The sequence below is a fragment of the Malaya genurostris genome, chromosome 1 (assembly GCF_030247185.1).
Source record: "Malaya genurostris strain Urasoe2022 chromosome 1, Malgen_1.1, whole genome shotgun sequence".
In the NCBI taxonomy this organism is placed as follows: Eukaryota; Metazoa; Arthropoda; class Insecta; order Diptera; family Culicidae; genus Malaya; species Malaya genurostris.
Window position 1 is genome coordinate 150,794,160 of NC_080570.1, and position 72,089 is coordinate 150,866,248.

Consider the following 72,089-nt stretch of genomic DNA (forward strand, 5'->3'; position numbering starts at 1 on the left):
GCTGCGTGAAAGGGCTATATTTAAATATTCGTGTCAGTACATATTTACATAAAAAAAGGCGTAGTAAACGACACTAACAGAAAAAGGAGTTCCTAATTCTTGATATAGATTTGACAACACTTTTAGAAAGAGAATGGGAGTCAATTCTTTGAGAACATTTCATTAGTCCCGAATAGATGCATGCTCGATGACCAGCATGCGGGCCACCCGCCGGGCCTTCGTAGCCTTGGGGTGTTTCCCGCGGACCCCCACGAACCGAAGAAAGCGACCATAGATATTTAACAATGCCATCTGGAAAACTCATGCAATATTCAATTCACCGACCACCGCCGATCGCCAACTGAAAGCTAGATTTTCGAAAATCCGTGACGACATAATCTAATGATACTATTCTAGTTTTAAGTTAGTCGTTAATTAAGGTTAGAAAATACCCTTGGCATCTTAGAGCTTAAGCAGTGTGCCTCAAAATATATATTATATTATTGAATAAAAAAAAAACTTCGTGGACGCACAATATCGAGTGCATTTTTCTCTAATGATAATTGTTATAATTTAGCAAGCAGCCCTAATCGATTAGAATAAATTAGTGCACGATTCGATTTTGAATAAATTAGTGCACTGGTCAACTGACAAAAAGTGCCATCAATGTTTACATGTTATGTTCGAATTTTAATCCACGAACATTGGTTTAGTTGGTTATAATAGGTAAAAGGTAAAAGGTAGTTTGGTTCAGCCATCTCTGAGAAAACTGAGCGTATATATTGAATCTTCGAGAGGGGCAACACATACGTTTTCCGATCTCGTCGAGCTGATTCGAATGGTATATAACGCTATGGGTCTCCGAGGTTTCCTTCAAAAGTCGGGCTTTCCAGTAATTATATTTCCTTTTTATAGAGAAAGGTAAAAACTGTTTTAATCCACCTTTTGGTGTAGTGATGCATTTCTCTTATTACTCACATTGTCATAAATATTGCTAAAAATATTTGTATATAAATTAGAAAGTTTGTTGGAGAATACACTAATATATTTGTTGTTTTCGAATTACCTCTGCGAAAATATCATGTCCGACTTTAAGCAACCATATCTGAGGAACAACTTTATATTTTTGTATAAAATTTACACTGTAGCAGTTTCTAGTACAGAATAATAATTACATAAAATTTGAAGTTTAAGCAACTCATTATTATGTTCAATCCACGTTCGAAGTAAAGAAACGAATACCCCCATCTACAGGAGAAGTTATCCTTAAGTACGATAGAAAAGGTAACCCATTGATCAATTCTCATTGGATTGAATCTTGAGTAAATTGTTAATGTCTTGTCAAGATTCTTGACACTTATTAAACTTATTGGGCTTGTTGGAATAACGAGGTAATTAGCTGCTAAATTCCGCGCTCGTCTTCCTACTCAAGAACGATTCCCGAGAGCTTTACAAGAAATAAACAAACAAAATAAAACAAGCCACGAAGAAAGTCACGTGTACCCGATCAAAACAAAGAGAACTGAGACGGAGACTGAGCGAACAAGAGAGAGAGAAAGGGCTGTGCACCCGATCGTGAAACCATCGGCGGCGGCGGCGACAGTCGGCATCGGCACACACATGCCCCGAAGAAAGTGCCTTCGTGCGCGATTTACGAATCGAATCGAAAGAATCGAAGCAAGCCTTTTGTTTACAATCAGCCATCGGCTATTGTGCTTCGTAGTGCGCCAGCGTCGACATCGGTGCGGTGCGGTTTTTTTTCGGGGCTGTCTCTCGGCGTCTTCCGAGCAGTGGATGGTTTTGTGTTGCGTGTTTACCGCTTTGCTTTTTTCCGGCGGCTGTTTCGGAAGAATTAAATGATACCACCGGTGATTAGTGCTTTCTTCCTCGGTGCTCCTCGGTCTATCGCGGGATCACACGCGATTACGATTGCGATCTGTGTGTTTAAAACTTTCCTCGCTCTCGTCTATTGTTGTTACAGTTGTGCGTCGAAACTGTGTTTGGTGGTGCGTTTTGCCAGCCCTCCCGGGCTTCCGGTGATCGTGTGTGTGTTCATTCAAGTGATGAGTGAATTTTCCGCCTTTTGATCGAATGACAATGTGAAGGTTGTAAAATGGTGAATTCAATGAGGGCACTTAGTTTCGTTGTGAAGTCGGATGTTACAACCGAAAAAATCAGCCGTGTTTGACCGAATGAATGGAAATAAAAGTATTTGAAATTACGGTGTTACTGTGAATTAGTGTTGAAAGCTGTTTGATCAAGTGAAAAGTGACGAATACTTTGCAAAGCAAAATTTATTTGTGGCACGAGATGGCGAGTTTCAAATTGGATTAAACGTTGCATCTGTAATTGGATTCCAAATACTGATTTTGACAGTCATCAAATCTGTGTTCCGTCCTTGTTAATGTTTGGCCTGAAATTCTGTCTTCCACATGGGTGTGATATCTCTGGGAATGGCCATAGTGAATTAAGACTAGGTATGTCAATTTCAAATGATAAATTCAATTTACCGTCGATTTTTTATAAGATCGTATTAGCAAGTGTTTACTTTCTCTTCAATAAATTGCACAATCGTTTCCTTGCGCGTGTTTTAATTTTTTAATACACAATTACACCCGGAAGGGGGAAAGGAAGGAATCTCCCCGGGCCCGTACTTTATCAGGGAGGCCGGAAATTTCAAGATTCAAAATTGTTTTTTCATTTTTCATTCCAAATCAAAAGATTTAAAATCGAAAAATAATTTGGCGGGCGAGTTATTTAGTTGACACAATGTATTTGAAAATCTCTTGATTCGATGATATTATCATGCTCACAATGTTTTTTCATTCTCATGTTTAGGGGCCCGTAATACTGCAGTGCCCTCGGGTCCGAATTTTCTCTCGGCGGCCCTGTTCACAGATAACAATCTTTATAATATAGGGTTGTTTGTTAAAAAAAGATCTTTGCGAATTTTTGAAGCTGTCTCTGAAAACAAAAGCTGAACAGGATATATTTAAGGGGGGAGTGAGGGATATTTTGAATCAAAAAACACTTTTTTTGTAATTTTTTACGGAGAAACAAATTAGGCAAATTTATTCAAACTTTTTTACATTATAAAGCATCATTTAAAGAATATTTAGGCCGATTGCTGTATATTATTATTGAAAAATAAAGCGGTAACAGAGTAATGTTCTTAAATTCACTTGAAGTACCTGTAATTTCTCCCCCCTCCGTCGTTATCAAATTATTTTTGCCTTTCTAATAAAGAAAAGCTATGCAATCACTGTGAAAACCGACTTTACAACCGAGGCTCGGAAGGCCGTGTGTCATATACCATTCGACTCAGTTCGTTGAGATCACAAAATATCTGTATGTGTGCTTGTGACTAATAATGTCACTCTATTTTCTCAGAGATGGCTGAACCGATTTTCCCAAACATAGATTCAAATTAACGGTCTTGAGGTCCCATACAAAGCTCCTGAGTATCATATGGATCCGACTTCCGGTTCCGGAATTACAGGGTGATATGTATCAAAATAAGGAAAAAAATAGTTACACGTTTCTCAGAGTTTCGGTCACGCCATCTTCACAAACTTAGATTCAAATGGAAGGTCTTATGACCTTTTACAATTTTCCTGAGTTCAATTTTGGATCCGACTTCCGGTTCCAGATTTACAAGGAAATATGTGAAAATTTATGAAAAAATATGCAATCAATTTTCTCGGAAATTTCTCTACCGATTTTCACAAACTAAGAAGCAAATAAAAGGTCTTAAAATTCTTTAAAAAGTCCTCGAAAAGTTGGACCAGATCCGACTTCCGTTTCCGGTATTACAGTGCGATTAGTGAAAATTTTCAATTTCATGAGTATTTTTTCACAAGTGATGGGGAAACGAGGTGCACATTTTTATAAAACTTACTGCTAAATTGATCTAGTTGACAGATCTTGTTAGTTAGTGAATATATAAAACTACTTCAGGACTACTAGTCCCCAATTTCCGCCTCCGAAAGCACCGATAATAGTGAAGAAAATCTCCAATAACGGAACTCCCGTCGATTTATCAGAAACGGTTAAGCCGTTTTTCACGATTCATAATTCAAATTTTCAAATTAAAGCTCTCATTGTTTTCAAATATACTGTGCAATTTCATCTTAATCCGACTTCCGGTTCCGAAGTTATAGGGCGATGAGTGTCAAAACAATCAAATTGAAAATGACGATGCAAAACTGGTACGCGAGAATACGTGCGGCTATGCTCCAACCACAGCGTGCTTTGTTCAATTTCGTATAACGTGCATGGTTGCCACATCAAAATTTATAATTTTCAGGTGAAATATATGTAAATTTCTAATCCTTTTATTCTATTTGTACCTACTTGTTAATGTTATTACAAGAATATGATAACGATACTTTTCAATAAAAGTGCACTTATTGCCTTTCTCATATAGAAAGTTTATACAATCACTTGAAAAATTACCCTGTGGAAATTGAACCGAAAGGCTAAGTGTTCTATATAATTTGACACAGTTCATCGAGCTGAGCAATGTGTGTGTCTGTGTGTGAGTATGTGTCAAATAATGTCACTCATAAAATAAAAAAATTCGTAGTCCTATAGGTTGCTATTGAATTTCACACCGTAAAAAAAATTATTCTAGATTTGGCTTAAAACTGATTCAATTTGTAGGCTATATTAGTTACTTACTAAACGATCCGACTTCGGCTATACTGGTTTCAAGTTCCCGGGGTTCCAGAAGTGCCGGAAATAGTGGCCAAAAAGTTTAAAACGGAACTTACTCAATTTTCTCAGAAATGATTTGATCGATTTCCAAACAAAAGTCCCTGTAGTCTCATAGGCTGCTGTTTAATTTCATCCGAATCCGACTTCCGGTTCCAGAACTATAGAGTAAAGTGTGTTTAATCATTTATTGTTACAATGCAAAATAAAGAAAAATTCTTATTAACTTGAGATAACTGTATACAAATTGAAAAGGTTATGTTAGTTCACACCCAAAGAAAGTTTCTTATTTTATTCATGATGGAAAAAAATTCTTCACTGATTCTTCTAGTGATATTTTTGGAAATATAAGTAATATGAGAAAGACATCATTACACCACTAAGTGGATTAAAACAGGTTGTTTTAGAAAGTTGAATTGGTTACCCACAACTTCTTCTTAGACTTATTTTCGGTAGAAGCTATAGACTTCTAGTTATAATTGTTTCCAGTGGAAAATACAAAATTACAACGGCGGATGGGTAATGTCAGAGACGTAATCAGATATAGTAAATACAAGGTTGTTACGGTCGCACGGATTTCACAGTTTTCGCGGAAATTTTTGAAGCTTGTGAGTTTTATGAAACCCTAAAAAATTAAAGATGGGCGAACGTTTCAGCAATTGGTCGAGATGGTCATCTTGATAAAACTAACATTTATTACAAGGCGGTTTTAGCCAATGTTTTCTTCAGGGGACTTTCGATTTTATGCTTTTCGATCTCGAGCGATACAAGTTGCTATTTCAACATTTTGCACTCAAGCATATTGATGTCAGATGGAAGATATCGTCTCAGTGATAATACCTCGAATAATGCAAAGAATGTAATAAATGGAATGCGATTCTTTAATAATATGGTAACAAATTTTGTGTATGATAAAAATCGCATTCTTAAAGCAAAATTTACACGACATGCTTACGGAGCGAAGTCTGACATTAAAAGAAACGAAGAATTTCTGGGATTCCATCCGTGGTGATAAGAAAGTGTTCCAATAGTGTGTTGGTTCCACTATCCAACATTTTCAATTTTTCTTGGAATATGGAAGAAATCCTATGTGAACAAGGGTATAGTATCAGATACTTACAATTTTTAGTTTTTAAAAAAATTGTAACATTTGTTTTTTCAGTGCATAAATTTTCTTCAAAAATTCCTATTGATTACCTACAACTTCTTCCTGGACAAAATTGTAGATTTTGAGTTATAATTGTTCGGAAATAGTGAGGCTCAAAACACATACGCCCTTTTCAAAACCAAATCTTGAGTGAAGTTTTCTTCTCTAAACCAATGAAAAATACTTCGTTTGCCATACCGATTACACACGAAAAGTTTCATGCAAATCGAAGGAAGTTCAACAGTTATTGCAGGCACCCTCGGAGAATTCTAGTTCTAGTGTTATATTTTCCGGTCCAAAGAATTCCGCAAAAGAGGCTATTGATCTGAGCTTCAAAGCTGGGATCACTCGCGGTTCTCACGCTACACTAACTACTCAGAAGGAGGGGGGGAAATTCAACGACCTCGATTGAAACGAAGTGAACCCTTGAACGAGCAACATCCCATCTGGGGGCCGAACATGTCTTCGATTCGAATCTCGATGGCCTGTAGAAGTTTTCCCTGTGTAAACAATCGCTCTTCCGGAGAACCCAAACAATCCAAACAGTTGATGATCGATCGATCATCACGTTCCGCGTCGTAGTTGTTTTGTTCTGGCAGCTGTGCTGTGCTGTGCTGGTTTTATTTTTCCAGAATGGTGCAATTGTGTTTTCATTTGCATGCATGGTTGTTGTTCTTTTCAGCATCTCCGGAGATTCGGAGTTTCTCAACCGTGTAGCATTTGATTGGGCGCAAAATTATGATAGAATCAACATTTACAATTTGTGTGATGGTTTCAGGCGATGTGAGGTGATTAATCATAAGTTCCGTTCGTTTTTCGTTTGTTGAAAAAAGAAAGAAAAAAAAAACTACAAGTGGTAAGCCCAAATGCAAATACAAAAGTCGTTCCACGTATGGCACCACCACCACCACCACCACCGACAGTCAGTCATAAATCATGTTACTACCGGTAGTTACTTACGATCCGTTAAAATGGTAAAAAATAAGCCGGGCTACAGCCGAGTGGCTCAATATTTACCCAGCATAACTGTCGTGACTTGTCAGCAAAATTAAACGTAGCATAAACGATGAAAAATTGCACGAGTCTGCCTCTGGCATTGTGACTTCACCTACTTTTTCTTACGGCTGGGGCAGGGGCTGAGGCAGCCGCGATGTCATTCCCATTTCATCCAATCCAATCGCGAGGAGGTGCCAAACAAAATTTCACCTAACCGCAAAACCATTCTCACTTTTACTGGCCTTGCTTTACCGGATCTGTTGCTGCTGCTGCTGTTGACTGACTGATAAACGTTTTGGGGTGGTGGTAATGATTTGATTTCGTGCAAAAACCAAAAAAAAAATACAAAACGCTTCTCGGCCGAAACCCTGGCCCTGGCGAGGATTAGCGTCAGCGTCTGTCAGGCCCAGGGTTACCAGATATACGGATTTTCAGTATTCTGCTGATTTTCATGTACATTGGTAAAATTTACTGAATTTTGTACGGATTTTGCAAAAAATGCTGATTTCGGACAGATTTTTAAGGAAGTCTGTTTTTCCATAATATAATGATATAAGAGCGTGATCAATCGGTTTAACAATTGGGCCGATTCCGACCGACAAATTTCACTGGGTTAAATCATTGAAAACATGCGCTAGAACTAATTAACTCTTGAATTTCCAGAATGCACCCAAAATGTGTAGTACATGATATAATTTTTTACGATAATAACTCAGTCATTTATTTTGAGATTGACACAATTTAACAACCTATCGATACGGAAACATTTAACTTAAACATTAATGGCAACGTCGTTTCAGTATTTCAGTAGCGTACTATTGAAAAATTGGTTTGAATTGACCTATGTTTTCACGAGCCCATCACAGCATGCCATAATGATGTCATCCTTTAGTCACTTTTGTCACTGGCTGCCTGCGAATAAAACATGTAACTTATCTAGTTACATCCATTCGCTCGCTGGATAGTCACTTTTACGCGGTGTATGGATGTCATTTTCCGTCTGCTGCAGAGCGTGTTCGCTTGAGTATATTGAACACCGATCAGCTATTGATTTTCCAGTAACTAGCAGGCCAATTTAGAGCTATCGGCAATAGATTTTTCGTGATTTGTTGATGGATTTTCCACATTAAACTTGATTCGAAATCATTACTTGACTATTGTAACCTAAAAATGCGTATACGGGAAACTACGGGTTATAAAGATAATCATAGATACTTCTTTTTCATAAAAATGTACAATTGACGATGATATATTGGTAACTGAAGGCTCTAAATTCCTAAAATTAGTTTTAGTTCAATATAATTTAGTAGAAACACCATATCTTCTATTGAAATATATATTTACGAAACCAATCAGTACAAAATGTAAAATTATTAGAGGCCTAGGCGTAATTTTAGACTTAGCATTATAGTACATTTGTCAATAGAGCAAATAGTATGTTAGGCTTCATTAAACGTTTCGGCCATAAATTTCAGGACTCTTGCACAATAAAATTATTATATACAACTTATGCCATATTTGGCATAGACTACAGTATACTATAGTATGGAACCAATGTACTTCGTTACACGAAGAACGTTTAGAATCTATCCGAAAAAAATTTCTACTCTATACGCCAGAGATGACATTTTACCAGAGTTATATACGCTAGAGTCAGATTTTTGCCACACCGAGGATGAAAAAAACGAAGCACCGCACAAAGAGGAAAGCGCACTTCTTCTCAGTGTCGAATAGACAGCATTTGAGTGTGTGCTTGTGGTTAAAACAGCTGGCGCGAGTGAAACACATTCTCTTCGCATGAATCGCTCACACGCGCTCTCGTCTAAATACACCCAAGTGACCACTGGCGCGTGATGGTGAGCGAACACTTCTGTGAACTTCAATTAATAGAGAGTAGATCTGGCCTTGCTATGAAAAATTTGCAAGGAAAACCGAAAATTTTACGATAAATTGTTTTATTTTGCTGATTTTGCGTGTCCACGCTTCATCTACGAAAACCATACAGCAGAGTGCTCACCGGCGTGTACACCTCTGTGAAAGTATCTGCATCCACCTCAGAGAATTTATTAGCTAATGCTCTAGCACTTTGGTGCGATTCAGTGGAAGAGGCAAAAGGAAATAAACAAACGCACCCATGATGCGTGCACACTTCACACAACAGTGGGGTATGAATGTGAAAGAGAAGAGCTCTCGTTGAAGTTGTCAGTGCGAGGGGAGAAATTTTGCTTGCTCTTCGTCACACAGAGGAGATAGACATCTCTGCGTATACGCTCCGTAAACTAAACTGGACTACATTTCCTCTTCCATCATATGAAGCTCGTTGTATGCTCATAAATTTACAAACACTCGAAGAACGTCGCAAAGCTGCAAAGCTTTATTTTATCAAGGATCTTGTTTCTTAACAAGTACTGAATTATTGCTTTCACATACTTTTCTAACATTCCATGCTCCTAGCCGCCTCTTAGAAGTCGTCAAATATTCTCGGAAAAAATATAAGACAATAATAATAATCCTGCTAATATTATGATGCGCATTAACAACGAAAACTGCCCAAAAATTGATATAATTATATCCAGAAAACCAATGAAAGAAAAATTGAGACCAAATCGTAGAAATAATGAATAGTAGATATTAAAAATCTTTGTTACTTTTTTTGTAAATTTGGAAAAATGCCTTCACAATTGCTTATTTTTCAAATTTAAATCTGTTAATGGGAGAGTTGGAAAATTGCTTTTTAATGTCACCATGATCGGTCGTGTATCGTACGCAACTCTGTAATTTTTTCGTTTAAAAAAAAATTCTTCAAAAACCAAAAAAAAACGCCCTTACATAAATTAATCAACAATTGATATAAAAAAGATATAATAGATGTAAAATAAGTTATACGGATTTATACAGATTTTTTCTCCTCTGCCACCACTTCGACACAAGATGGAATACGGAAATTCAGTGCGCAGGATCTGGCATCGCTGGTCAGGCCGCCGATTGGCCAATTGGTTCCCTCCCTTGTCCTCGTTCCATGGGCGCGTTGCTGCTGCTACTTCTGGCTTCACTGGTTGCAGCTGCTTCCACCGCGGTCTTCTTTTACAGCCGATCATTGGAATTAATTGGAGTATGAATTCTGGAGTAAGTGGATTAAGGCATAAATAGTACCGAAGCATAAACGGAGAAAAGTAATGCGGTGATCGGAAATTGAATGATTGATGTTTTCACTGCTCTTGTTATTGTTGTTGTTGTTGTTGCTGCTGGTGGCCGCCTAAGACTGCCGGTTTTTTTTTCTGGGACTGGATCATATCCGAAACCGTATTTCAGTGAGAGCGAACTGGGAAACTTTTTTTTTTTTTGGCAATTGGTTGATCGTTCTGTTCGGAATCCAGTCAGCAAAATTAGCGCTTTCATCCGACTGTGACGGGCTTGATTTATGGATGAAAAACAACGGCTATTTTGTTGTGTTGTTTTGTAAAGCCGGTAAGTAACTACTACGGTAACTACACTGGTGAACAGCTGTAAAAGTTTTACTTCCTACCGGGCGAGTTTTTTGCTTACACCAGTGTTGCGGTGTTTTCAGGTTGGAATTGAAGAAAAAAAAACTGCCTCTTCCAATCACTGTGTTTCAAAACAATATTGTACAATTCCTTTCGATCGTAGGTTATGGTTTTATAATTAATAGTAGGTTTATTACAGTTTTTTTATCTGTCTTCTATCATCAAAGTGTGGTCAGATGAAATTCACTTGAAGGGGACAGATGCAATCCACTCTGCGCACAATTGTGCTAGATCCAGTCAGAAAAGAATAACCACCAACGCTTTGTTTTGCTCGAAACCAAACAAACAAAAAAATATTGCTTTAGATGCCAGCACAAAAAAGGTAGCGGTTACCCAAGCGCACTTGCCACAGATCGTTACACATCGTCAGTAGCGAACCTGCGGGCTTTGGCGGTGGCACCCAAGAGACTTAAATCGAACCTCTTCGATCGACGTTACCCGCGCGAACATGTTAATGGGGCTGATAAACGTGGTTGTTATGAATGCTCGTTGGTAAAATCATGAACAATTTCAACTTTACGCAAGTGGGGCAGGTGGTTCAACGGTGGTGCACGATAGTGGCCCAATCACTGGTTTATGATTGTTGTGATGGTGATTTAAAACACTACTATTTAGTATATTTTCTTCAGTTGAAGTTATTTTACAGTAAGAATCTGTTCAATTCAATCAATCCGATTATGTCTCTGACATTACCCATCCACCGTTTCACTTTTCTCATAATTTTGCTTTTAATTTCACTATAAATTCCGCTATCCACAAAAATTGTTCCGGACCGCATTTAAAGGGCGGGTAGGGTCTAACACTTTTGAAAAATCAATTATTTTGCTCCTTATATTTTCTCATAGTAAAACATTTCAAGAATATTCTGTGAAATTTTCAAGCCTATCGGAACAAAACTTTATTTTTGCTTATCTCATACTGCGAAGAAGTAAGAGCTCGGCACATAGGCCCAAGCCTTCTGTTTCGATTGACTTAAAAACTTGACAAAACATTCTTGAAAAGTTTCATTATAACAAATTATAAACGAAAAAATATGATTTTTTGAAAATATTAGACCCTACGGGCTCCTTCGAGTAATAAATTTTTATCTAAAAGGTATTTTTATTCAGGCCTATTTGCGTGCAAGCTTTACGTGGCTGAATTAGCCGATTTTTTTAATAATGCATTATTTGAAGTGGATCTCGTTGTCACTCTTTTTCTAGGAGGAGAGGAGCTTCCATTTCCCTCCTGCGAGGGTTGAGGGGCACTTTGTTCGTGACTCGTCTCGTCATCCATTGCCGCATCGGTGGATTTGTTGTTGATTTCCGTCTTCTTTTCATTATTTTTACGTTTCGTCTTTGACTCATCAGTGCAGAGCAGTTCAAATTGAACTGCTTAGTGCTAAACTCGGCAGTTCAATTTGAACCGCTAAGCAGACGTAAAGTTTCTGCTATTTACAGAACACTTTTTGTTTTGCAACGAAGTGCAATGTCTTTTCTGACGTGCCGAACGAAAACGTGTTTTCGACTATTTCTGGCCGATGCAGGTATGGTCATTTAGGGGTTAGCCAAATTTTGTGCTAGGGCACATAACCTTTTTCTTCTTTTCGTTTTCCTTGATGTTCGCAGTCTTGAGCTCGTTGCTAGTTGCTGTAGATGCGCCTTGTTGTACATTGGTTGCAGTTGCTGGTTGGTTTGATGGTGAAACAGGGATACTGCGCTTACTAGTTTCCATTGTTGAACGGTTGACCTTGTCTTTGGTTGAAGATGTCCTTTTCGCAGTTTCGGTGCAAGGTTTACCGTAGTGTGCAGGTTGTTCACAAAACTGGCATGTAACCAGTTGATTTTCATACGTAATCAGCGTTTTACACGGATGTATCCCGTCTTGATCACAAATGATGGATGGAATTGCCTTACGTAGTTGCATACGTACCACTCGCACGCCATTCCGGATGCCGGGAAAAAATTCTGCCATACGGGCTTATCGCTGGCCTGCGGAGGAAGGTCATGCACGCGTACTTCTATGGCATTGTCCACCATGTGCACAGGGATTTTGTATTTAATGGTATTACACTCAACGCTGTGCACCTCATTGTTAACCGAAGCGAATGCAATTGCATCTCTTTCACGTTCGAACATAATGTACACACAGTTAGACGCCTTGTTGAATTGAATCTCACTTACATCATTAACGTTTAGATGCATTCGTTCTTTAAGTAAGATTTCAATTTCATTTGCTGCTGGTCTAACTTTGCAACGCTTGAAATCTATACAAATTGAATTTGGTCTTGTAGGCCAAGATTCCGGCTTTGTTAAATCGTATTTGACCATTCCGTACACTCTATTGTTCACTGTACTGTATTGTCTTTGTTTCTGTTGTTTCGATCGTAAATGAGTTTCGACTGTGTCCTGTGAGATGCGAGCACGAACTGAGTAATAAATTGTTTCCATTGTTTTTATAGACAAACAACTTTAAACGCTTTCTGCTCGAAAGCAGATTTTGAAAGTCCGTATCTATCGTCATTCAAAAACTACTGTACCAATTTTGTTCCAATTTTGCACACACTCTCTACATATAAAAAACCAGACCCCAACATTTTCCTTTTCGTTGTTTGTTACTTTGGGGACTTTTTTCCGCTTCAAAATGCCGGATTTTTTCGTGAAAAATTGTAGTTTTCAATTTGAACAACCACCAAAAAATTAAACAGAAACGTTGGGGTCTAGAAAAACTTCTACTCTAACTATGCTACTTTGATTTGTTCACTTCTGATTAGGCTGCCCTGAGATACAGTGGACACCGCGAATCATGATTTTTAAGAAGCGTCTTCAAAAATACCTCTTCACCGACTTATTTCTCAATATTTTTCCACGAAAAAATTACAAAATGTTGTTCGAATGATGCTTTTTGTCATGCAAGACATTTGAGTTTCTGCTCAGATTTTGATGCGATAGAGCGAATTTCAAGAAACAACATTTCACATTTGTGAATCATTTGCTGGACAAAATCATTCATCACATAACATGAGCATGAACTTGAGCGATTTGTTTTGAAGCATATTTGGGAGGGGGGGTTCGCTAACTTCATATGAACTTAGCGAAGTACTCAAAAAAATTGAGCAACAAGTTCAAAATTACCGTAACTAATTAGCATCAAATTAGCAACAAATGATTCACCTATTTGCGTTATCATCGGTGAGGGGTGCCTAGCTAAGTTCATGCTCATTCACATAACGATCTCCAAGTTAAGTAGACTGGAATTTAACTGATCATTTTTGAATTTTCTTCGATCATATCTAACCAGTCATGAAATGATAGTGAAAATATAAGACTATACAACCTAATCATTTGCTGTTACCTCTGGAGTTCCTCAAGGAAGTCACCGTGGACCGTTTATAATATTATTGTATGTCAACGATCTAAATTTTTCGATCAAGTGTATGAAACTATCGTTCGTTCTTGATTTTAAATTATCACATCTGCAGCTGACACAGAGTTTCTACAAGAACAGTTGGTTAATTTAACTAATTGGTGTAACATCAACAAAATGGTTATAAATGCCACTAAATGCTCCGTCATCTCTTTTAGTCGCAAAAAAATCTGTATTCAAGTTCGACTCTAATATTTCACAAACTGTTCTCGAACGCACATCGTCTGTTAAGGACCTGGGTGTTCTTCTGGATTCCAAGTTAAATTTTAAGAAGCGCATAGAGTTTACTATCATTAAAGCCTCTAAGCTCTTCGGGTTTTTTTCCGCGTTACTCAAATATTCTCTGATATACATTGCTTGAAAGCTCCGTATTTCACTTTAGTTCGCTCAACTCTTAAATTTGCTGCTGCTATCTGGTCACCTTATTACCAAAAGGATATCCAACGCATTGAATCGACTCAAAATCGTTCCTCATGTTACTATCTCATTAGATTTAGTTACTATAGAAGCACTAGATTAAAGGAAATGTATCATTTGGATGATTGTAACCTGTTGATGCAAAAGATGAGGACGTTTCATGCCTGCTGGAGAGCAAAGCGATAAATAATTGAAACTGAAATTAAAAATAGTAAATCAGATCATCCTGATGTGGTTTACTTTAAAATTCTTCTTACCGAGAAGAAAAAAAAAACTTGCCGAGCAAGAAGATGTTGAAGCAAAAAAATAGTCTTCGCTGAAATCTGTTTAACTTCTTTCAAAATCACAATTGTAAGCAGTTTTATTTTTACTGTAACTAACTTTTTGCGTACATCTGAAAGTATAAATTAACTAAGGACATCGAAAAAGGTGGAGAATAAAAATGAAATCATATTCATGGGGTTTCTCGTAGTGACATGTTATATGCGGACTTATCAGGTGTACAACTTTGCTTCCGCCGCTTTCCGATAGGTAGCTGTACCGGTTGAGGCTGGTCGAAATACATAGATGATAATGCCATTAAAGTGAGTGTGTACAGTGCCTAACGAATTGTCATCGCCGTTTCAGTGACAGTTGTTCTTGTTTTCGTATTATTCACGCTCGAAAATGTCTGTTTATGTGCCCAATTCTCGCCATTTGCGGGAAGTTTTATTTTTCTGTTACAGTTCGAAAAAAAAAATGCAACTGAAGCGCATCGACTGCTTTCAGAAACTTACGATGATGCTGCTCTGAGTAGAAGAACGTGTCGGGAGTGGTTTCAACGTTTTAAAAATGGTGATTTCGATGTCGAAGACAAACATGATGGTGGAAGAGGAAAAACCTTCAAAGATGAATAACAATTTACTACGAGCTCTTAAAACCGGGTGAAACCATCACAGGAGATCGCTACCGAACGCAACTGATGCGCTTTAGTCGTGCGCTAAAAGAAAGGTGGCCACAATATCAAGAGCGACATGACAAAGTCATCGTCCAACACGACAATGCTCGGCCTCACGTCGCAAAAGTGGTCAAAATGTATCTGGAAACGCTGAAATGCGAAGTCTTGCCCCACCCGCCGTATTCCCCAGATGTCGCCCCTTCTGACTTCCACCTATTCCGTTCGATGGCACTCGGCCTGGCAGATCAACATTTTCAATCCTTCGAAGAGTTGGAAAAATTGATTGCTTCATGGATAGCGTCAAAAAAGGACTCCTTTTTTCGAGCCGGGATCCGAAAATTGCCGGAAAGATGGGAGAAAGTTGTCGCTAGCCAACGGACAATACTTTGAATAATATATCTGTAAGCACTTTTTCGCAATAAAGCTTTTAATTTTGAAAAAAATGGCCATAGGCAGCAAAAGAGACAAAAACAAAATCTCAAATCAGTGTCTGACGGCTAAGCGAAGAGTGAGAGCAGACTTGGCAACTGGCGAAGTTGCCATAGATATATGACTATGTAATTGAATGGTGTGGCGACCGAAAAAAGTGTAGCATGCTCGGTTCCTCTAGTCATGTGTTGTGCTGAGTTTTTCATGTGTTTTCACACGCAGGGTAGTTTAATTGGCAAAACAATTTCCCCGGATAGAAGCTAGGCTAGCGGGTTCGAGTCCCGTCTCTGCGGTAGGGTTTCCCAATCTGTTTTCCTCGTTAGATACTGATCAAATTTAAAACAAATCAATGATTTTTGTCAACAAAACGGGCTAATAATGCATAATGCAAGCTTCAGAAAAATACAAGAAACTATCATAATTTAGAATTGCTTTGTGTCTAGATTTATCTATTCTTGATATGCAGCTTGTAGATATTTTTAAAATTAAACAAATTAAGTTTTTTCCAATACACCAACAATTTCAGCAGACCGGCCGAAAGCGTTAAACTGAAGAAAAAAATTACCAGTAGCAACATTTTCTACTTCACCCGTTTCAGACCACCACCATCGACGGAGTCAAATGCCAAAGCTCACGAAAAACAAATAACCTTTTCCCGCACTTTTGGCATTACCTCAGACTTCCGGTTGCGTGCTTGGGACGTGAGACGGCACGACGACGACGCGGCACGCAACTGACGTGTGTGAGATAACTCGTCGGTGTAGTTTCGTGATTTAACTTTCATGATTTTCTGCGAAGGCAACTTTGTACTGAGTCTGGCAATCTAGCAAACAAAACAGTTTAGCTAAGCACCTTGATTATGGCAATCTGCTAATCTGTTTAAGGTAAAAAAGATAGTAAAATAAAAAGGCTCAGGTGCCTAGTGGCTTTAAATGGTTTCTTTCCGACTTTTTATGTATCTTTTTATTGTTCAGATCGTTGTTTGCACAAGCAGAATAATAAAAAAAATGAAATGTAATTGGTTTGCCAGGGAGCCGGCCACGCCGGGTACCGACCTGGAGTGTGGGATCCAGCGCGGATTGTTTACTCTCATCTCACACAGCAGCCAGCAGCAGCCGGTGGTGTGAGAGGTATGCCTTTCGTCGGTGATAGACGCCGTTTCAAATAAAGGTTAAGCACCCAACTTCATGTTTTGTGTTGGTGCTTGCTTTCTTTGTAAGCCGGTCGTTTTTTTTGGCACAATCCGATCCATTCTGCACACATATTTGCAGATAACTGCGCCAATTAAGGGAACACTTTGTTTTCCGATCCCGTTTTCGTTACACTTCGAAATTTCCAACTGGGCGTAGTAGTTTTTCTTTTATTGAACACCGGTCGATGCGACGACCTTCATGTTATATAGTAACAGACAACCAGCTTCCCGTAGAGCCGTAGTGCATTCGTAACGGATGCAATCACTATTAAATCACCTTACGTAAAATGGCCCAGCTAAGTAAGTTTTCTTTGGCGGCTTCGATCTCCATGCCAGCGGCCCGCGAAATTAATCGCGCAGCCGGCGAAACAATAATTTTGTTAAATTTTGGAAACAAAAATTGGTGTGGTATAGTAAATTCATCGCAGCTTTTTTGTTTTTTGTTTGTTGGCTGCAGTTGTAGTTGAAAGCTGCCCCAGTATAAGAAAGCTAATTAGTTCACTCTGTCACTGGTCAAGACCCGCTGTCCGCTGTCGGTAGTTATGATCGCTCTCTTCGTCAGTAGCACGACGCACGTGCATATCGATGCAGTGACGAAACTATGCATTTACAATCAAAACCGGTACCAGGTAAGTTGGGTACACACCAGGCAACGAAGGGACCTACTTTCATGCAAAATAAATTACGCACTCATGAAACCGGAGGTGCTTATTAATCTGCATTAAATGCAGTGATCAGGGTTTGGCGCATTAGTTAGAAATGGTCGGTGGTTGGGTTTAGTGATCTCAATTTGAAATAATTTGCTGTTGGATAACCGCCGACAAGATATTTCTATCACAAAAGTGAATGTGAAACCTTAGAAACAACAATTCTAGATACACTTTATTTCAAGGGATGCATTTATTCAATAGCACATAAGAAAACTATAAGCTTTTTAAGAAATTGATTCGGAACATGGAATTTTATCCTGTTCAGCATCGGATCTTTATTGTTACACGACAGGAGAGCAAACGACAACTGAATCCTCGAAAGAGATTTTTCGTTGGAATTTCGGTGAAACTTTTCTTTGAGATGGATTCTCTGTGTTGGAATTCACTTCGGTCATTCGGTACGGCTCTCAACGAGAGGGAGCCGCATCTTTTCGCCGAACTAGAAAGAATTTACTTTCGTGCGATGTTGAATCACAACAACACAGCAGGCTCCATCTATAGTCAATAACAGTTTTATCAATCAGTCTAGCTGTATAGCGAAAAGAAGTGTTATTATCAACATTACTTCAAGAGAGGTAGCGACACTCAATTTTAGTATTTGGATTCCTCAATTTCAATGTCACGAACTCGGATTGGGATGGAATTCAACAGGCAACTTATGGGATCGTTATAATCTTATGTTTTGAATGTGGGTATACGAAAACCCATTCTGTTATCTCTGAAAAAAAAAACGAAGTGAGCTTCATTTAAAAAAATTTGACCATTATTTTTGGAGCTTCCGGAACCAGAAACCGAACACCGATTTTGTATAAATAAATTGTTTTGGTCATCAACTTACAACGAACTTCAAGTGTGAAAAACTTAAGCGTCTAGATTCTCCACTTCACATCGCCACTTATAAAACACGTTCTTGAAATATGGACATTTCAACTCATCTCCATGTAATTCCCGAACCGGAATTCGAATCTGAATAAAAATTAGTATTATGAAATGTGTTCAATCTGGGTTAATTCGGGCTACGAAGAGAAGCTCAGTGGTTAACTAAACGGTCAGATTTCAACTAAAAGTTTATGTAATTCACGAATTATTCACCATCTTAAATGTATATCCGGCAATTGGTTAAATTTTTAATGAGCCGTACTTTATGAATAATTATCATTAATTCTCTAGTTGTCTTCAAACCGATGCCAATATGCTCAATTTTAGCTATTATTGAAGTTGTCTAACAATTGGAGATAAAAAATTATAAACTAGATAGCAAGATACAGGAACATGGTTTAAAAAATGAAAACTAACATAAGGAAACCAGAAATGTTAGAAGCTACTAGAAACAAGAGACTGGAAACTAGGCAATAAAACTACTACATGGAATGAAACATCCCGGGTCTCTCACAGAAAAGACGTGAGTAGTTTCTAGATGGCCAAATTTCATGACAATCTATCCGCTAGTGTTTGAATAACAGCTGATCGTGTCAGACGAGTTCTAGTTTTCACAAGCTATGAAAAAAGATTCATACATAGAAGCAGCGATGAAATTGAATGATTTGCAGTACGGATTGATTCACCATCCCCCTTATTCTCCAGACCCGGCGCCCCAGCGACTATTATCTATTTACAAACCTAAAAAGGTTTCTCCAGGGAACAAATTTTCATCGAATGCTGAGGTCATTGCAGAAACGGAAGCCTATTTTGAAGACCTTGCAAATCTTTTTTTTTTAATGGTACAAAATTGACTTTTTCTTTGTTAGGTCCGGGTCTTTTCATTCCATGTTGTACAAGCGGCAGAAGTCCTACGAGATTTTTTGAACTATTGTACAAATCACAGCTTAAATTTGTTTCGAATATTTAGGCAGTAGTTTTTCGTGTGTTTCATTTAGCCTCATTTGTACATAGGGGAAATATTTTTTCGAAAATAATTTTTTGAGAATTTTGGATGCCCTGAAGTTTTGTTCGTTGGTGTTTATTATGAAAGGTGTTGATCACAATCATCCAGCACTTCATGATCGATATCATCTTGCGTTTTCCTCGACTAGGAAGAAACAGCAGAATTTCGCTGCAATTGAAGCGTTGGAGCCGTGCATTACGAGAACTACGGCTGTAATACAAGCAGAGACATGATAATCGTTATTCTCTTGCATGACAACGCTCGGCCTCATGTCGTGAAAATTGTGAAAAATATTTGGAAAGGCTCAAGTGGAACATTTTGTCGCACCCGCCATATTCTCCGGATATTGCTCTTTCTGAATGCTGGTTGTTCCGACGAATGCAACATTATCTGGCAGTTTATTGGTTTACTTCTTTCGCACAATATCGAAAACTGGCTTCAAACTTGGAACACCTCAAAAGACTCAATTGCCAGAGAGGTGGGAAATAGTAGTAACTAGCGATTTAAAACTGAAATTTCATTGTCGTGTGCCATTCTTTAGCGTTCCTTATGAATTCTCTGCTCGTACATTCCTGAATGTTTCAAGGAAACAGGTTTCCTGTTTGAAATTAAGGAAAAAGCTTAGAATTGCATGAAACGTCGAGATTTAGTGTTATCTCAAAAAATTTTTTTTTGAAAAAATCGATTTTCTGGGACATAGAAATAGAAAGTCCCAGAAAGCTGATCTGAATTTTTTTTTCGAGATGACACTAAATCTCGACGTTTCATGCAATTCTAAGACTTTTGACATCAACAGTTTTTATTCGATTTCGGAAATTTCATGAACCCCCTCCCCCCTGTCCCGGGTTGGCGGTTCAATGCATAGGACGCTGATCTTACAAGCCAGTTGTCGTATGTTCGTGCCCCGACCTGGAAGGATTCTTAGTGTCAGTAGAATCCATAGTACTAGCCATGCAATGATTCTGTACACTAAGAATCGGCTGCGAAGTCTGTTGAAACAGAAAGGCCAAATTCCACAAAAGGAATGCAATGCCAAGCCCTCCCCTATGGTGATTTTTCAAGATATATGAAAATTCCACTAAGTGGACTAAAAAAGGGTTTTTTTTAGATTAGCATCACTCTTCGGATCAGAGTCATTTCGCCGAAAGCCGTTTCGCCGAATTACATTTCGCCGAATGGGCCACTTCGGATTCCTGCAATTGTCTTAATATTATAATTGGAATTGATATAAAATAAACACAAATGAATGATAATACGTTAACGCCCGTTTTTTTTGTCCTACAATTGTACTTCTTGAATAAAGATCGATTCATGAACACCAGGAGGGAGTTCCCAAGAAAACTTGTTGACTATTAGTCACTAAGCATCAAAGCAATTGCATAGGTGTATCTACCAAGCTAATGTATGTGGTATGTGGTTTATTAGGTGAAATAATATCTAATGCGGCTTCGCCACATCGATTTGATTCGTGTGCTGTCCGACATCGCTCCCGCTCGTTCGGACCTAACTAAAGCAAAGAAACCTAGCTTTAAATAGACCGTGCAAACGAGGCGGTTACAGGTTTGTATGCAAGAGGCCGCCGCTTCCGACACTTTCGACGAAATGACCCTTTCGGCGAAATGACCCGCTCCCCACTCTTCTCATACAAATAGGCAACGCAAATGAAGAATGCTTTTGTGAACTACTCAATTCAATCTGAATCAATTAATGTTAAAAATGAGCCCAAATTATTGTCCGAAATTATTTAATAAAATAATAAAACATATTTTCATGAGACTATTATGAAGGAAGAGGAAGGCATTTTCACACCACTAGGTGGATTAAGAAGAGTTTTTTTCAGATAATTATGTCACATTCATTTTTCTTGTTTCTTTGTTGAACTGAAACTAAAGGCTCTCTGGGCCTTGTTTCAAAAGTTGGGTTTCAAATCCGATTGTAGTATACATTCAAGTTTCTTTTTATGTGTTTTTCATACGTTTTTTATGTGAGATTTTGCCTAAGAATATTCAAAGTTATGCGGTTTTTTGATTACGAATTTTCAATATTTCTAAGCTTTTTTATACTATTTTTAAAAATATATTTTTTCAAGATAACACCAAATCTTGAAACATTTGGCATCGAAAAAATAACCTTCGATTTCGGAAATCACGTAATTTTTTGAAGTTCCAAAGTCGAAAAACAATTTTTTTTTTGAGAAAACACCTGATCTCGATGTTTCATGAATTTTTCAGAAAAAAAAAACTTGAGTGTACTTAGCTATACCTGACAATGCAACCTTCTCGAATCTGCGGAACAGCTTTGTCGTAAACCTACCCTGGGAATATGAGCAAACTTTCATCTGAAAATGAGCTCTGACAGTACGTAGCGTCGCGTACATGTACACTGTTTTGTAAGCCGAGCATTTCATCTTTCGATTTTTGAGATTATGTCAAAGTTTTTTGATATAGAACACATCTTTATTTTCTATATAGGGGTGCAAATTAGAAACTCAAGAAAAATACAATTAGAAATGTGGTCAGGTTTTGAACACTTACAGCTCAGTCTATTTTGTATTAATTATTAATATTATTTCATCATTTGATTGGAAATATTTATAAGTTTTGATTTGAATGTATCAAGCCACGTATTTTCAATTATGAATGATTGAAATTTTGATTAGTAGCGAGCAGTGTTCTATTTTGTCTGCTAGAAATCTCCGGCATACCGGATTTCCCTGCCATAGATGACGATTTTGAAGGAGTAGCGATATACCAAAGGGTGGTCAATCGATGCAAAAGCGAAGCTGTTGGAAGTACGCGAATCTATAAATAGAAGCGAAATTATAGCTAACGTATCAGTCCTACGCGTAGCATGCCAGAGGTAGGTTGTTGATAGATAGCAAGACAAAAAGTGCCATAAAGCGATTTGAAGCTTTAATTGGTTTGCTCTGATCTCGCGTCATGCAAAATTGGATGAAATCCCATGTTTTGTCGTTTCGTCTGAGAAATTGGCAACTACCCTAGGGTAAATTTTGAGTGCATAAGATTAATTTCTAATTTATTTAAGATGAACTCGATTGATAATGAGAAATAGTTAATCGCTTCAACTGAAATCGCAGAATGGTAGAGAAATTTAAAGCTATAAAAATTACTGCTTGCATACAAAACTTGAAAACAAGCTTGGCAAATAGAAGCTTGAATATAAAAATCCAATTATCGCAAGTTTGTACAAAGATATAATTGCATACATTTAGGATATTGATGTAATTTCGTCGGCTACAAAACGAATACAAATCTAAACAAACAGAGTCTATATTCTGAGTTCACGTGTTCGGTGTTGGTTCCTAATAAAGATCAATCTAAGCAGACTTTCGTGCAATTGGGGATTCAAAAGTGAGATGATTGATTAAAGATTTCGATCATTAGAAATTTTTGTTGCTTGTTCCACATCAATGGCTCGAACAACCCTATGGGGCTATGGGGCTGAGTTTTTCAAAGAATAATTGATTTAAACATTTTCAATGCCTTCCGAATACTTTCTTTTCTGTGAATTAGATCGAGATCGCCTAGTATTTGAACGGAATGACAATTTCGTGTTCGAGTGATTCCGAATCCAACCCGGAACTTGGAGAAATTCCTCTGCACTTGCTAGATAAATCGAACCGATCCCAACAAAACAAGGAACAATTTCGCAAATTGATTACCGCAATAAAATTTCTGACCCCTTACTCGCAACCAAATCTTGGTGGCAATCTTATTTTCACTTTTTGCCACTCATTGTAACTGCAATGACATCATAAATGGCATTCCAGTTTGCGTTTGGTTCTGCACATTCACCTGTTCGATCTTGAATCTCATTCAGATTTCCCCGCCGTAGTGACCAATCGATGTCGGGTGTTTTTTTTCTAGTTTAGAGCGGTTGGAATTAATTTGCAGTCATTATTTCTATTTATGCTGCCTACACCCGGTGAACCTGGGCGCTGTCTGTCAAAAATATTCAGTTGATCGAAGCTAACTGCAGTGGGCTTTCGGAGCTTGCTGAGAAGAGTACTGAATTTTTTCCCATTCAATTACTTTCGTTTTTGTCCCTTTCGTTGCCTTTGGGGACAAAAATCATACTGCAGAAATATTTCCTATTTAAGTGTATTCGCTTCAATTGAATAAAACGAGTAGTGCATTAATTGTGCTGTACAGGGTCCGCCATGTAACTTTTTTTTTAAACATGCAACAAAACGCAAACGGTTCATCCGATTTCAAAATTATTTTTTTACGATCCTTCCGGTTAATTGTGGAATATAATTTCATTCAAATGGCTGCCTCGGCTGGCCTTGCAGTACGCCATACGGTCGGTCCAGTTTTTTTAGCACATTTTCGATTGTATGCAGCTTCTTTTCAGCTATGGCTGCACGAATGTTGTCCTTCAAGGCTTGAATTGTCTCTGGCTTGTCCACATAACACTCATCTTTGACAGCCCCTCATAGATAATAGTGTAACGACGTCAAATCACAGCTCCGAGGCGGCCAAACGACATCCGAATTTCGACTGATAATTTGATCTTCGAAGACTGTGCGCAGAAGATCGATCGTAGCGTTGGCTGTGTGGCACGGAGCGCCGTCTTGTTGGAACCAAATGGTGTCCAAGTCTTCCTCTTCAAGTAACGGGAAGAACCAATCGCCAATCATGGCACGGTAGCACTCGCCATTGACCGTGGCGGCGGCTCCTGGCTCATTTTCGAAGAAAAATGGCCCGATGATGCCGCCAGACCAAAATCCGCACCAAACCGTCACTCTCTGAGGATGCATCGGCTTCTCCATGATAACGTGCGGGTTTTCCGTCCCCCAGAAGCGACAATTTTGCTTATTAACATACCCGCCGAGATGAGAATGTGCCTCATCCGAGAAGATGATTTTTTGGCAAAAATCGGCGTCTGTTTCAAGCTGATCGCAAGCCCAGTCGGAGCGTTCCTCAAGCGGATACACAACCATTTTCGTTCAGCGGAAGGATAAAACTAAGTTTCTGTCAAATCAGAAGTGACATTAAGGTTACCAATGTCGAAATAACCGCTAGTTACGAAAAAATGTTAGAAGAGCGTGTCCATGTGCATCAATACGGAGAAGTTCTTTCCATCGAAAAGAAGTTAAAAATTTTTTTTCTCGATATCATCAATAGCGTACGTTTGTTACGCATATGCTAGAAAAACATTATACCTTCATATGTGACTACCTCGTGAGTTGTTGGTCACTTACGACAATCAGCTGGTCACATGTCAATATTGCCAGAAAGCAGTTCGCGAGAAGCTCAGCGAACTGTCATCTTCAACGATGTTTCTGGTAACAATAGTGACACCAAATAAATGGACGAAGGCGAGAACAGTGGACCAGTGATTCGTTGGATAGTAAAGAGAACTCCTCTAATTTTGAGTTGATATTGTTCAAGTAACAAAATATCTTCAACAAAAAATAGAAATAGGCTAAAATAGTGCTGTATAAATACTGAACAGCAGTGATGTCCGAGCTCAGCACACGAGCTGCTCTATACCTACAGTGTGTGCCTATTAAGCTCGTGTGCTGTGGTTTTCAAACCAGACTCATGAGCGTGTGCTATTTGTGCAGTCCACCTACTGACAAGAGACAATAAGGAGCGGACACTGTGTGCTTAAAAATTATATTATATTATGAAATAAAATTAAAAAAACGGACACTCAAGTCAGCACATGAGCTAGCACATGAGACAGCTCACGAGCTAGCTCCCCATTACAGCTCATGAGCCAGCAGATGAGCCAGCATGGCGAGCTGGTTCTTCGAAGCATACGACTTTCGATCTAGTAGCAACACGGCACACGAACGTGTGCTTCAGACTTCGTGTGCATGTTTTTGAAAAGTTACAGCACACGGACTGTATGAGAGCAGGCTCGTGTGCTGGGCCATCACTGCTGAACAGTGGGAAAATTAGTAAGAGATAATAAAACAGCAATATTGAACTGCCGGCCACGAGTCGTACTGGTCGGAACCGGAATTGCTTAGAAAATTTGGTCTTGTTGAATAACTTGCTTTCAAATACCGGGAAAAGGTACAGCAATTAGATGACTTTGTAAGCAAATTATGGTCTTATTTACAAGATAAAAAATTTCATCCAATAATCATAATCTCTCCATCACCGGCTGGGAAACCGGTTTCCATCTGGTCGGTCGTGTGACATTCACTGCCGAAAAAGTGTGAAATATTTCCCGCCAAAAACCATTCCCCTCTCGCCAGCGGTTTCTCCGTTCGGTGCGGTTTTGTTTTCAAACCACTTTCGACGGCCGATCCGATGCTCCGGGCCAAAGCAAAAGTTCCACGGATGACTCAAATGCCACAATTTACGCGCCCCGTTAAATTAGAGGCATCAGCTTTCCTGTCAGTGAGTCAGTCAATGGTGAGTTTTTCGTTTTACGATGCGTTGTTCAAACAGTGCACACCTTTCTTCCTTAATATACATTTTTTTTGTTCCTTCGCTGCTGCTGCTGTTGCTGGCAGTCTGTCTGTCGACTGTTCAATATTTGAAATTTCACCGAAGCTCATTCACTTTTCACGACGCACTGAATTTTGTGCCTAAACCCCGCACAAGTGCACAAGAAGTATGCGTCTGCGCCCTGCCAGACCGGACTTAGACCAGAGCCCCGACCAGCCCCCCGACCAACCAGCGATGTTTGGCTGCCCGCGGAAAATCATTCGATGCATAGAAAACAAAAAAGCTATGTATGAATTAAATTTCCTCTTCTGTGCCGTTTCAATGATTTTATTTCCACCGTCCCACCGCCGTCGCCACCGACGTTTTCGAATCGGTTCTCCGCCGTTGGCAATGGCATGTTTTTCTTTCACCCGCTTATTTTTTTTGTCTGCGTTTTTTTTCTGTTTCGATCGGGGTCTTTCTGTTGTCCACCTTTGATGTTTTACGCATGTGTGGCAATGATGAAATACGAAGTGTGGCAAACTTCAATTTTCTTCCTCATCATTCCAACGCAACCGGCTTCGAATGGCCGTACTGGCCTAGCGATCGATTTGCCGAGTGTTACGGGGCTAATTTGAAATGAAAAACAATTTACTATTAAGTATTTCCGTTGGTGGCCATTTTGGTGCTCAAATAACAGGCAATAAATTTCTCGGACTGAGAATTTGGAAACAAATTCAATACCGAAGACCCTCTGCATTTTGCTTCGATAAATCGAATATTTTCGACGAACAGCGCAGGTTCACCGGGCGTAAGCAGCATAAGCACAAATAATGACTGCAAACCAATTCCAAAGTGCCAAGCAAAAAACAAAAATCAAGTGGCTTTTTATGTTTAAATATATCGTTCAGTAATGATTTGGCCCAAACAGGTACCCCATCGGTTGCTCATTTGCAGGCACGGCGACGAGGGGAATTGCGATCCGAGGACTGCGTTTCAAGATCGAGCAGATGAATGTGCGAAACCAAACGAGTGGATTGCAATTTATGATGTCATTTCAGTCACAACAAGTTAGCATTAGCATTAGCATTAGAGACCGCCCGTGTGTTGCTACTCCGTTATTGATCTGGACCAATTGAGATTGCAAAATGATTTTTTGAAGTAACATGTTTGGGAATAACACATTGTTTCACACTGTGCAAACTGTATTGAACCATGCATGCTGATCAATACCGACGCCGGCCACGTCCGAATGCAGATCTACTTGGGAGGGAAAGGATTGTTAGTTCCATGCATGTTGCTACTAAGAACCGAGGAATCCTCTGCATTCCCACATGCATCACAGGAGAGGATACTTTGTTAGTAAATGTTTTATTAATGTTATCATGTGTTTATTGCTCTGGGTAGCCGGCTACCAAGAATGTTTTTAAGTATTATCGTTTTATGTGTTACTTTGTGCTGGCAATATAATGCACGAAACAGTCAATCTCCGAAATTGACAAAACTCCGGACAGCCGGCTGTCGAGTATGCAGTCACTCGTTTATGCATCTACCTTTCGCGTTTTTTTTAGTCATGCAAAAAAACACATGCGGATTGATAAAAAAAAGGTATCATCTCACTGCTAGGTGGATTAAGCACGTTTTTATAAATGAAACTACGTGATACAAAATAAACGAGCGAATAGGATTTAGACAAAAAAGGTGATTCATTGCATTGAAATATTCTAAACAGTTATTATAAAATCTTTTTAAATCACCAAACAAAGGTCAACAGATTTCACACGCGTCTTGATTCTTTATTATTTCCGCTTTATTATTTTAATTATTTATTAAAATTATTAATTGGTTATATTAGTTGATCTGGGCAGCTGGCTACCGAGAAAAATATTAATTTACTGTTTGAAATATTAATATCAAGTGTTTTTTACTATGTATTCAATATACCGATATATGTTATCTCTGTTATTAACTTTGTAATATAAACGGATTTGCGCAATGGTTTATTTTTATCATTCATTTTATAATCCTGAAAGACAATCAATAACATGGAAGAAGAAATCATTCCTAATGAAACTTTTCTCCGAAGCTAGACGGAAATTGATAGATTGAATAAAGAGATGATTTAGTAAAATAGAGTAATCAGAAGTAAAACATTGAAAATATCTGATAACTGAAAGGAAAAAGAAACTCCTGCAATTGTCGCCTTTTACGACATGGAAGCAGGAACCCAGTGAATCTATTCTTGGTTCATTTTTTTCCGCCGGATTCCACACGGCATCTAGGCTGGTACAGTCCGGAGAGAGCTAATAGGTACTATCAATCTCCTAGTGGACCCCAGCCCCTGATGTCATTTCAGTCACAACAAGTGGCGAAAAATTAATGGAAATAATAGTGAAATCAAGGATTGGTTTTTTTTTCTGCTTGAGTCAGATGTCAGGTAATCGATTTGCAAAATTATTCGCTGATTGAATGTGATTGGTCTGTTATCGATTTCCACGGGAAGATCCGGTTTAAAATTCGGTTCACTCAAATACTTGCGGAGGCTTTCTAACTTGGTTCACATGAAAAGACTCTGTTATTCAAATCTTTATTTCAAGATAAATTTACACAACATACTTTTAAAAATGTTTTTAAACAACGCTACTCGTTTTTTGTTTTTTTTTTGTCTAACTAAAATTCTTAAAGGAACCTGCGTTTGAGAATGAGTTGTAGGATATTATATTCGGAATTACCTGCACAGCGTTTGTGCCTGGAAAAAGAGGATGGAGCAAGTAACAGTTCGGCTGAAAAGTTCGTATCGTTTAATAGAAACACACATTTTTTTCCAAAATTCGTTTTTATTATTAAACATAATTGCCATCAGAGGCGATACAGCGATTATAGCGATCTTCCAACTTTTTGATACAATTTTTGTAGTACGATTTGTCCTTTGCCTCAAAATAGGCCTCAGTTTCAGCGATTACCTCTTCATTGCTTCTAAATTTTTTTACCAGCGAGCATTCTCCTGAGGTCTGAAAACAGGAAAAAGTCACTGGGGGGCAAATCTGGAGAATACGGTGGATGAGGGAGCAATTCGAAGCCCAATTCGTTCAATTTCAGCATGGTTTTCATCGACTTGTGACACGGTGCACTGTCTTGATGAACCAAACTTTTTTCTTCTTCAAATGAGGCCGTTTTTTTGAAATTTCGTCCTTCAAACGCTCTAATAACGCTATATAATAGTCACTGTTGATGGTTTTTCCCTTTTCAAGGTAGTCGATGAAAATTATACCATGCGAATCCCAAAATATAGACGCCATAACCTTACCGGCCGATTGTTGAGTCTTTCCACGCTTTGGGTTCGGTTCATCGCGTGCAGTCCACTCAGCTGACTGTCGATTGGACTCCGGAGTGAAGTGATGGAGCCATGTTTCGTCCATTGTAATATATCGACGAAAAAAATCGGTTTTATTTCGATATAACAGCTCCAAACACTGCTCAGAATCATCAATTCGTTCTTGTTTTTGATCGATTGTGAGCTCACGCGGCACCCATTTTGCACAAAGCTTTCTCATATCCAAATATTCGTGAATAATATGTCCAACACGTTCCTTTGATATCTTTAGGGTGTCAGCTATCTCGATCAACTTCACTTTACGGTCATTGAAAATCATTTTGTGGATTTTTTTCACGTTTTCATCGGTAACAGCCTCTTTTGGACGTCCACTGCGTTCATCGTCTTCGGTGCTCATATGACCAGTACGAAATTTTGCAAGCCACTTACGAATTGTTGCTTCGCCCGGTGCAGAGTCTGGATAACACTCATCAAGCCATTTTTTGGTATCGGCGGCACTTTTTTTCATCAAAAAGTAGTGTTCCATCAACACACGAAATCCCTTTTTTCCATTTTTTTTTCACAATAACAAAAGTAGCTTCACTCAAAATGCAATATCTCACAAACTAATAATCAGACAGCTGTCAAATTTATACACGTATCTTTTGAAGGTTGGTACTAACTGAAAATGGTATGGATTTAATTCTAGTGGCGCCCTCTCATAGAAACGATACAAACTTTTCAGCCGATCTGCTATATGAAGGCATTCGAAACCATCCTGTTGATAAAGTTTTGTGCAGTGAGTCAAAAGTTTTTCCAGATTGAAACCGAGAGGAAAGAAAAAATTCCCACTTTGATAATACAACTTGGTCCGCAATAAAAATCGCAAAAATGTGCCAAATCAACCGTGCAGGATGTGCTCAAACGTTTCAAGGAGCAAAACAGTGTGGATCGAGGGCCTCAAAACAAACATAATAGTGGGACATATGACCGTAATCTGAACCAGAAGGTGTTAAGAACCATGGCAACGAGGAGATGTTCGTGCGAAGTTTAAGTTTGCTTTTATGGACAAATTTTCCAAAAAAACTGATGATTTGGCAAGGGATATGCAGCTGCGGAGCAAAGACCAAAATGTTCGTGACGAATTAGACGATTGACTCGAAGCTGTTCACGGAAGAATGCCTCAAAAACCGCGTAGTACCTTTCATTAAAGCCCATAAAGGTGCGGTGAAGTTTTGGCGAGATTTGGCGAGTTGCCACTACTGCGATAATAACGTAGATTTCATCGATAAAAATCGATAAATTCACATAAATGCCCTCCGTTCTGGCCCATCGAGAGATTTTGGGCAAAAATGAAGCGGAAGCTTAAGAGAAGTGGAAAAACGACTCGGAACGCAACTCAGATGACCAAAATGTAGAACAAATGTGCCATAGAACTTGATTCCGGAGGTGTGCAGCGTTTGATGAGAGGAATCAAGAAGAAAGTACAGATTTTCATTAGAAGCGAAAAGAAATTGATATTTTTTTTCTTGAAGTACAGAGTGAATTACCTTTGCTTTGATGTATAAACCTTATTTGTACGTCAATTCGTTACCGAGATACAGATGATTTCATTATTCCGGATTCTAAATGGACATATCTTTATATATCAAATTATTAAATAATTTCTGTACGAAATCCACGTCAACTGTGTGTAAAGTTATTGAGACGCGTTAAATCGTTGAGTGCACAAATATAAACGGTCCTAGGTGACTTCCTTGAAGAACTCAAAAGTCAATTGAAAACAACAAAGTATAACTTTTGATTGGCTGAATAATAATTGATGAAATTTTAAGAAAAAAATATTTAGTGCGTATTTTTCACTGGTGCAAATATGTGCAACAGTTGGGACCATTCCCAACTGTGTTTCGTATGGTAAAATCATTCAAGGAGACCAAGACGACCCGTAGGGCGAGCTGACAGCGGAACAAAAGTGAAGAAATGCAGCCGTTCACAGAGTTGCATTTCTTCACTTTTGTTCCGCAGCTAGCTCACAAGGAAGATGCATAATATGAGCCTTTTGATTCGGCAGTAGGTCTAAAAGTCCAATCCGTCCTTCTAATTGGGACTAACTGAACCAATAAACAGAATAATATGGATGCTCCGTAGAAGTTTTGAAGAAGGAGACTGAATAATTATTCAAAAAATACTTGGTGTAGCAGGCGATCTGTAGGTGCGGTGAGTCGGCCAAATAGGGGAGAGTCGGCAGTCTTGGGACATTTTTCACTTAATATTTTTTATAACTTTAAATGAAATCTATTTAAAAAATCCGCACTCGGATTAAGGTGGTATTTGCTCGCTGATTCACATTTTTATTAGAAGTTATATAGCAAATTATGATGCATAATATCATGCAATTAAAAATTTGAAAACAAAATTGTTACCAGAATTGATTTTTACCCCTTACGCAATAACTTATCTGCTTTTTTTGCGCTGATTTTCTAGGTTTTGAAAATTTCTTACGTTTTTTGTCCGATTGCTGATTTTTTCTTTGTTCATAAGCAGAGGCAGTGGCAGTGGCCGATTGTGCATGTTTTATTTATGAAACTATGAAACATTCGAAATGTAACGAATTTTTTTAAAATAATTTTCTCTTATACTCAAATTGATCATTATCTGCAAGACTGAAGACAAAAACTCATATTCTGTCAGTTTCACGATAAAAAATTAAAACCCCAAAATTTGCTTTGTAGTCGCAGAAAAAAGATTTATTTCTTCGTTTTTATGTAATCAAATGTTTTAGAGTTCACAGAAATTACTCACTTATAATAAAAAAACTTAAATAAATTCCTTCAATACATTCAGATTAAACACGAGTGGCCCAAGGGCGCCAACTCTCCCCTATATGAAGGAGAATGCTTCCAGAAGCTCATACTGCCTTTCCTCAGGTGCCCACGAGTTTAGTTATTTCCTGAAAGTTTTAAAACTATCTGACTTCAAATGATTTTTTGGCGATCTTGTTGAGTGATTCTTGTTGAGTTGTTAAGTTTCCCTAGCAGTTTGATTGGAACTGTTAGGCACTTACGAGACAAAGACGAAGCGAACAGAAAAAATGTTATTCAAGGATTTTGATCAAGGTTACCGGTTTGTGCTTCAATTTGAACTGCTTTGCACTGACGAGTCGAAGACTAAACGCAAAGGTACAAAACTGTAAATGATTATGTGACTTTAGCGCAAAACTATTACCCGTAGAAAAATCCCATAAAATAACTAAAATCATTGGTCGGCCAGTAAACCGATTATTCTTTTCTTTCGAGACGTCAGAAAAAAATATTCTAATGATTGTCGTTTAAGTAGAGTTGTTTTCTTTGCGTCTACCATGCGGTTCAAGTTGAACTGTTGCGGAGCACTCGTAGAATAATTAAAACTGCTTTTCCCCGACCAGTCGAAGACGAAACGTAAAAGAAGAAAAAGGAAAACAAATAGTTCTCCATCACTCCTAGGTTATCGGTGAGTGGGGCTCAAAAAAGTAAAATGAGGGTTCATTTTTAATAAAGTTGTTGTTGTGCTCAGCGATAAGAGTCGTCAAAAGGTGAGATAACTAAATGTTCAGAAGTTCCTATCTCATACCTCCCCGTGCGTCTATGATGGCATTTGGTCAACAGAATGGCGTCGACTGGATGCTATCATCTCCTGCGTTAGTAGCAATATGAGAGGGTGCGAATTGGTTTGTATGTAATAATTCATTTGAAACGCGAAAATTATTAAAAATCCTTCGAATTGGTCAAGTATTTCACCTTGACGTCCTGTAGCTGAAGTGTATTTACATCCTTAATGTGACTTTAAATTGTCAACTTGTTTTCATGAAAACCGTTTGCAGCATTCCTTGCAATTCCTAAATTAGTATTTTGCATATCATTCTTATAGAATTTGACGCATAAAGCAAAATTAAGACGTAAAAATAAATTTTTGTGTATAAATAATAATTTGATTCTTATTATAAGAATATTATGCAGAAGCATCTATAGAAAAAATATTCAAAAGTCTTCATACTATGTTCCAATAGTGTAGTTGGCTGGTTCAGAAGACTGCAGGTTTCGATACGATAAGAATTCAAACATTGAATGCAAACTCGAGTATTGGTAAGATTAGAAAATGATAATAATGCATACAAAACCAAAGAACATGAACTAACATAAATACGCTTCGCTTCCTTGCCAATTGCAAGGAATCGAAAGTCTTTCTGTAATGTTTGAATCCATTTGATGCAAACGTTTCATTTAGGCGGGGCTGGTCGATGATGACTTAGAAACACGATTTGCTTTGTATACGAAATGGGTCATAGGAATTCGATTGATTTAACGTCTTCCTGAGCCCTAGGCTAAAGTTATTTGCATGTATAAACAAAACACATGGAAACATTTGTTTTTCTGTAAACCGCTGCCAGACAGTGGAGCTTGGGATAGGTTAAACACACACACACAAACACACAGAGTTGTTGTCTTCAGTGATGATATTTTCAGGGTTGTTACGGTCGCGCGGATTTAGCGCGGTTTCTGCTCAGATTTTGATGCGATGGCGCGGATTTCGCGCGAATTTCAAGAAACAACATTTCGCATTTGTGAATCATTTGTTCGAAGAAAGAAAAGTTCTTTATAAATTTTTGAAGCTTGTGAGTCTTAAGAAACCCAACAAAATTAAAGATGAGCGAACGTTTCAGCTATTGGTCGAGCTGGCCGAATTGGTAAATTTTTACCTCGATAAAATCGAAATTTACGAGAAGGCAATTCTAGAAAATGTTTTCTTCAGAGGACAAAATTTTGAAATTATAGTTCTGAATTTTATAACACATAGTTGCTCTGACTACATGTCTGAGAGTCAGCATGGATTCAAGCTAAATCGTTCAACTTCCACAAATTAAGTAACCTACACTTCTTTCATCATACCTTCTTCACAAGTATGACTACAAGAAGATTCTACATACCCTGATTTCGCTGCTGCGTTCGACAAAATCATTCATCACATAACGATCTCCAAGTTAAGTAGACTGGGATTTAACGGATCATTTTTGAATTGGCTTCGATCATATCTAATTAGCCATGAAATGATAGTGAAAAAATGATAGTGTACAACCTCATCATTTGCTGTTACCTCTGGAGTTACTCAAGGAAGTCACCTTGGACCGTTTATAATTTTATTGTATGTCAACGATCTAAATTTTTCGATCAAGTGTATGAAACTATCGTTCGTTCTTGATTTTAAATAATTTCATACAATCACATCTGCAGCTGACTCAGAGCTTCTACAAGAACAGTTTAACTAATTGGTGTAACATCAACAAAATGGAAACAAACTAAATGCCATTAAATGCTCCGTCATCTCTTTTTGTCGCAAAAAGCCTGTATTCAAATTCGACTACAATATTTCACAAACTGTTCTCGAACGCAAATCGTCTGTTAAGGACCTGGGTGTTCTTCTGGATTCCAAGTAAAATTTTAAGGAGCGCATAGAGTTTACTGTCACCAAATCCTCTAAGCTATTCGGATTTATTATCCGCGTTACTAAAATATTCTCTGTTGTACATGCTTGAAAGCTCCGTAGTTCACTTTAGTTCGCTCAACTCTTAAATATGCTGCTGTTATCTGGTCACCTTATTACCAAAAGGATATCCAACGCATTGAAGCGACCTCATGTGTTGTTGTCTCATTAGATTTAGTTACTATAGAAGATCTAGATTTAAGGGAATGTATCATTTGGATGAGTGTAATCTGTTGATGCAAAAGATGAGCAGGTTTTATGCCTGCTGGAAAACAACGCTGAACAGTCATTGCAAAGTGACGTGTTGTATGCGGACTTATTTATTGTGTTTATATGAGAAACTTATGCAGATTTTTAAATTATATGTAAGTGGATTTTAAAGTTCTGCGGAAAGACTCACCTGCATTAAAAATAGTAGTGTAATGTTTCGCACGAATATCGCGCGTTTAGCCTTCCACTTTGCGCGGATTTCGCGCGTTTTAGTTTTCGACTGCGCGCGCATTTCGCGCGTTTTGGTTTTGAAATTTTTCGTAACAACCCTGGATTTTTAATAAGCACAATTGCCGATTTCGGAGCAAAAAACAACTCGAAAAAATTCAGCAACTACATATGCATCCCGAAAAATAATATGTTTGGTGCCGATTTCGGGTACGCGCCGGTTTCATTTGCCCTTTCAGGAACGTAAACAATGAACGTTTTGATGATCAATGGACTTTCTCCATTGGTTAAGAATAGTAAAATTGTACTAGGTTAAAACAGAATGGTGCCACATGCTACACTACACGCGTAACCATGTGTCAGTTCTGGATCATGTGATTTGATCCCATTAAATTGTTTTTGTGGGACTATTGTCTTCAAGACTACGCGTTTTTATCGTGGATTTTCTAAGTAACGTTTTTTGTGCGATACGTTTTTAAAAAGTGAAACGAGGATCCATTTTTTATTAAGTTATTGTCTTCAGCGAAAGGAAATTTAATACACACAAGTGTCAACTTCAGAGCGAAGAATAACCCAAAGGAATTCATCAACTACATAGGCATCCCGAAAAATATTCTATTATCTGCCGTTGGTTTAGAAAAGTAAAATTGGACTTGGTTGAAACAGGATGGTGCTACATGCAACACGACACTCGTAACCATGTATCAATTCTGGATCATATGATTTTATTCTGTCAGATTGTTTTGGTGGGACTATTGCCTTCAGCATTGATTACCTGAAACGTAGTCGCATACTGCTTTTTAGTTTTACTGATATCTGTAACCAACGAAATAAACGAGAAAACGAATACTTTAAGTTCTTTTTTACGCGGTTTCTTTTTACGCAGATTTACGAAGTTATTCCCTTTTGTTTGCGCGGATTTTCTTTTTTTCCACGCTAATTTCCGAGCTCTCGCGGTTTTTCTACACTGTTTTCCAAACTTTCGCAATTGTTCTACGCGGTATTCCAAAGGTATGAGTTTTTTAAGCGAATTTCTGAAGTTCGATTTTCGAAGCTATGCGTTTTTTACGCGGATTTCTAAAGTTTTTTGTTTGTGCGGTCCCTCGCGTAAAAAAGACTTGAGTGTAATTTTAATTATTATTATACCTTTTTTTTACCGTTTTAACCTAATTGTGAGGAAAAAAAATTATAAATTAAACAGCCGAAATGAAAATTTGAGAAATAAATACCCCATAGATAGCACTAAAATACGCTATTTTCCAGCATTCGGAGAAATTATTTTGCCAATTGAACTAATCTGGATGTGAAGCGACACAGCCTAATTAACTGTATGATCGGGCAAAACTAAGAAGATTTTAATAAAGTTTTTAATCAGCTGGTCGATCGGAAATTCACACTTTCGGATGACAAATAATTTACCAATAAATAAAAATCACTCAAAGCGCGACGTTTACCAACCTCATTTGCTACGATCAACTTTCGTATCCAAATTTTTACGAGTCTCGTTTTCCAATGAACCGTCCAAATTACGGCCCCGTGCCACTCACCTTTGCTCGTTATCGTTACCCCAGACAAACAATAAAAAAAAAGGCAATTTAGGCTGTATCATTTCATTTTCTCATCTCTCTTTTCAGGTGAAAGAATTCCTGCAATATAATCCGCTTGGCAGCATCATGCACCGAACCCAAAGGAAATAATTTCACTCCGACCGGCGGCCGGCTTGGGCGCGAATCACAATGTCAGCTGCCAACCACGAACCGTGGGAGAACGAATCACACCACCAAGACAGCGGCCGTTTGGACCGGCGGGAAACTGTGACTGATCGTTACAAATTTTCCATAGCTCCTACGGCTACGGTTTAATTTCAGCGAAACGTGAACGATAAATTCCATTTCGATTCCAACCAACCGGTGCACGAGGCTTTCTGCCAACATCAACATCACAATGTTCGACGACATCAAGATGTGCCTGTTGGATCTGATCAAGACCAGCGGGTCAAAGTCCAAGAAGTCCCTGAAAGACATGTCGGCGGGTTATTCGACCGATTTCATGAAAAAGTACAACGACATTAACATCATTCACTTCAACGAGAACATGTCCATGGTGAATAAGCTGGAAAACGTGCGATTTTCACCTTCGAACTACACGAACCTGTTCAAGACGAACCCACTGCTGGAGGGCAAAAGGAACCGGTCGTTCCGAGAATGGGGCGTGGAAAGTGCCAGTTTCGAGTTCTCGTCCGATGATCGCGACACGCTGACGCTGACGAGCTGCTCGCACTGTTCGGGGTCCGATGAAAAGTACCACCTGTTGAAGTCGTCGGCCGTTTCGCAGCCGAGCGACACCGGCGTCGGTGTTCATCGTGACGACATCGATGAAGACGAAGACGACGACGACGGGATAATCATGAACCACTACAGTCTGGAGGAGTGTTTGGCGGGTGGTTTGGTGTCGCAGCTGGATTCATTCTGTACGCTTTGCACCTCTTCGTTCAGTTTCAGCAACTGCAATAACTGCGAGAAATCCGGCTGCGGGTCCAAGTGTAGTACCAGCGATAGCAGCACGATCGGAGAGACGACCGAGCTTGGCGAGTGTGTTTGTCTGCAGAAACCGCACGGGTAAGTCGAAATGGAGTTTGAAAGCTTAAATTGAGCTTTTTCTCTGTGTGATTTGGGTGGGAGTTAAAAAGGGGGAGGCTGTTGTGAGAGAAAAGTTTGCTGTTGGTTTCGATGCTTAAACACACACACACACTCAACGATGACTGAATTATTGCAAAGCTCTTTTGAGGTAATAAACTTTAACGATTGATTGAATGCAAGATTTCAGAAAAGCTTCCCATCACTATTTTAAGGGGTTTGTGTTTGGAGGCGATCTTCATACCAAAGCTTTGAATACAACTCCATTGAACGTTCAAATCCATCGTTAATTTATAGCAGATTTAGTGAGCTTAAGAAGTGAAGTTGCAGAGATTTCATTTTGTCTTATACAGCCTAAAAGTATACTTCTGTCCATGATTTTGGATTATTTATTTATGACGTCAATGTACATTATACCGACACAAGGTTCAAACGACTTCCTGCCAACGAATTTCAAATTTGTACGATTTCCGGAACGAATTTTAACGCTTTTGTCTAACAATGGCCATTTTTCGTTGGTTTATTAGTGGGTTTTCAGATTTTTTTTACGGAATGTGAGGAAATATGGGGCTACCACGTTTGGCAAAAAGTCGTTTGGCTTATCGCCGTTTGGCATAATGGTTATTTGGCTTAATGATTCAAATTTGCTGCGATTTTGAAAGGCCTAATTCGGCTACGCCTCATCGTTTTTATTGACCTGCTATCCGTCCTCGCTGCCGCTCGTTCGGACTTAACTGTGGGATAGTCCCTAGCTTTGGATAGTTCGAGCAAACGCCCGCCACTAGACAAATGTGATTTCTGCGGGGGTGCAGTGGCTGACGCTTCCTTCGGCCATCTCGACCTGAAACATCTATGACGAACAGTGTTGTGCTAGCAATAAGTGAGTTGCTTATAAAGGGTGATTTTTTAAGAGCTTGAGAACTTTTTTAAACAATAAAACGCATAAAATTTGCAAAATCTCATCGGTTCTTTATTTTAAACGTTAGATTGGTACATGACATTTACTTTTTGAAGATAATTTCATTTAAATGTTGACCGCGGCTGCGTCTTAGGTGGTCCATTCGGAAAATCCGCTTTTTTATCGACAAATTTTGTTCAGCGATGAGGCTCATTTCTGGTTGAATGGCTACGTAAATAAGCAAAATTGCCGCATTTGGAGTGAAGAGCAACCAGAAGCCGTTCAAGAACTGCCCATGCATCCCGAAAAATGCACTGTTTGGTGTGGTTTGTACGCTGGTGGAATCATTGGACCGTATTTTTTCAAAGATGCTGTTGGACGCAACGTTACAGTGAATGGCGATCGCTATCGTTCGATGCTAACAAACTTTTTGTTGCCAAAAATGGAAGAACTGAACTTGGTTGACATGTGGTTTCAACAAGATGGCGCTACATGCCACACAGCTCGCGATTCTATGGCCATTTTGAGGGAAAACTTCGGAGAACAATTCATCTCAAGAAATGGACCGGTAAGTTGGCCACCAAGATCATGCGATTTGACGCCTTTAGACTATTTTTTGTGGGGCTACGTCAAGTCTAAAGTCTACAGAAATAAGCCAGTAACTATTCCAGCTTTGGAAGACAACATTTCCGAAGAAATTCGGGCTATTCCGGCCGAAATGCTCGAAAAAGTTGCCCAAAATTGGACTTTCCGAATGGACCACCTAAGACGCAGCCGCGGTCAACATTTAAATGAAATTATCTTCAAAAAGTAAATGTCATGTACCAATCTAACGTTTAAAATAAAGAACCGATGAGATTTTGCAAATTTTATGCGTTTTATTGTTAAAAAAAGTTCTCAAGCTCTTAAAAAATCACCCTTTATTATGCCTAATAATAATTATACCAAACGGTATGATGCCAAATGACCTTATGCCGCCCCCAGAAAAAGTTATTCAAAACTAGTGAAAAGTGTTGTGTGCGTGAATGTTAATATGAATAAAATGGGCGGCCAAATTCCTACTGCGTTCCACAGCGACAAAACTAAAATAAGAGAGATATGCATAAAAAAAATGAAATAAATTGTCACTAGTTTATCTCAGAGATGGCGTGCCCGATTTTTACAATATTAGATTCAAACGAAAGGTCTTATGGTTTCATAGCTCACTATTGAATTTTAACTTTATCCGACTTCCAGTTCCAGAATTACAAGGCAATATATACAAATCTATGAGAAAATGCTCACTCAGTTTTCTCGGAAATTTCTTAACCGATTTTCACAAACTAAGACGCAAATAAAAGGTCTTCAAATTCCTCAAAAAGTTCCCGGTTAGTCGATCCAGATCCGACTCGCGGTTTCGGTATTACAGCCCGGTAATTGGAAAATTTTCAATCTCATGAGTATTTTTCCAAAAGTAATGGCGAAACGAGGTGCAAATTTTTATAAAACTTACTGGTAAATTCACCTAGTCGGCAGACCTTAAACGGACATATAAATCTATTTTCGGACTACTTCCGAGCGCTTCGTTAAAAGTGAAGAAAAGTTACAAAAACGGAACTCAACAACGGTTAAACCGACTTTCCCAAATCATAATTCAGATTGAAACTCTTATTGTCTTGAATTATACTGTGCAATTTCATCCAGATCCAACTTCCGGTTCCGAAATTATAGTGCGATGAGTATTCAAAACATTGTCATACAAAATGATGCAAACCCCACACGCATCGGTACGTGTTGGTATGGATGAAGAAAACACCACAGTCTAGCACACAGCGTACTTTGTTCAATTTTGTATAGCGTGCAGAGTTGCCACATTTAGATCTATATTAATTTGACATAACTGTTTACAAATTGAAAAGGTTATGGTAGTTTACACCCGAAGAAAGTTTTTGATTTTATTCAAAATCTTGACAGTGATCTAGTGATGTTTTCGAAAATATAAGTATTATTGAAAATTTTTAATTTCTTCTTATTTGTTAAACAATATTTCAAAATTATGTTATTTTACAGATAAAAGTACATATGTTAAACTTCATAAACATGTTTTTCTTTTTATTTTTTAGTTTCTTAGTAATAAATCATCGGGAAGCAAAACTGTTTCATATTCTGTATCGAACTAAAATAAGAAATTTCCACCGCAAAAATAAACAAAATGGTGATTTTTCGATTTTTGACCCTTGTTTTTGCTTTTTGCCTTTCTCATATAGAAAGGCTATGCAATCACTGTGAAAATCGACTTTTTAACCGAAGCTCGGAAGGCCGAATGTCATATACCATTCGACTCAGCTCGACGAACTGAGCAAATGTCTATGTGTGTGTGTTTGTGTGTAACAAAATATGCGCTCACTTTTTTCGGAGATTGCTGAACCGATTTTCACAAACTAAGATTCAAATGAAAGGTTCCATAGCGTGCTGTTGAATTTTATCCCGATCCGACTTCCGGTTCTAGAGATATAGGATGATATGTACTAAAAAAATGAAGGAAATATGCACTCACTTTTTTCAGAGATGGCTAAGCCAATTTTCACTAAACTTAGATTCAAATGAAAGGCCTAATGGTGTCATACCCTGCTATTGAATTTCATCCCGATCCGACTTCCGGTTCCGTAGTTACATGGTAATATGTGAAAATTTGAGAAAGAGTTTGCACTCAATTTTCTCTAAAACGGCTCAACCGATTTTCACAAACTGAGATTCAAATGAAAGGTCTTATAGTTTCCTTAAAACTTCTAGAACGTTTTATCCGGATCCGGATCCAGAACTTAAGCGTGATAAGTAAAAATTTTTCAATTTCCACCAGTATTTTTTTCACGAACGATGGTCAAAAATAGGTACAAATCTCATAAAACTGTCTGAAACATTCTTCTAGTTTGCAGAGCTTGTTAGTTTGTGGGCATAAATACTCAATCCAGCAATACTGGTTCCCCTTTTCCTGTTCCGGAAGCACCGAAAGTGGTGAAAAATAAACTCCAAAAATAGAACTCACTTCGATTTCTCTGCGATGCTTGAACCAATTTTCACAAATCTTGAACTGAATTGAAGCTCATATTATCTCTAAAGCTACTGTGAAACTTCATCCGGATCCGACTTCTGGTTTCGCTGGTACAGGACGATGATTTTCAAATCGCCGTATAGATTGAAAATAAGTACAACACCGAAAGGAGAGGAAAACACAAAATGAATGATGCGTGCTTTGTTCTATTTCGTACACGTAATGAAGAAACGGTTACGGATGTCCGCTACTGGTGTGTGATGTTGGTAAAAGACGGTGCTGCAGTTGATAAAAAATTTAGCTATTCTATGGCAAGTGCGACCGAAAGAATAAACGAATGTCAATGTATTCAAATTTATTTGAAAAATTTACAACCGTTTCAGTTCCGGTTTCGGAAGAATTGGAAATGGTGATTGAAAGCTGGAAAAAGGATTTCACTCGCTTTCCAACAAGATGGCCAAATCGATTTTCAGTTCCGGAACTACAGGGTAAACAGGATTTGTAGAGCTTGTCTGATTAGGTCCGAACAAACTTTCCTATTTCTATTCAATGAACAGTTATTTTAGCGAATTCCTCAGTAATATTTATGAAGTTATGAGTGATATGAGAAAGACTTTTTCAAACAACAATGAATATTTTTGGTTGTAGTTCCGACCATAGAGCGACATCTAGCGAGTAAAAGTCAAATGCAGTTTGGTTCGTGTTGATACGTGCAATGGAATACGAGTGCCACCCAGTTGAAATGAAAGTGGTTTCGACAAAAAGCCAAACAAAGTTTTTATTCGCGACTAATCCTGGGCACATCGTCCCCCCTTTTTTCGACTAGCTTCTGTGTCGCGTGTACTCTCGGGACTAATTCTGTATTATTTCTAAGAGTATTATTTAGCAATTTACGCAAGAAAATATTTGTCGACTTTTTGAAAATTATTTGGAGAAACCTGGCCTTAGCCAAGACACGTTTCAGCTAGTGTTTGGGTGCCGTTCCTCTTTAGACCATCAAAGGTGATGTATATATAATTAGAAAGGGACGCACTTTGTGTTGATGGAAATACCTAAAAAAAGCCTGATTTTTTTTGTTCTTACCAAATGGACTACATATCATACTGCGAGCGCAACAATAGTTTACCGTATGCGTGATAATGTTTTCACCATCGTACAAGTGGTTCTGCTGAAATTTCTATTTTACCGGACGAACATTAGGGTCGGAAAATGCGTTTCCTCGTAAAGTGGTTGTACTACGGAGTGGGGAAGTTTTACCTTTGGGATGTATTTTTTCGTAAATTTTACATTCTATACACGGAATGGCCGAAATTAGCTTTGTACCCAATTCGTATTGCTGTTTTTGAATTAGTTGATTTTAACAACAAAATTTCCAAAATAACAATAAAATTAGTTGAAATTCAGGATTTACTTTGCAGGAAAAAAAAATTTTGTTTCTAGAGAATGTGTTTAGTTTTTTGAATATCCTGGACACAAACCAGCAAAATACAACACGAAATTCTCATTGGTAACCAATTTTTTGATCAAAAGCAGAAAATTTGCCTCTACCTATCTATCACCATCACAGCTGAAAGACAGCACAAAGAAGAACAGAAATGAAATTTGTTTTATTAACAAATTTATTAGCCAAAAACTCATGAGAGCAAAACAATCCATTAAAAAGCTAAAAAGCTGTTGTGTTACGATATATCCATATTTAAATTCCTATACCGATATATCGAAACAAAAAGAAAGGTAGGTTTATATATGTTCAAAACATAGTTCTGGATGAACAAAATAAGATCCTTCACAGTTTGTGTAGAACACTCATAGTATGCTGTTTCTCTTCTCGGTGGCTTCTTGTTATTTCATGGTATGTGTTGCTCGGGCTACGCCGTCCGAAGTACTATTTGTATTCGGGTTTTGCTTTCCGAGTGCTTAAAGTTTTCAGTGAGAGAATCGATCTCGCTGAGTTGAATAAAGAAAACAGTGATTTAGAAGAAAAATTTTACGAAAGTATGTCTTTTTCCGTAAATATAACACGGGAAATCGCTCTGGTATTTATATCTGCCAATATAGAAAAGACAACCGCGACTGAAAAATTCATTTCGGTAGTAGTGTGCCATCTAGTGGTTATTACAGTCATTACAGTGTTAACGTTTTTTTCGGTGATAGTGCGCCATATAGCTGCAGATTGCAGAAACCAATTTAACCATTCATTATTTCACCATTGTTTTTATAATTCAACTACAAAATTAGTTCAATGGAAATGGAGTGTGTCTAAGCTAAGAAATGACAGCACGTTTAATTGGTAGATTCAACTAAAAACTAGCCATTTGAACTACTATTTTATCATTATTGAGGGAGTGAGAACTAAAAACCTTAATTAGCAAAAGTAAGATTTTTTTAGCTACCAAAAAAAATAACTAACTAAAATCAGAAATTCAACTGAACTTTTCGCTAAAATGATGATTTCGGTCTTTCCGTGTACATCCGTAGATGGCTGTCGAATTTCATCCAGATCCGACTTCCCGTTCCGGAGTTATAGGTTGATGAATATTAGAAATTTCAAACCGTAATTTGAAGTGACAGAACCTGGAACGTCTTCGAAACTTAGGCTGTTCCAATTTGTTTCTAGGTTGACGGCCAAATGAATTGATTTTGGTTATAACGATTTCTAGTTTCCGTTCCAGGAAGTACCAGAAATTTCGATGAAATATTTCAAAACGAAACTCACCACGGTTCTAAAATTAGATTCCTGAAAAAAATATATTCTCATAGGTAGGTATTAAATTTTGTCCGGATCCAATTTTCGGTTCCGGTATTATAAGGGGACGAGTTTAAAAAATTACAAACCGTTGTTTGAAGTGATGACGCTAAAAACGTAAAAAACTCGTAGAAACTACGTTCGAAACTATTCTAATTTAGGGATCTCTAAAGTTAATGATCATACAAACCGAATTTGACTATATCAGTTTCCGGTTCCGGAAGTATCAGAAATCGATGGTCAAGAACTCCAAAACGGAAGTTTGTTCGATTTCTAAACGATGGCTGAACGGATTTTCATAAAGTTGGATTCAAATAATCTCTTGAATAAAATTATTATAGTCCAAATAGTCGAATTTTTTTGTATTTATTGTGCTACCTAATGCTAACTCATGGTATTATACATGAAATATTACACCTTTGCTATTCCAATATTGCAATAAATGAAATTAGTGAAATTTGCACTGAATGGGACTGATATGCGGGTACTTTGCATATGGGACAGACATGATTTGATATTTTTTCTCACTCAACAAACCCTCAACTAACCCTCAGCTAACTCAAAATTGACGAAAATCGATATGGGACTGATATGTGAGTATGGGCGGAATGGGTGTCGATGAAATTTCTATTCGGATCCAACTACCGGTATTATAGAATGATGAGAGTTTGAAATTTCAATTCTTCATGTAAAATGATAATGCAGAAATCGTGATTTGGCTGACTTCTGCTATGCCTGTTCAGGGATTCAGTTTTTTGTAATAATTAGAAATAGTGTCCATATATCCAGTAAATTCTATTAATTTCTCATGTTACCAAATCTGAAAAAGATTTGTTTGAGAAATATGAAACTTATGTGTGATGAATTTCACTAATTTAGTTGTTCCATGAGATTCCCGGGTTGGCGGTTCGACGCATAGGGCGCTGGTCTTACAAGTCAGTTGTCTTATGTTCGATCCCCGACCTGGAAGAATTCTTAGTGTCAGAAGGATCGCAGTACTAGCCACGCAATGATTCTGTACGCTATGAATCGGCTGCGAAGTCTGCTGAAACCGAAAGACCAAATTCCACAAAAGGAATCTGATGCCAAGACTTTGCTTTATGAGGTTCAATTTAACCTACTATGAACTGAAAAGTGAAACAGGAAATATTGAAAAAAAAAACAGAAAAAAACGTTTCTAAACATTCATGCTTCCTGGTAGTTGAATCTAGATCCCCCTTTACGGAACTCAGCCGTTTACCCCAGGCGTAGACCGATAAGAAAAAAGTGCATGTTGAACATTTCTTTGTGTCTTCGCTTCATTTTTTTGTGTTGATTAATTACATTATCGCTGAGGGTTGGCGTGGTACAACGAGCAACCCGGGCTGTGTGCGTCGAAGACGGTGCATACCAATTAATCGACCCCCCTCGATTGATGGGGCGCTTAGGTGCTGCTAGTTTGGCTTTGTCTTGCGTCTTCTTGTGGTTCCCCGGACACATCTCCTCTTGATTTGTATAGAGGAAGCTCCTTAGAAAACTGCAGACTAGCTGTTTGCCATGAATACTGGTTTCGCAATAGTTTTCGCATCATTCGCTGCCTTGCTTCTATTGATCAGCGTCTAATAAGACTCTAAATTCGGTGGGATTTCCTGTTTTGGTGCAGATTTTTCCCAGCGCTGATTGCAACAACCGAACGATTACAGGTACCGCATTGCTTAATTGTTTAATTGTACCAAGAGCCAACTGCTTTCTTCGATAGCCGGTTTCGATCTCGCAAACTATATACCACTAGTCAAAATGTTTCCATTATTTTCGTTTGGAACTGCAAATCAGCCCCAACTCGCATTCCGTTCCGGGATGGATTTACGGGCGCTCAAAACAATTCTGCTTTTTGAAGCCAGATGTGAAACGCATCCCCCACTGATACCACCGAAGTTAGCGTTAGATGACGGACAATGAGCCGCCAGTGACAGTTAGGTTTCCTCCTCCGGTAAATTTTGTCATCCGACAGGTTTTTTTTTGTTGGTAGTCAAAACAAAATCCATTACGTGAACACAACACGCCCCTAAAACCAAGAAAATGTTCGATCTGTAGTAATTGTGGTAAACAATTTCATAACTCCTAATGCCAACAACAATAACAATAGCAGCAAGTACCAGGCACCGGGCTGACTGACTATGGAATGATAAACGGTCGATAGATTGTCGGAGAAACATAACGGTGAGAAAACTGGATGGAGGGAGTTCAGAGGTGCCGGCAGCAACAACGGAAAAGCAAACCGAACCGAGAAAGTGGTAACGAACAGAGATACCAGCGTTCAGTGGTTTTTTTTTGCTAGCAATGGTTTGTCGAACTATTAGTCGAACTTTTGTTTGATACACTTCACGACTACTTTGACACTCAAGACGAGTCGCTAACTAGTTTGATTTATACTGCTGTGTTTTGATGGATCTAATCAGATTTGGCACTTTTAATTCGCCATGTGTATTGCTTATTTAATAAACCACCCTGGGAAATTCTATTCCAAAAACTCTACGATAAAATTTAATTTTCGATCTTAAACTTATGTCGATAGACAAAATATTAGATGCAGGTTAGTGTAGAATAAACTTACATCTTTGTCTCAGATTTTAATAAATTAGTATAAAAAAAAATTTGTAATGATTCTATGCCGAACAACTTATACAACCGCTATAGCAAGAAAATTTACCAAAATAATTTCAAATTTTTCTTTCAATTTATTGAACAAAATCAGTTGTCTTCGATCAAGTTGGCTGCTTGTGTGCGCTCGACGTACGTGGATCTAATTTCGAGGAACAATTGTGTAACGCCTTACTACATCTACAACTTACAAAAATGCTACGCATATGACGCTCCGTTACATTATCACTTACAAATAAGCAACGCTTTTTCACAATGTAACTTACAAAAAGAAACACATATAACTATCAGGTGTACAACTTTGATTCCGCCGTTTTCCGATTGGACTGAAAAACTGGGTGCCGTACGAGTTGAAACCGAGGGACATCGAGCGCCGTCCATTTGTATGTGAGCAACTGCTTCAATGACAAAATCGTAAGGGGTTTTTACATCGAATCGTAGCCGGTGATGCAAAGTGGGTTCGATACGATAATCCTAAACGCAGAAAACCATGGGGAAAGCCCGGGCATGCTCCTTCGTCGAAGGCAAAACCGAATATTCACGGCGCCAAGGTTATGATTTGTATTTGGTGGGATCAGCTCGATGTGATTTACTACGAGCTCTTAAAATCGGGTGAAACCATCACAGGAGATCGCTACCGAACGCAACTGATGCGCCTTAGTCGCGCGCTAAAAGAAAAGCGGCCACAACATCAAGAGCGACATGGCAAAGTCATCCTCCAACACGACAATGCTCGGCCTCACGTCGCAAAAGTGGTCAAAAAGTACCTGGAAACGCTCAAATAGGAAGTCTTGCCCCACACGCCGTATTCCCCAGATGTCGCCCCTGCTGACCTATTCCGTTCGATGGCACACGATTTGGAAGATCAACATTTTCAATCCTTCGAAGAGTTGGAGAAATTGATTGCTTCATGGATAGCGTCAAAAGAGGATTTCTTTTTTCGAGCCGGGATCCGAAAATTGCCGGAGAGATGGGAGAAAGTTGTCGCTAGCGACGGACAATACTTTGAATAATACATCTGTAAGCACTTTTTCGCAATAAAGCTTTTAATTTTGGAAAATGTAACGCAACTAACGCTTTGTAATACGTTCAAAGTACAAAAATTAACGCATGTCACGTTTCGTAACGCTCATAACTTACAAAAAAGCAATGCATGTAACGTTTTGTAACACTTATGACTAAAAAATGAATACATGTAACACTTCGTAACATCTAAACCTTACAAAAAAGTAACGTATTTAACGCTTCGTTACACTTACTGTTTGCCAAAAAGTAACGCATGCACCGCTTCGTAACGCTTATGACTTACAAAAAGTAACGAATAGAACGCTTCGTAATACTTATCACTTTAAAAAAATAACACATGTATCGCTTCATAATACTTAAAACTTCCGAAAAGTAACTTATTCAAAGCTTCGTTACTTCGGTAAGGCATAAAACCAAAAAGTAACGCATGTGACTCAAAAAAAGTAATACGTATTGCGCTTCTTAACGCCTATCATCTACAAAAAAAGTAACGCATGTAACGCCTCGTAGCGCTTGTAATTTACAAAATAGTAACGCTTCTACCCTACAATAAAGTAACGCGTGTAACACTTGTGACCTACAAAATAGTACATGCGTTACTATTCTATAACGATTCGTAACGCATATAACCTACAAAATAGTATCGCTTGTAACGCTTTGTAACGCCTAAAACTTACAAAAAAGTAACTCATATAACGCTTTGTAATACTTACAACTTATATAAAAGTAACGCATGTAACACCTATAACTTACAAAAAAGTAATACCTCGTAACGCTTATAATTTACAAAAAGATACGACTGTAACGTCTCGTAACGCTTGGAATTTACAAAATAGAAACACATGTAATGCTTCGTAACGCCAATAGCTTACAAAAAATAACGCATGTAACGCTTCGTAATGCTAATAACTCACAAAAAAGATACGGCTGTAACGCTTCGTAAAGCTTGTAATCTACAAAATAGTAACACATGTAACGCTTCGTAACGCCTATAACCTACAAAAAGTAGCACATGTAACGCTTCGTAAACCCTACGATATACATAAAAGTAACGTAGGTAACGCTTCGTAAAACTTAAACCTACAAAAAAATAGTAACGCTTCGTAACGCCTATACCTATAAAAAATAACGCATGTAACGCTTCGTAACGCCAACGACATACAAAAATGTAACGCCTCGTAACGCTTGTAACCTACAAAATAGTAACGCATGTAACGCTGCGTAACGCCCATAACTGACAAAAAAGTAACATATGTAACGCTTCGTAACGCCTAAAACCTACAAAAAAGTAACGCATGTAACAGTTCGTAACACCTATAGCTTACAAAAAAATAACGCATATAACGCCTCGTAATGCTTATAACTCACAAAAAAAGATACGACTAACGCTTCGTAATGCTTGTAATCTACAAAATAGTAACACGCCTATAACCTATAAAAAATAACGAATGTAACGCTTCGTTACGCCAATAACGTACAAACATGTAATGCCTCGTAACGCTTGTAACCTACAAAATAGTAACGCATGTAACGCTGCGTAACGCCCATAACATAAAAAGTAACGTATGTAACACTTCGTAACGCCCATAATTGACAAAAAAGTAACACATGTAACGTTTCGTAACGTCAATAACCTACAAAAAAGTAACGCATGTAACGCCTCCAAATGCATGAAACAACTCACAGAAAAGTAGCGCACGAAACACTTTGTGACGCCTATAACTACATAAAAAGTAGCGCTTCGTAACGCCTATAATTTACAGAAATGTTACAAAAAAGTAACGTTTGTAAGGCCTCGTAACGCCTTTAACTCACAAAATAGTAACGTTTTGTAACGCCTATAACCTACAAAAAAGTAATGCTGGTAACGTCTGAAATTTGCAAGAAAGTAAGGCCTCGTAACGCTTATAACTTACAAAAAAATACGAATGTTACGCCTCGTAACGCTTATTATTTATAAAATAGTAACGCACTGTACGCTTCGTAACGCTTTTTATTTACAAAAGTAACGGATGCAACGCTTATGACTTACATAAAACTGATGCATGTAACGCGTCGTAACGCCTATAACATACATAAAATTAACGCAGGTAACGAGTCGTAACACTAATAACTTACAAAATAGTAACGCATGTAACGCCTCGTAACTCTTGTAAATTACAAAATAGGTACGCATGCAACGCTTCGTTACGCCTATAACTTACGAAAGAGTAAAGCATGTAACGCCTCGTAACGCTTTGCCTTATAAAAAGTAATGCATGTAACGCCTATAACTTACAGAAAAGTAACGTTTCTTAACACTTATAACTTAAGGAAAAGTAACGCTTGTAACACCTATTCTTGCAAAAAAGTAACGCTTTTCAACGCCTATCATTTTCAAAAATAACGCATTTTACGCACTCAATGTAACGTACGTAATGCTTATTAACACCTATAACTAACAACAATGTATCGTATGTAACGCTTATAACATATAAAAAGTAACGCATGTAACGCTTCGTAGTGCTCATTACTTCTAAAAAAGGACGGCATGTAATGCTTCGTAACATTCATGATTTTTAAAAGTAACTTTGTACCATTTATAACTTTCAAAAGAGCAACGCGTTTAACACTTTGTCACACACTTTATTACGAGAAAATAACACATGTAACGCTTGATAACACTTAGACTTTCAAAACAGTAACTCATGAAAAGGGCTCGTACCACCTATAATTTACAAAAAAAAGTATCGTTTTTAATAGTTGATCCCCAAGATTTCTCACGATTTTCCACGGTTCGAAATTTTGACAACGTATCGCTTAGTAATTCTAGAACCAGAAGTCGGACTTGGATAAAATTAAACAATTTTTCAAGAGACTATCAGTTCTTTTATTTGAGTTTGATTTTATGAAAATCTGATATGAGATTTTTTAGTCATAGACTATCATGATCTGGAAACTAGAATAATTTATTAATTAATGTAAAGAATTCGCTGCTTATTACATGGTGATTTATGAAAAAATACTTTTGCAATTAACATTTTCACTCTAAGCACCCTATCTCCGGAACCGAAAGTTGAGTATAAATCAGGATATTCTTATGATACCTAAAGACCTTCCAGGTGAATCTAAGATGGTAAAAATCGGCTGAGCGATCTTCGAGAAAAGTGACTGTCATTCTTTAAATTTTCAACACACATCACCCTGTAATTCCGGATCCAAATGAAATTTGGACATTTTCTTAAGCAAATTTTAATTAGGATAGTATATCTGTTGATTATAGCTTAATAAATTAATACCTGCGCCACTCAAACTTCATTGAATCAGCTGAATTCCTCCGTCACTGTCACCGGATTCTTTCGGACTTTCGATTGGTCACATCCATTTAGCGAAAATGCCACACCGCGTAATAAATTATAACACTACAAGTGCAATAATTATTACGTTTGCATGCTGACAACAAACTGGTTTTGTACTGGAAGACAGTTGGTTGCAGTTACTATTTCGCAACATGCTGCTGTGAAACAAAACGAACAAGTGTTGACAGATGATGGCTCCTAAGGCTAGGGAAAACCCGGAGAAAATCATCTCACAGCTGCTGCTGCTTCAACCGTCGCTCGTAGTAACCGAGAAAATAAAGTTACCATATGAACACTGAACTGGCCAACGTCAGAGGCTGGAAGAAGGAAGGAATCGAGAGATTTCCTCCCGCCACCCAACCGATTAGCAGCGGATGCTCTTCAGCTAGTATTTAGGTGAGAAAAGCGAAAACAGAACAAGTTGCTGCGCTACTGGTTTGGGCTTGTGACTGTTTTTTGTTTTCTTTTTTTCTCGTTGGTTCAGTTCCGTTTCGGAGTCCGTTTGCTGCCACGCTGAATCGCACAAACCGATGCTCGACGGCACTGCACCCGACGTCGACGGGGCGACGATTTTCACTTTGGATGACGGATCTGCGGATGCCGAGGATGCTGTAAAATTTACGATCGAAGCGAACGGCAGCACTTAGTACATGGCTAATGATTCGTAAACATTTGAAATTGGTCGAATGAAGCAGAGCGGAGTGTTTTTTTTTTGTATCTAACAGAACAACAATACTTGGGCGCTGTTGGATGGAACTTTCTCCGAGCCTCCGAGTGGTGGCAGTTGATGATGCTTGGAACAATTTTTTCCTGAAGATATGTGACTAAACAACGCGACAATTAGTTTGAAGTTTTGCACAAAAAGTGCCTTCATTTCTTCCACCATGTGAATCTTCAACATCACAAATATGTACAGTAGTTGTTATACACTGCATTGTTTTTTTCCTATTCCAACTCGTAATGTCATCAATGGATGTCACCAGTCGTGGTAAACTTAGTTCAGCAGAGTCAGTTCCACTTATTATTCGATTTTCTCTTTTAACAACCCTCACGAGCTTTCCACAGGTTTTTCTTCTTTTGATTTATTGTACACTGGGCGCGCACACACACACCCTCACGCAAACGCTTATTTTAAACTGCGTTTACGAGATCTGCGGATTACGACGGTAAATGCAAACATTGCAGCCTCCGCAACGTAAATAAACGCATGTCAGTGAGTGAAACGATGGCAAACCGAAGCCAAACATTGAGGTGCAAAACAATTAAGCTCGATATTTTTGCAACACTAGACACACAATTCCATCTTATTTTTGTTTACGCGTCTATCAGGCGAAATAATTGCTTCAGTTTTTTTCATTCGCACACCTTGAGAGGCTTATTGGTTTTTCAGCAGCTCATCAGCTCAGGTTAGCGAGACGATGCAATTCGCCATGGGGAGGTTCGCAACTGACGGACGAACGAAGCATGATAGAATTTTAATAGGTCTTTTTTCATCAAAAACGAAAACACGTCACTTTCGAACTATTGCTTTGGTAGGTTAATCCCAAACTGCAAATCTGTTTGCATGCACATAGCACCTACCTGGATGGGATACGATTGTGAGTAATAGAATCTAGATTCTACCGAAAAGAATTATTGCGTTTGAGCTGAACATTGCAAGAAAAACGACCACAATACACCGATAGATACGAAAAAGTAATTTTTCAACATGATGATGCTCGCCCATATGTTACGCAATAAATAAAACCATACTTAGAAACGCTCAAATGGGAAGTCCTACCGCGCCCGCCGTATATCCCAGGCATTGCTCCCTTCGATTACTATTTGGTACTAGTCTATTAAACATGGTCTGGTTGACCAGCACTTGAATCGATTTGTGGATTGCGGCCAAACCGGTCGAATTTTTCAATAGGAGTATCCACAAATTGCCAGAAAAATTGCTGCGCATGGGACTACAGGACCTTTCATTTGAACCTAAGTTTGTGAAAATCGGTCGCGCCATATATGAGAAAAGTTAGAACACATATTTTCTTTTTTTTGCACATTCTACCCCATAACTCCCGAACCGGAAGTCAGATCCAAATAATATTCAGGATTTTTCTATGGGACCTCAGGACCTTTCACTTGAATCTAAGTTTGTGAAAATCGGTTCAGCCATCTCCGAGAAAAGTTAGTGCAAAAAAACGTTACATACACACATACGCACATACACACACACACACACAGACATTTTGCGTACTCGACGAACTGAGTCGAATGGTATAGCCCTCCGGGCCTCGGTTCAAAAGTCGGTTTTCACAGTGATTGCATAACCTTTCTATATGAGAAAGGCAAAAACAGCACCAACTTATTAATATCCATAATATATTCTAAATTAACCTTGTCTAATGTGTGCGCAAAATTTCAGTTTCGATCCCACAAGGTAGAAGCTTCTCTTAAATCTACCTACCACCTGATCTGAATGGAAATGCATGCTTATTTTAAGTAACAGGTTAAAGATACTTTATTTATAGTAGTTTCCATCGAAAGCTACGCATTCTTTTCATCTATTCGTAGACTCACGAATACCACATCGAAAGAACTTTTATTCTTTTGAAGCGATCCAGTTGGGAAGCCATTTTTCCAAATCTCATAACTAATAAAGTGGTACTCAGTAAGTTCTTGAGCCATCGATGAAAACAAATGATAGTCGCAAAGGGCCGAGTCTGGGAAGTATGGTGTGTGGGACAAAAGCTGAGCTCAGAAATTATTATTTGGACCAGTTTCTCTGTGTGTGCGGGGGATTGTCGTGTTGCAAAAAGACTTTCTTCTCTCTTGTGGATCATAGCGGGTCTTTTTTCGAGCAATGCTTGATTAAATTTCATCATATATATGAACTATGAAAAAAATTTCAAACTCGAAGGTACTTTCTGTTTGAGAAAAAGTACGATTTATTGAAGGGATTGGCTCGTGATATCCATAACTTGTCCGACGACCTCGTTGATAATAACGGTTCTCGTGGCTCGAAGAACCAACCGGGATAGCAGATCAGGTACATCAATTTCATCATTCAGAATTTTGGCGACTGTTAAGGCTTGTTCAATACGACGACGACAACGTTCCAATGATTCAAGATTTAGTATCTGACAACGATCTTGCTATGATGGTAGATTCTGCACCTTATGCCATTCCGGAGTGCTGAACGTTTGAACTTTTTTGAACTCCTTCCAGTTCCAGGCACCAAGTTAACTGATATGGATTTCAAACTGACGATGCGAACTGAAGAATTGGCCTGACTAAGAAGCAATAAAGAGGTTTGAAGCAATATGGATCGGTAAAGTCTTTGGTTATGTTTGATATGATTTCTACCTATTCGCTGTTTTAGTTATGTGAACCATATGGGAGCTAAAGCTTACTTTGTGGTCCAAAATAATAGAAGATCACTGATTTCATTGACTCTATGTAAACGTATTCCTGTGAAACGTCATTACGACGCATTCAGTAGAGTTTGTAATCGAAGACAGTCTTCGATCGAATTCAATACCAAATAGAGTTCGAGATCATCGGTAAATATTAGTGTACATTCAGTACCCAAAACCGTAGCTACATCACTAAAAAAAAGTATGAAAAGCAGGCGACCCAGATTACTACCCTGTGGCACATCCGATCCATTGGTAAATGCGGATGATTCGAGTTTTATACGAAATTTTTATCCTTAGCGATTAGGTTTTACAGTTGATGTCTATGATTATTGTCCTGGGTCGACCCATGATTTTTTTCCAACTGGTATTCTCAAAATCGGAGCTAATAAAAGTCATTTTTATTAACTCAAAATAGACGCAAAATAAATGTCACTCTCAGCTCCACTAGCAAATTATGAGAACGAGATCCATGTCCAGTCAACGACATAAGCGAAACAGTAGTTTCAAAATTGTGTTTCTTTCTTTCGTTTACTTTTTTGGTTATTTTCGGTTTTCGATGAAAATCGTATATTGTGCAGTATCGAATATTCAACCAAAGCTTCGAGAATACTACGATCCTACTGACACTAAGAATCATCGTATCTAAAATAGTTTAGGTTTCCAAAGAGGTGCTAAAGTGTAATAATTTCGATTTATCATATTTTAGACTTACTTTATAGCAAAATTTTACCGAATTTTAATATATTAAAGAAAGATTGAGAATGATACACTTTTATGCGGGTTTTTTCTTCGGATTTCCAAAGCTTCGTGATTTTTTTACGCTAATTTCCGAAGCTACGCGGTTATTTTACGCGGATTTCTGAAGTTACGCGTTATTGTTTTGTTTTTTTTTTCTCTCAGAAATGCATGGAATATAGAGATCTGGTGTTATCCCGGATCTTGTTTTTTAAACCAACCTTCTGACAATTTTTTTTAAGTCAACACTCTGACACATTTTTTTTTAGATTACACCAGATCTGGAAGTTTCGTGCCTTTCTAAGATATTTGCCATAAACAAAAATTTCTACATGTTATTTGGTTTTAATTGCCGCATAATGTCTACTATATCGATTTTGATTGGTCCTTTACGGCAAGCATTAACTGAGAGAGACGAAAGATATGAAAATGAAAAGACGGATAGGTATTCTAGATTGAATCAGTTATAAATTTGGAACGGAAAAGCTAGCCTAGACAGGCTCATATAGGCATGAATCGATATAGTAAAAATTTCTACAGTTTTTTGTTTTTTCTCGTGAGTTTCCGAAGGTACGCAGGAATTTTTTTACGGTTTTTACGCAGTACGAATCCCTCGCGTAAAAAGAGACCTCAGTGTATTTTAGTTTCGTCTTTTCATAGGGCAACGAGTGACGTTGGGATTGATACTTTCTTTTGTTGAAGTGAGAAACGAAAATGCTTCCTCTACGTGATAATTTTAAGTTCTGCTCAAAATAAATCCATTTCTCATCTCCTGTTACGATCCGATAGAGAAAATCTGTTTTTGTTACTTATAAAAATATTACTCACCGGTTTTCGCATTTGTTGCTGTATATCACTTAATTCATGAGGATCCCATTGTCCTACCTCCTTAGCCTTTCCAATGACGTGCAAATGATCAGAAATGACTTGGTGACTAACGTTTAACCTATTTCCGGTACTTTCAAAGCTGAAGACCGGTATAGTAATAGTTGATTCGATTGGCAATGAACTAATATTTCCTACGAATTGGAACACTTTTTAGCTCATTTCCGAAGAGCTTTGACGTTCTTTGCATCGTCACTTTGTATGACGGTAGGAAATTTTCACTATTTATCGTCTTGTAATACCGGAAGCGGATTTAGAATTTGCTTACAATGCTTTAAGACCTTTAGTTTTGATAAAAGTGTGTGCAAATTGCCTTAGCCATCTCTATGAAATCGAAGTATGTTCAATTTTAGAGTTTTTGAGTAATATTTATAGGAATTGGAAACTGAAGGGAGATATAACTGAATTGTCATTATTCAGTCATCTGCTCTATCTATGTCTATGTGTTAGATTTAAATGGAAATATATTCACGTCCCCCAAGAAAACTACTCCACAGATTGAGAAAAGTTGCTTTGATTTACAGATTCTAGTGTCATCTTCCCTTCCGTTTTTGCCTTTCTCTATAGAAAGGTATTAGAATTGCTGGAAAAACCGACTTTCAAACGGAGCCTCGGAGACCCATAGTGTTATATACCATTCGACTCAGTTCGACGAGATCGGAAAATGTCTGTGTGTGTGTATGTATGTATGTGTGTGTGTATGTGTGTGCACTTTTCGAAGATATTTGAATTTTTTATATTTTTTCTAACTCCCAAAAAGGCGATTTTTTCAAAAAAAAAATTTTCGAGATGACACTAAATCTCGACGTTTCATGCAACTCTAAGCCTTTTGGCATCAAAAATTTTTTTTCGATTTCGAAAATTTCATGGTGATTTTTCAAGATATATGAAAATTCCACTAAGTGGACTAAGAAGGCTTTTTTAGATTAGCATCACTGATTACAAATAGGCAACGCAAATGTCAAGCACTAATTTGGAAAAATGATGCTGACTGTGTGACATAAACACTGAAGCATGCTTTTGTCAACTACTTAAATCAATCTGAATCAATTGGTGTCAAAATTAGTATCTGAAATTATATAATAAAAGTATGAAATATATTTTCATGAGACTGTTATGAAAGAAGAGAAAGGCATTATCACACCACTAGGTGGATTAAGAAGCGTTTTTTTAAGTTTCATTGGAAAAATGGAGCACTATTTCTCCAATTTATAAACCAAATTAAATTGTTTTAACACATTATTTTCACTTCTTTTGAAAGAACATTCGAGTTATGCTCGCTACTATCCTAGTTCCTCCAATGAAATCGCTATTTCCTTTGCTTTGTTCCTTAACCTGTCGAACAGGTCTGTTGGGTACGTAAATGAATAAAAGCTTATATTCTACGTTTCGTCTTCGACTCATCAATGCATTGGCAGTTTATGTTGGACTTCTAATGTCACCCTGCGGTTTAACATGAACCGCTAAGCCGCCGTAAAGCTACTGCTTTTTGCAAAGCATTTATTAATACATACTTTATGTTTCGTCTTTGAATCGTCAGTGCATAACAGTTTATGTTGAGCTGTTATGCCACTTAGCAGTTCAGCGTAAACCACTAAACGGACTTTAATGTTTTTCCTGACGTAGTGAACGTAAAAAAAACAGTCGTTTTAGTCGTCATCAGTTACTTATCATTTAAAATTTCCTACGGCGCACACGATGGAATGGTTTCTCATTCTGAATGTATTGATATTGTTAACACGTTGACGGACAGTAGGAACAAGCGATATTCGAAAATTGACACTATATGTTTTTGTGATTTTTAGAATGTTAGAAGTATAGTTTTACTCTTTCTGCTTAAATAATAGTACCTTTAATTAGGTTGCGGCTATAACCGTCATGGCGCCAGCGGACTCTATACACTATGCTTCTACGTATACGCCAGTAAGTGCACATTTGTGCTGCTATAGCCGTAGTGTCTAAAAACGACCGTTTCGTTTAAGACGGCTATAGCAGTCATGCCACATTGTGAACTTCGCTTTGACGGCTATAGCCGCAATTGTCCGTCAACGTGTTAATGGTATCATTAGCTTAAGGAACGCGTTACAGTGTTACATTCTGAGGGTCCTTAAAGGAACTTAAATATAGAAAACTATGAATTATTCAATTTTGCATTGTTAAGTTAACTCAAACATCAAATTAATCAGAGTACTTCCTCACACACACACATACACCCACAGCAAAGCCCGTTCATTGTCCGCTAGAGGCCACACGCACGCCTTCAAAACTGTTTCGATTCGCAATTTTCGGGAAAGCTCAGTTTCAATCAAAACACAATAATAAAAAAAATGATCAACCTCGTTTCGTCTGGCTGTGCACATTTAATAAATGGTATTATTTACACCGACGAAAAACACGTCTATTTTTGGGGTCCATGATTTTCGCCCATTTATTTTCTGCTGTTTCAGCCCATTGAGCACGCATCGGCCTGACGCTGACGGCCAATTTCCGAAATCGTTCCATATCTGGCGACGACGGCCACTGTGTGCCGGTGTTTGTATGTGTGTATACGTTCGTGTGCCAGTGTGTCTGATGCGGTGCAGTTGTTAGATGAGGCGAAGAATGGAGAGAACCGAACGTTTGTGCCGAGCGTAGAGAAAACTTCACCCGCTTTCCACCCTTCAATTATGCGGTGGTATTTACCTGTCTTTCCGAAATTAACGAAAGCAAGTGCAGACATCTGTGCAAGATTTTGACACAGTTTTTGTTTCGTAATTGGGTGGCCACACGCCACTGCAATTTTTCGCTTATCTTTGCTACCGCACCCCCCTCGCTACCGCCAACCGAACGAGGCTAATGTTTCTCTACTTGCAAGCTTAATTTTGTTTTCCCACTGAGCCCATCGATCTTGGCGCGTCTCTAGTGATGATGATTAAAAATAATAATAATGCTCGTGCATGTTGACTGCACACCTTTTTTTCTCTTGTACTCTGACTAATATGTTTTCGAGTTTGGACTGCTGATATGCATCTTTGGATGACGGTCGATTTCTGCAAAAGATCGGTCGGTCGGTCGGTCGTTCAACGGTGCGTGGACAGATTTATCACGTAATCACGGCCAATGTTTGGTTGCACTACCTTCGATGCCTCTGCCACTTAGCCTCGTGTCATTTTGTTGTGGCAGTTTGTCATTTTGAAATGATTATGCTAGTATAGCTATCACGCACTCTTCGTTACCTAATACATTGGTGCGCTTGTCTGGCTTTCGAGTACACGAGCAATCCGATTAAAGCTCTATCATTAGTGAGAGATTTCATATTGTCACGAGATTCTTACGACAGCATCCTTACAATAATTAGTTTCTTTTTTCTAATATTTGTTTTGCAGGAATTGTGCGCCAATTTGCTCAAAAATTATGCGAAACAATTTGTTTTGAAATCATTGTTTCATTTTTTAGTTTTTATCGAACTTAATAAGGCCTTAAAAGGGAAATAAAAAAAACTTGACTAATTGAGGTCTGAAACAGCTGGCGGAGGGATTGCAATAGAGATATGACTACAATCGAACGGCGTGGCGCCCGAGCACAGCTGAGCATGCTCGGTTCGTCTATAAAATTTAGTTGTTTCTTCGTGTGTTTCACGTACAGGATAGTTTAAGACTAAACCATGTTTATTTTTTCAATTTCCACTCATTATACTCCACAATATTTAAAAATTATACTATTTATAGATAAAAGTGCATATATTAAACTACATAAAAAATTAAATTTTATATTTATTACAATATGGCAGTTCTTTCTTGGAAACCATTCGTCAGAAAGCAAACCCGTTTCATATTCTGTATCGAAATGGCTGTGGTGGGAACTAAAATTTAAAACTTAAATAGATAAAATGCAAAACTCCGGCCATTTTTCGATTGTCGACCCTTTTTTGTACTTTTATTTGTTAATAACTTTGTTAAATAACAATGAATATTTTTTACTGTGGTTCCGACCATACAGAGACATCTAACGAGTAAAATTGCGTTTGGTTCATGTTGATACGTGTAATAGTTTTGGAATACGAGTGACACACAGTTGAAAAAACATGGTGTCAAGAAAAAGTCAACCAAAATTTTTGTTCGTGACTAATCGTGCCTGGGCGCGCATCCCCCCCTCCCTTTTTCTTCAAACTTTTTGGTCGCGTATATCTTTGCGACTAATTCTATATCTTTTTCAAGAGTATTTTCTAGCAATTTACGGGTAACCTGGCCTTAATTGGCGAAACGATTTCCCCGGATAGGAGCTAGTTACGGGTTCGAGTCCCGTCTCTGCGGTAGCTTTTTTGTGGTTTTTATTACATAGTTGTGTTCGCATGTCATTCTGTACATGTCGCATGTCGGAGCACAAGTAAATACATGATAAAGTTATTGTCCTGCATGACAACGTTCGGCGTAATGAGCCAAAGTCGTGGAAAAATATTTGGAAATGCTGAAGTGGCACATTTTGCCGCAATCGCCGTGTTCTCCTAACACTTATCTTTCGGATTATTGGTTGTTCTGACGGATGCTGTACGATCTGGCAGTTCATCGGTTTACTTTTTTCGCAGAAATCGAACATTGGTTTCTGACATTTTCTCGAGATGATATTTGAAAATTACCAGAGAGGTGGGTAAAGGCAGTATTAGCGATGGACGATACTTTGATTAATCTTTGAATTCATTTATTTAGAAATAAATGCATTTTGACCTCAAAATAATGGACCGAATTAATTTGCACTCCCAATAGGATGAGTTCCACGAGTGTTCCAAAGCTGCCTAGGAATTCTCAATGGGTCGAAAAGATGAAGTTTTCTGAAGTTATGATGGTATATTTTTCGCGAACTTCTTCTACTGCTATCAATTATCACAATGTAGCGCATTGTTGAAGCTATAGAAGGACCGAAACAATTTGGTTCTCACAAATCAAGGAACCGTCTCGTTTGCCCGGTCTATTCAAAGCTAGGTTGCTTCGCTTCAGTTAGGTCCGAACGAGTGGTGGCGAGTGCTTAGTGGCTAATAGTCAACAAGTTTCTTTGGGAACTCCGCTTTGAACTCCGCTGCAGGAATCGGCGAAATGTCGTTCGGCGAAATGAACCTTTCAGCGAAATGACTTTCGGCGAAACGGCTTCCGGCGAAATAGCTTTCGGCGAAATGATCCTGATCCCCTGGTAGATACTCTAATATAGTTCACAAGTTTTTTTTAATTCTGTTCTGAAGATTATGAAATAAAAATAAAATAAAAAAGAGAATAGAAAATCACTCTAGTCTTTCTGGATTACCCTTTCGGCGAAATGGCCCTGATCCACAAATCAATACCTGACCAACCCGAGCACCACAACCATGGTTAAAATCAACTATTTAGGGTTCCAAAAGCTTCCTCATCCATCCACCTTATTCACTCGATTAGGCTCCCTCAGACTATTATTTTCATTCAAACCATAGAAGATGGCCCTTCAATTAAAAAATTCAGCACGCACGAAGAGATCATCGATGTTGTATAAAATTTGCAAATCTACAGAAAAATTACTTTTCAGATGAGATAAAAAAATGAATCAGTGGAGTAAGAGTGTTGACCTAAAAGGGGACTAAATAGAAAAAATGTAGTATAGAAATTCGTGAACAATAATCAATCAATGGAATCAACGTTGGAAACCGACTCACAAAAAGTTATCAAATTTGTTCAATATTTTCCAAATATTTTAAATACACTAGGCTTTTCCCTTGCTCCCTGAATAAATAAATTAAAAAATAGGTCGTTCGCAGGGGTTAAAAAACTTGAAACGATGTTGCCTGACGGAATGAGTTGGACGAGATTCTGCAGATGAAAAAACTGTCCTACCGCTGGGTGTAGGATTTCAAATGTTTCCCCATCCATCCACCTTATTCACTCGATTTGATTCCCTCGGACTATTTTTTGTATCCAAATCACAGAAGAACATCAATAAAAAATTAGCTCGCATGAGAAGATGGCGCAGCGGATTTATTTGCATATCTACAGAAAAATTGCTTTTCAGGCGGGAGAAAAAAATTTAAATGGAATGAAATGTAGTATAGAAATTCGTGAACAATTATCAATTAATGGAATACTGTCAATGTTGGGAACTATTCATTATTAAAGAAAAAATTGTTAAAGTTTTTTTTTCAATATTTTTCAAATATTCAAAATATACATTCTTCCTAAGCGCCTCAACATCCCAAAAACCAAGAGATCACCGAAACTGAACCGGTATCGGTGCCCGTTCTTGGCCGCATTGAAAGGGAAAATCCTCTGCGCGAGTAATCGATTTTCGCGTGAAACGGTTATTAGCCGTGTGCTTCGGGTTTCCACAGTCAGCTTCAATGTCAGAAAGCATCCGCCGAATTCGATTGGCCGTTACACCCGTGTTGCCAATCGATGGTTCGATTCGGTTCGGATCGGATTATTGTTTTTGCCTCGGCTTCGGACTGACCTTGGCCAACAACAATTGGCAAGAGGCGAGTGTTGATTGTCTGCCTGGCGGTGGTTGAGGTCGTAGATGTTTGATCGGTTTTCTGGCACGACTGTTAGATAATCTATTTCTTATCGCTTTAATGGTTGAGTAGTTTGTAGTTTTGACATAGTCCCTAGCCTAGTTCTTCACCGGTCATAAATTTACCGATTTAGGTTTCCACATTTTTCGAGCTTGTACCGGTTAAGCATTAGCTGCCACATTGTTTCAATAGGTCAAACTAATTTTTTTGTGTTAGCTGAATCCATGCTTCCTAGTTGATTGCAAAAAAAAAAAACCGCCAGCTCGATAACCGTTAATGGCTGCTTCACCGCAAACACTCATCATCATACACGGAAGCTGATACTAATCTTCAATTTTTGCAATTTGGCCACTTGTTCCGTGCAGTTCGGGCCCACTACGGAGTGCAGATGAGTCGGTAGAGCTTTCGAAACCAACCAAACAAAAAAAAAATCACAATCTCTTGGCCCGTGATGATGCACAGCACTGTGTTTGGCCACGGATGCCTCGCAGCATTATCGTTATCAGATGAATGGCTAATTGTCGAAAATTGTGGCCATCTCGGGTAGGGTTGTTTGGGACCATCACAAATTTGTTTCTATCGTTTTTTTCTTTGAATCACATCTAATTCACAGCTGCCCCCTCGAAACAAAACTAAAAAAAAACAGCTCATCTTCTTTTCACTGAAACACTTTGGTGAAAGAAGGTGCGAATCATACCAAAAAAAAAACTACAAATCGTGGGTTCGTAATAGTCGTCGCGCACAATGAAAAAAGTAAGAGACTCTCAACTGAAGTGACGATGGATGATGATGATGAAGATGGAGACGATCTGAAAAGAGGTCTTTTCGATTTTCACTTGCTGCTAGTTTCGAAGTGCTGAGCATCGTTTCGTTAGCCGCCCCATTTGACTAACAATGGCACAAAACTGCAACGGAGTGACGGATTAATGAGGACGTACTTAACGCCGCCCCTTGGATAGAGGATTTCATTTTTTTTAGTCCGTACTCTTGAGTGATCTTCCTGTTTTTTGGATGAGATGAATTTGACGTTTGAAATTGGCGTTTTAGTTTGTTGGGATGTGCCATAAATATTTGTCGATTTGAATCTGTTAGAAAACTGTGTCGTCGGTAAAAGATGATTAAAAACTATGTTTTTTCACTCTGAAGGATGTGAAGCCAATTACTTAGTGGATCCATTTTCTTCCAGTCATACACCAATGGTTCTTGCAAAAAGGCAAAATTTTCTCAAAAGGTGATAATTAAAAAACACATAATTTGTTGCAAAGTCTCTCGTTCGTACTGGTGTCTACTGTCGTGAGATGAGATTCGGGGAATCTCATTCGCTGGGTAGATACTGTAATGTATTCTAGGCAGAAATCTTTGCCATTAGGGGCGGGGTTTAATCGGCATTTCAGTAAAGGATCAGTGGTAAATGGAAATGTTTCTACAGTTAGATTGCTTCGAAAGCATTCAGTTTGAAATTTGATGTTGATGGAACCGAAAAAAATAGCGGGACATCGAATTGTCCTCCAAGCAACATATCTAGGTTCGATTCCTAACCTCGCATATACTTCGACCACAAGATAAGGATTTTTGTAAACCGTATCGGGTAGAAATTTAGTGGGGAAATTTTTCTCAAGTACTCAGTTTACATATATTGAAACAATTATTAAAAGTCACCTCCGATTACAGATACCTGTTCTTCGCGTTTTAATCGGTAAGCACTTCATTAGCATTCTTCACTTTCCTATTGATCTTTCTGAGTTCCCGCTGTATCACGATCCAATAGATTTTGATTGGACGTAATCCAGGACAGTCCTGTAGATTCATGTGCAACGATCAAGAGTGGCAAAATCTCGCTCATAAGATTCGATTTTTTCTATTCATCAGCTCACCTCATGATTTACGATGCAATCCGTAAAATGATGGTAAAGATGAAACTCATCGCTGATCTAAACAAACACACTCACCTATACAGAGCACCGCTGACATCAAACTATGATGGTATTGATGGTTCTCAGTTTTGATTTCATAGCATTTCACTCTCATTCCTAGTTTTAAAAAGTGAGTACTGAGTTTGGCATCACCGTACCGAGCTACACCGGTGAGTGTATGCTTAAACCACTGAGCTGCCAACACAACCCAGATTTTCGATTTTGTTTTTGCTGGTACTCAAAATGAGCACGAGCATTAATGTACGAAAGCAAAAGTCGAACCGTAGCGTGATGTATACCATAAACGATTGAATTTTATGTCTCGAGCTAAACACAACTGGCTACTGAACCGAATGCGTTTTCCAGCATACAAGAACATGCCTTGAGAATTGGATTGAAATGGCATCGATTCGAACGTTAGCCGCCCATGGCAGCTCTGGTGGATGGAGGATACAAGCGAGACAGTGTCATTAGAATCTGATTCAATATGTTGATATACAAACACATCAAATGACAACTCACAAATCGTCTCTCAGTGGGTTCTAATATTTGATGTGCACTCAGTGCTCATCTGCTGATTGATTGACACAACGTTGATACGATGTTTTCTCTACACAAATGTTTACCCAGCCACTCAACTCGCTCAGCGATGCTTCTGAAACCGATTTGCAGGTGAGCTCAACTCGGTGATGATGAAGCACGGAGTTGATAATTACCAGTCCTGGCAACGATAACACATCTTTTCGCACACTTTTAAAATAGTGACATGAAGCTTAATCTTACCAAAAACTTTTTTTAATCCACCTAGTGATGTAATGATGCCTTTCTCATATCAATCATACGATCGTATATAATACTGTGCTATTCTTCAAAATAATTTTCTTCGATTCTTGAAAAAATAACCGTAATCGCTTTGTTTGGCCGTCTACTGATAATGACTACCGATTAAAGCAGTTTTGATGTCCCCTGATGACAACTATTTCCGGTGCCCTCGGAACCGAAAACCGGGAACCAGGATAGCCGAAATCGGTCTACTGATAATGACTATCGCCCCTCTAAGTGATGATATAAATTTTGCATCACACTTAACCCTATAATTCCGGAACCGGAAGTCGATTCCAGATGAAATTGAGAAGTTTGGTATATATATTTAGGAATTTCGTATGGGATCACAAGACCTTTCATTTCAGATAATTTCTAACAATAATTTGAACTCATTCTTTGATACAAATACGTTCAGATTAGTTCGAGGGCTTACGACACATATTTGGCAACATTCCTCGAACCAAATGTATGAAAAAAAAATGCATTTGAACTTGATACTATTTGTCGGCTGCGTCACTTATGCAGTTATATCTACAGAACCGGAAGTAGCGCATGATCAATGATGTAATAGTATCCTTCAAATGAGCCTAAGTTTGTTCAAATCGGTAAAGTCATCTCCGAAAAAAGTGAGCGTATAAATAATAAGAGCAGTTTGTCGGTTATGTCACTTCTACGATCATATCTCCGGAACCGGAAATGTCAGTTATTTGACTTTGAATCTTGATTCATAATCCAACAGTGGTTTTCAAACAAATCTACGCTAGTTGTAATCGGTTTTGCCATCGTCGATAAAAATGAGCAAGCAGAAAAAAAGGAGCGGTTGCTCGGTTACGTCACTCTTGCGATCATATCTCCGGGAGCAGGAGTGTCAGATAATCGATTTTCGAACTTGATCCAGAACCCAAAAGTAGCTTTTAAACGAGCCTAAGCTAGCTGAAATGGGCCAAGTCATCTCCAAGGAAGTTGAGCGTGTAAAATAAATCTTCGAAAGGTACACACACACAGACATGGTCCGATCTCGTCTAGCAGAATCCAGCCACGTACCCAGAGGGCCTCTCTCGAATTCAGCAACAGAAACGAAAAAATGTTTAACATATATTATGGGGCTGTTGATCCTGCAGATTACACTGTGAGATAGAGGTTTTGAGAGTTTCGTGATGGTCGAAACTACACTGCCGATAAAGCATTCAGTGGTTCTACGAAGTGTCAAAACTGTACAAAATTTAGGTTAAAACCGGGACAAAATAAACGACAATAAAAATAATACATAAAATTGTACTGGATGACCGGGAAAAGAAAGTGCACGAGCATGCCGTAGTAAGGCGAAATTTTGCATTTGAGAAAGATATCTTGCCGCTGGATTCCGCACATACTTTTTTAGGACAAAAAAGACGAACGCAAGTGCACTTCGAGTACATGTTTGGCTGAATCCAGTTTGTCTTCAAAGCGGCACGAGAGTCTGGAAAGAAGGCTCAATGGGTCGGAATGATCAAGATATTGGTTTTCTGGGAATGTCATAGTACACTTTTGGAGGACTACCTCAAAATAGAGAAAAAATGCAAGTACGAGTGTACATTAAAGGAGCGATTAAAGACCGGAATCACTGTGAAATGGCATTTCAAGAAGCACATGAACATTGCTACCATGGTTAAAATCAACGGTACAGGGCTTCAATTACTTGCCTGAATTGGCTTCCTTGAACTATTATCTGTTCCGAAACCTCAAGTCATCTTCAAGAAATCGATGTGAGTTTCGTTTTGGAATTTTAAACCGCTACTTCCGGAGCTTAAAATCTGCTCGAAGTAAGTTTGTATGGTCATGACACAGTTCGTGCTCGCATCTCACACGACGCAGTGGCAAATCATATACGGTCGAAACAACAGAAACAAAGACAATACAGTACAGTGAACAATAGAGTGTACGGAATGGTCAAATACGATTTAACAAAGCCGGAATCTTGGCCTACAAGACCAAATTCAATTTGTCAAGCGTTGAAAAGTTAGACCAGCAGCAAATGAAATTGAAATCCTACTTAAAGAACGAATGCATCTAGACGCTAATAAAGTAACTGAGATTCAATTCAACAAGGCGTCTAACTGTGTGTACATTATGTTTAAACGTGAAAGCGATGCAATTGCATTCGCTTCGGTTAACAACGAGGTGCACAGTGTTGAGTGTGATAACATTGAATACAAAATCCCTGTGCACATGGTGGACAATGCCACAGAAGTATGCGTGCATGACCTTCCCGGAGGCCAGCGATAAGTTCGTTCGGGACAATAAGTCGCAGTACGGTGAAGTTCTTTCCATCGAAAGAGAAGTATGGCGGAATTTTTCCCCGGCAACCGGAATGGCGTGCGAGTGGAACGTATGCAACTACGTAAGGCAATTCCATCTTACATCATTTGTGGTCAAGGTGGGACACATCCGAGTAAAACTCTGATTACCTATAAAAATCAGCTGGTTACATCCCAGTTTTGTGAACAACCTGCACACTACGGTAAACCTTGCACCGAAACTGCGAAAAGGACATCTTCAACCAAAGACAAGGTCAACCGTTCAACAATGGAAACTAGTGAGCGCAGTATCCCTGTTTCACCATCAAACCAACCAGCAACTGCAACCAATGTACAACAAGGCGCATCTACAGCAACTAGCAACGAGCTCAAGACTGCGAACATCAAGGAAAACGAAAAGAAGACGGAAATCAACAACAAAACCACCGATGCGGCAATGGATGACGAGACGAGTCACGAACAAAGTGCCCCTCAACCCTCGCTGGAGGGAAATGGAAGCTCCTCTCCTCCTAGAAAAAGAGTGACAACGAGATCCACTTCAAAAAATACACTATTTAAAAAATCGGCTAATTCGGCCACGTAAAGCTTGTACGCAAATAGGCCTGAATAAAAATACCTTTTAAATACAAAAAAAAACTAATATGACATACAAATTCAGACGATGTCTTCCATTCTCCACGAATCGCAGTAAAGGAGCAGGTCTCGAGGATTGTTGTGCTGTCCGTCTTACAATACATGGACGGTTGGAAGGGAACATAATGATAGACCTTGGGAAAGTGGTGTTTATTTTAAAAATTGACTTTAATTTTTTTTAAACTATTTTTTCGTATTTGGAGTTGGCAGCATAATAGACTTTATCACAAAAAGCTACTTTGCTGACTTTATTTTTCCAAAATTGATCTAAATTATTTTTCGAAAAGGACTAAACTTTTTTACCAATTTTTTTTTGATGAATCATTTTTATATTTTTAATACCAATTATTTTCAGTGTAGGGCTCGATAAGGATTTTTTCAGCAATTTTATAAAAAATATTACTGATTTTGTGAAGATTCAAAGTACAACAATGTTCTGTAGGACTTATCATTTTCGAGAATAACTCTTCGCGAAACGTTGCCTTAAAATGTTTAACCCTTTTCAAAAGACAGTCTGGTTCTGTTTTGGAAAAAAAAGGAAACTACACAACGTGACTATTTGGGACAACAAATAGAATTGGCATGAAATGTGTCATATTTATGGAGAAAGATTTTCCATCACATAATTATATTTTCAAGTTTCAACCCCAAAAAACTTCAAAATCCATGAGGATGCACGATCGTTCGTATGTCATAAGAACCTTACTGCTGTGGGCAAAAAGTAGTAGGATTTGATTTTGCCTTTCTCATATAGAAAGGTTATGCAATCACTGTAAAAACCGACTTTTGAACCGAGACCCGGAGAGCCGAATGTCATATACCATTCGACTCAGCTCGACGAACTGAGTAAATGTCAGTGTGTGTGTCTATACCTTATGATCAAAAAAGAACCGGAATTTTCATTTTAAAATTCCCGCGCTTGTCCAATCGGTAAACTTTTATTCTCTCAACGTTGGCAACACTTTTATACACATTCTGTCAAATTTTGACGCATATCGTACGATTAGTTTTTGCTTGGCGTCTATACAAAGAAGTTGAAAAATTTTCGTGTGGCGATTTTTATAATGGATGAAAATTTAGAACAACGTGGGTGCATCAAATTTTGTGTTGCAAATGGATTTAAGTGTTCCGAAACGTTGAAAATGTTAGAAAAGGCCTTTGGTGAATCATGTCTAGGAAAAACACAAGCATACGAGTGGTTTAAACGCTTCAAAGATGGCCGTACAAGCTTGGATCATGATGAGATCCCTGGCCGCCCAACAACATCTATTACTGAAGAAAACATTGAAACGGCGAAGCAAATCGTGTTGCAAAATCGTTCTGTACAGATTAGAGAGATTGCTGTGTTGTTGGGCATCTCTTATGGATCAGCCGAACACATTTTAACTGATGTTTTGGGTTTGAAACGCGTCGCTTCTCGGCTGGTGCCAAAAAAACTGAATTTCATTCAAAAACAGCGTCGTGTTGATGTGGCCAAAGAGATAATTTCCAACGCAGATAGTGACCCCACATTCATCGAATGCATCATAACTGGTGATGAGGTGTGGATCTATGAATATGACGTCGAAACCGCACAACAATCGACCGAATGGCGCTTCGGAGGCGAGCCGTTGTTCTAAATTTTCATCCATTATAAAAATCGCCACACGAAAATTTTTTTTAGAGACCGTTCAGTCGCTTCTCTTCAATAACAGTTCAAATTAAAAGTTTTACAGTCCCATAGGTTGCTACTGAATTTCATCTAGATCCTACTTCCGGTTCGGGAGTTACGGGGTAAAATGTGCAAAATGAGCTAAAAACGTTTCATCCATTTTTTCAGAGACCGCTCATCTAATTTTTACCAGCGTATGTTCAAATGAAAAGTCCTACAACCTCATATGATCCTATTTAATTTCATCCTGATACGACTTACGGTTCCGGAATTACAAATTGATAGCTTGAGCTTGAGCTTGAGCGACCACCTCTGGTTGCTACTCCGTTACTGATCGGGATTAGCTGAAATTGTACAGGGAATTTCTAGATGATCCGACCTGGGACTGGTAAATCATCCTTCAATGTACATCTTCTGGTAATCCCAGAATTCATTGATCAGTACCGGCGCCGGCCAGGCCCGAAACGTAGATCGTCTAAGGAATGGAGAGGGATGTTAGTCCAACACTTGTTGTTACTAGAGGCCGTATATACTACTGCGCACGCCACAAGTGTCACGGGAGAAGGATATTTGTTAGTAAAAATTCCAGTATTGGTAGCATTCGCGCGCGACTCAGTATGTTCCGGTTTCAAGATGCTCGGAGGCACCACTAAACTCACTGACCTCCCTAGTTAACGTTTCAACAACATCCTATATTGAAGTCCCGGCAAGTGTTGATTCACAGCTCGTTTTCGAAATTTCACAGCTCTTTATAAATGAAATTACGTGATACAAAATAAACGAGTGAATAGGATTTAGATAAAATAGTTGATTCATTGCATTGACATATTCTAAACAGTTGTTATAAAATCATTTTAAATCACCAAATAAAGATCAACAGATTTCACGCGCGTCTTGATTCTTTATTATTTCCACTTTATTATTTCAATTATGTATTAAAATTATTAATTGGTTATATTGGTTGATCTGGGCAGCCGACTACCGAGAAAAAATATTGATATCATGTGTTTTTATTATGTATTCAATATACCGATATATGTTATCTATGTTATTAAGTTGGCAAAAGTTAATTTTTATCATTCAATTTATAATCCTGAAAGACAATCAATAACATGGAAGAAGAAAACATTCCAAATAAAACCCTTCTTCGAAGCCAGACGGAAATTGATAGGTTGAATGAAGAGATAATTCAGTAAAACAGAGTAATCAGAAGTGAAACACTGAAAATATCTGATAACTGAAAGGAAAAAGAAACTCCTGCAATTGTCGCCTTTTACGACATGGAAGCAGGAACCCAGTGGATCTATTCTTGGTTCATTTTTTCCGCCGGATTCCACACGGCATCTAGGCCGGTACTGTCCGGAGAGAGATAACAGGTACAATCAATCTCCTAGTGGACCCCAGCCCCTGGTTCCGGAATTACAAAATGATAGGTATAAAAAATTAATTTGTGTGTTTTTATAAATGTCACGAAAAAAATCCATCAAATAGCCGTAGATTTCTTCAGATGGACAGATTTGGTTAGTTGATGACCAAATACATTGATTTTCGGTATACCGGATTTTCGTTTCAGATTCCGGAAGTGTAAAAAAAGTGATCGTGTACTCCAAACCGGAAATCACTCCAATTTCTTAAAAGCGGATGAATCGATTTTCACAAACTTAGATTCAAATGAAAGTTCTTATAGTGCCATACCAAATTCCTGAATATTATTTCCGACATCCGACATCCGGTTCAGGAAATATGGGGTAAAATGTGCAAAAAATTATTGTAATGAGTGCACCTACTTTTATCAGAGATTGATGAAATGATTTTCACAAGCAAATTATGAATTAGATGAAAGATCTTGTGATCCCAAACAAAATCCATGAATTTTGTTAGAATTGGGCTTCCGGTTCC

General features: G+C 38.3%; 1 protein-coding gene across 1 annotated transcript; it reads left to right on the top strand.

The window, feature by feature from the left end:
• The first annotated feature begins 1,749 nt into the window (after positions 1-1,749).
• LOC131426188 (uncharacterized) lies at positions 1,750-37,652 on the top strand. Its single transcript, XM_058588721.1, has 2 exons — positions 1,750-2,456; positions 36,665-37,652. Exon 2 carries the CDS (start codon positions 36,975-36,977, stop codon positions 37,650-37,652), a length of 678 nt encoding a protein of 225 aa, XP_058444704.1. The 5' UTR covers positions 1,750-2,456; positions 36,665-36,974.
• Positions 37,653-72,089: the final 34,437 nt, after the last annotated feature.

Coding starts and splice junctions, on each gene's coding strand:
- LOC131426188 (XM_058588721.1), top strand. CDS start 36,975: ATGTTCGACGACATCAAGATGTGCCTGTTGGATCTGATCAAGACCAGC.